The following is a 70,633-nucleotide window of genomic DNA, read 5'->3' as shown; positions in this document are numbered from 1 at the left end:
AGAGGAGCAGCTACGCCGTTCCTTGGTTGAGGCAGTTCGCTTGATGCAGAACACCCTACTTCGAGAATTTGATTCAGGGTAGGAAACACAGGGTAACCTGTGTCTCTTTGGACTTGTTAGATACCGCAGGGGTGTATGCTGAGGGTGCCCATGGAAACGGGGGCCTGCTGCAAATAGACTTGCTTTCCCACTTTGAAGGCCGCATTCACGCTGCCTTGCAGCTACTTGACATTCCCTGCTCCTGACAGGCCTGGAAACCCTGTAAGAAGGCTGCGGGGAAAATTGTGAGTTTGCTCTGTCCGAACCAGGTGCTTCCATGGCCGCGGTGGTGGTCCGCATGACAGGCTCTGGAGCGAAAGGGAACCTCGACGTGAGAACTCGCCTCCAGGTTAGGCCCTGAGTAGCCGTGCAGAAAGGGAGACATGCAGCTGATTCCATGAGTTCTCAGTCGCTTATGTGCTTTATTTTAAAGGAAGTACGCGTCCGGGGACTCCTAGGCCCCACGGGTGTGCATCGTTTTCCCTCCGAGGTCACTGAGTGCCTCCAGACACCTGTGGGCCGGCGGAGCAACGTCGAGGTCCATTGGTTGATCCCCCAGAGGACCTCTGCGCCTGCCGAGTGCTGGGCAGCAACACACTGCGCGATCCTTGAGGAACGCTACATCTCCAGATGCCTCGAACGCCCACGGGACAACATGGCGGGTGAGTGCGAAGTGCCCAGGAAGACTCTGTCATGGCCCTTGTGTGAGCTGTCATGAGAGAACACTGCGCTTGGAACACTGCGAGACCCGCCCTCATACCTGAAGTCACTCTGCTCGAGGAGAAAGTCAGCATCTTAGCACGCTGTGTCGCTACCGGCACACCGAGCATGAACCCATGCCTGGAAGTAAGGCCCTGATACGCCATGCAGAAGCGGAGGTGTGCTGCAGCTTCCAGGAGGCGGTGGCCTCTGCTCTGCATGCCTTTAACGGCAGCACAGCTTTCTGGACACCTGCGAGGCTAGCCGGGGCACCCTTCTCCCGGCAGGAACACTGAGTACCCCCAGGTGCACCTGGGTCTGCTAAGCAACATCCAGGCCCGTAGCTCTTCAGAGCCCCCTGTGTGCAGGCCGAGCGTAGGGAAACGCACTGCCCTCTCCTTCGGAGCAGCTTAGTTTCCTCCGCACTCGCACACGTTCGCGAACACCGTTCTGGCATGTCCCACGTGGCGCGGAGGTCTTACGCGGTGCCATAGTCGGAGCTGCCCTCAGAGGAGCCCTCGTCTTCGCGTTCCATCCAGGACCTCCTGACTGAAGTCACCGTGCCTCCTAGAGGACGGCGGCTTGGGTTCTTACTGCACTTTAAGTCCTGTTCCTTCTGCGGCACTGCAGGCAGCCCCAGGCCCAGAGGAGCAGCTACGGCATTCCTCGGTTGAGAGTTCGCCGGATGCAGGACTCCCTACTTCGATACGTTGATTCAGGGAAGGAAACGCAGGGTAACTGGTGTTTCTTGGGACTCGTTGAAGCCACAGGGATGTACACTGAGTGTGCCCATGAAAACGGGGGCCTGCTGGAACTAGCCCTGCTTTCCCATTTTGAGGGCGGCATTCATGCCTGCCTTAAAGCTACCTGTCCTTCCCAGCTCCCGACAGGCCAGTGAGCCCTGGAAGAATGCTTCGGGGAAAACACTGTGCTTTGAATACTTCGAGGACCTCGGACCTGTAGTCACTCTACCCGTGGAGAAACTCAGCCTCTTAGCATGCTGTGTTGCTACCGGCACTCCCAGCATGAACACATGCCTGGAAGTAAGGCTCTGATTGGCCGCGCAGAAGCGGAGGCGTGCTGCAGTTTCCATGAGGCGGTGGCCTCTGCTCTGGTTATCTTTAACTGCAGCACAGTTTGCCGGACACCTAGGAGGCTCACGTGGGCACCCTGTTCCCGGCAGGGACACTGAGTACCCCAAGGCCCACCTGGGTCTGCTAAGCAACATCCAGGCCCGGAGCCCTTTAGAGCCCCTCTGTGTATGCCGAGCGTAGGGAAACGCACCGCACTCTCTTTTGGAGCAGCCTAATTTCCCCAGCACTCGCACACGCTCAGGAACACTGTTCTAGCACATCCCACATGGCATCGAAGTCTTACGCAATGCCCTAGTCCGAGCTGCACTCAGAGAAACCCTCGGCGTCGCATTCCGTCTGGGACCTCCTGCCTGAAGTCACCGTGCCTCCTCGAGAAAGTTGGCTTGCGTTCTTACTGCAATTTAAGTCCTCTTCTTCCAGTGGCACTGCAGGCTTTTGAATATCCACAGGCCCAGAGGAGCAGCTACGCCATTCCTTGGTTGAGGCAGTTCGCTTGATGGAGAACTCCCTACTTCGAGAAGTTGATTCAGGGTAGGAAACACAGGGTAACCTGTGTCTCTTTGGACTTGTTAGATACCACAGGGGTGTATGCTGAGGGTGCCCATGGAAACGGGGGCCTGCTGGAAATAGACTTGCTTTCCCACTTTGAAGGCCGCATTCACGCTGCCTTGCAGCTACTTGACATTCCCTGCTCCTGACAGGCCTGGAAACCCTGTAAGAAGGCTGCGGGGAAAATTATGAGTTTGCTCTGTCTGAACCAGGTGCTTCCATGGCCGCGGTGGTGGTCCGCCTGACAAGCTCTAGAGCTAAAGGGAATCCCAACGTGAGAACTTGCCTCCAGGTTAGGCCCTGAGTAGCCGTGCAGAAAGAGAGGCATGTAGCTGTTTCCATGAGTTCTTAGTGGCTTATGTGCTTTAATTTACAGGAAGTAGACTTTTGAGTACTCCTAGGCCTCTCGGGTATGCATCATTTTCCCTCCAATTTCACTGACTACCTCCGGCTAGCTCAACCTGGGCCGGCTGAGCAACTTCAAGGCCCATCGGTTGATCCCTCGGAGGCCCTCTGTGCGTTTCCAGTGATGGGCAACACCCTGTACCTTCCTTGAGGAGACCTACATTTCCAGAGTCCTCGAATGGCCTCAGGACAACATTGCTGGTGAGTCCCAAGTGCCCAGGAAGACTTCGTCATGGCCCTTGTGTGAGCTGCCATGAGAAAACACTGTGCTTTGAATACTTGGAGGACCTCGTACCTGTAGTCACTCTATCCGAGGATAAACTCAGCCTCTTAGCATGCTGTGTCGCTACCGGCACACCTGGCATGAGCACGTGCCTGGAAGTTAGGCCCTGACTGGCCACGCAGAAGCAGCGGTGCGCTGCAGTTTCAATGAGGCGGTGGCCTCTTTGCATATCTTTGCATATCTTTAACTGCAGCACCATTTTCTGGACACCTTGGAAGCTAGCGTGGGCACCCTGTTCCCGACGGGAACACTGAGTACCCCCAGGCCCACCTGGGTCTGCTAAGCAACATCCAGGCCCGGAGCCCTTTAGAGCTCCTCTGTGTATGCCGAGCATAGGGAAACGCACCACACTCCTTTTTGGAGCAGCTTAATTTCACCAGCACTCGCACACGCTCAGGAACACTGTTCTAGCACATCCCACATGGCGTCGAAGTCTTACGCAATGCCCTACTCCGAGCTGCACTCAGAGAAACCCTCGGCGTCGCATTCCATCTGGGACCTCCCGCCTGAAGTCACAGTGCCTCCTCGAGAAGTTGGCTTGCGTTCTTACTGCAATTTATGTCCTCTTCTTCCTGTGGCGCTGCAGGGTTTTGAATAGCCACAGGCCCAGAGGAGCAGCTACGCCGTTCCTTGGTTGAGGCAGTTCGCTTGATGCAGAACACCCTACTTCGAGAAGTTGATTCAGGGTAGGAAACACAGGGTAACCTGTGTCTCTTTGGACTTGTTAGAAACCACAGGGGTGTATGCTGAGGGTGCCCATGGAAACGGGGGCCTGCTGGAACTACCCTTGCTTTCCCATTTTGAAGGCGGCATTCATGCTGCCTTGAAGCTGCATGACGTTCCCTGCTGTTGACAGGCCTGTTAAACCCTGTAGGAATGCTTCTTGGAAAAAAATGAGTTTGTTCTTTCTAAACCAGGTGCCTCCGTGGCCGCGGCGGTGGTCTGCCTGACAAGCTCTAGAGCTAAAAGGATACTCAACGTGGGAACTTGCCTCCATTTTAGGTCCCGAGTAGCCGGGCAGAAAGGGAGGCATACAGCTGTTTCCATGAGTTCTTAGTCGCTGTTCTGCTTTATTTTCAAGGAAGTACCCCTTTGAAGACTCCTAGGCCTCTCGGGAGTGCATCATTGTCCCTCCAAAGTCACTGAGTACCTCCGGAACCCTGTGGGCCGGCTTAGCAACATCGAGGCCGGTTGGTCTGTCCAGTGGAGGTCCTCTGAGTGTGCTGAGTGACGGGCAACACACTGCTCGTTCCTTGAGGAGAACTACATTTCCAGAGTCCTCGAACAGCCGCAGGACCTCATTTCTGGTGAGTCCGAAGTGCCCAGGAAGTCTTTGTCATGGCCCTTGTGTGAGCTGCCATGAGAAAACACTCTGCATTGAATACTTCGAGAACCTCGTACCTAAAGTCACTCTGCTCGAGGAGAAAGTCAGCACCTTAGCACGCTGTGTCGCTACCGGCACACCCAGCATGAACCCATGCCTGGAAGGAAGGCTCTGATTCGCCGTGCAGAAGAGGAGGCGTGCTGCAGCTTCCAGGAGGCGGTGGCCTCTGCTCTGCATGCCTTTAACGGCAGCACAGCTTTCTGGACACCTGGGAGGCTAGCCGGGGCACCCTGCTCCCGGCAGGAACACTGAGTACCCCGAGGTGCACGTGGGTCTGCTAAGCAACATCTAGGCCCGTAGCCCTTCACAGCCCCCTGTGTGCAGGCCGAGCGTAGGGAAACGCACTGCCCTCTCCTTTGGAGCAGCTTAGTTTCCTCCGCACTCGCACACGTTCGCGAACACCGTTCTGGCACGTCCCACGTGGCGCGGAGCTCTTACGCGGTGCCCTAGTCGGAGCTGCCCTCAGAGGAGACCTCGTCTTCGCCTTCCATCCAGGACCTCCTGACTGAATTTACCGTACCTCCTAGAGGACGGCGGCTTGGGTTCTTACTGCACTTTAAGTCCTGTTCCTTGTGCGGCACTGCAGGCAGCCCCAGGCCCAGAGGAGCAGCTACGGCGTTCCTCGGTTGAGACAGTTCGCCGGATGCGGGACTCCCTACTTCGATACGTTGATTCAGGGAAGGAAACGCACGGTAACCGGTGTCTCTTGGGACTCGTTAGAAGCCACAGGGATGTACGCTGAGTGTGCCCATGAAAACGGGGGCCTGCTGGAACTAGCCCTGCTTTCCCATTTTGAGGGCGGCATTCATGCCTGCCTTGAAGCTACCTGACCTTCCCAGCTCTCGACAGGCCAGTGAGCCCTGGAAGAATGCTTCGGGGAAAACACTGTGCTTTGAATACTTTGAGGACCTCGGACCTGTAGTCACTCTACCCGTGGAGAAACTCAGCCTCTTAGCATGCTGTGTTGCTACCGGCACACCCAGCATGAACCCATGCCTGGAAGTAAGGCTCTGATTGGCCGCGCAGAAGCGGCGGCGTGCTGCAGTTTCCATGAGGCGGTGGCCTCTGCTCTGGTTATCTTTAACTGCAGCACAGTTTGCCGGACACCTAGGAGGCTCACGTGGGCACCCTGTTTCCGGCAGGGACACTGAGTACCCCCAGGCCCACCTGGGTCTGCTAAGCAACATCCAGGCCCGGAGCCCTTTAGAGCCCCTCTGTGTATGCCGAGCGTAGGGAAACGCACCGCACTCTCTTTTGGAGCAGCCTAATTTCCCCAGCACTCGCACACGCTCAGGAACACTGTTCTAGCACATCCCACATGGCGTCGACGTCTTACGCAATGCCCTAGTCCGAGCTGCACTCAGAGAAACCCTCGGCGTCGCATTCCGTCTGGGACCTCCTGCCTGAAGTCACCGTGCCTCCTCGAGAAAGTTGGCTTGCGTTCTTACTGCAATTTAAGTCCTCTTCTTCCAGTGGCGCTGCAGGCTTTTGAATAGCCACAGGCCCAGAGGAGCAGCTACGCCGTTCCTTGGTTGAGGCAGTTCGCTTGATGCAGAACTCCCTACTTCGAGAAGTTGATTCAGGGTAGGAAACACAGGGTAACCTGTGTCTCTTTGGACTTGTTAGATACCACAGGGGTGTATGCTGAGGGTGCCCATGGAAACGGGGGCCTGCTGGAAATAGACTTGCTTTCCCACTTTGAAGGCTGCATTCACGCTGCCTTGCAGCTACTTGACATTCCCTGCTCCTGACAGGCCTGGAAACCCTGTAAGAAGGCTGCGGGGAAAATTATGAGTTTGCTCTGTCTGAACCAGGTGCTTCCATGGCCGCGGTGGTGGTCCGCCTGACAAGCTCTAGAGCTAAAGGGAATCCCAACGTGAAAACTTGCCTCCAGGTTAGGCCCTGAGTAGCCGTGCAGAAAGGGAGGCATGTAGCTGTTTCCATGAGTTCTTAGTGGCTTATGTGCTTTAATTTACAGGAAGTAGACTTTTGAGTACTCCTAGGCCTCTCGGGTATGCATCATTTTCCCTCCAATTTCACTGACTACCTCCGGCTAGCTCAACCTGGGCCGGCTGAGCAACTTCAAGGCCCATCGGTTGATCCCTCGGAGGCCCTCTGTGCGTTTCCAGTGATGGGCAACACCCTGTACCTTCCTTGAGGAGACCTACATTTCCAGAGTCCTCGAATGGCCTCAGGACAACATTGCTGGTGAGTCCCAAGTGCCCAGGAAGACTTCGTCATGGCCCTTGTGTGAGCTGCCATGAGAAAACACTGTGCTTTGAATACTTGGAGGACCTCGTACCTGTAGTCACTCTATCCGAGGATAAACTCAGCCTCTTAGCATGCTGTGTCGCTACCGGCACACCTGGCATGAACACATGCCTGGAAGTTAGGCCCCGATTGGCCACGCAGAAGCAGCGGTGTGCTGCAGTTTCCATGAGGCGGTGGCCTCTTTGCATATCTTTGCATATCTTTAACTGCAGCACCATTTTCTGGACACCTTGGAAGCTAGCGTGGGCACCCTGTTCCCGACGGGAACACTGAGTACCCCCAGGCCCACCTTGGGTCTGCTAAGCAACATCCAGGCACGTAGCCCTTTAGAGCTCCTCTGTGTATGCCGAGCATAGGTAAATGCACCACACTCCTTTTTGGAGCAGCTTAATTTCACCAGCACTTGCACACGCTCAGGAACACTGTTCTAGCACATCCCACATGGCGTCGAAGTCTTACGCATTGCCCTAGTCCGAGCTGCACTCAGAGAAACCCTCGGCTTCGCATTCCATCTGGGACATCCTGCCTGAAGTCACCATGCCTCCTAGAGAAAGTCGGCTTGTGTTCTTACTGCAATTTAAGTCCTCTTCTTCCTGTGGCACTGCAGGCTTTTGAATAGCCACAGGCCCAGAGGAGCAGCTACGGTGTTCCTTGGTTGAGGCAGTTCGCTTGATGCAGAACACCCTACTTCGAGAAGTTGATTCAGGAAAGGAAACACAGGGTAACCTGTGTCTCTTTGGACTTGTTAGAAACCACAGGGGTGTATGCTGAGGGTGCCCATGGAAATGGGGGCCTGCTGGAACTACCCTTGCTTTCCCATTTTGAAGGCTGCATTCATGCTGCCTTGAAGCTGCATGACGTTCCCTGCTGTTGACAGGCCTGTTAAACCCTGTAGGAATGCTTCTTGGAAAAAAATGAGTTTGTTCCGTCTAAGCCAGGTGCCTCCGTGGCCGCGGCGGTGGTCTGCCTGACAAGCTCTAGAGCTAAAAGGATACTCAACGTGGGAACTTGCCTCCATTTTAGGTCCCGAGTAGCCGGGCAGAAAGGGAGGCATACAGCTGTTTCCATGAGTTCTTAGTCGCTGTTCTGCTTTATTTTCAAGGAAGTACCCCTTTGAAGACTCCTAGGCCTCTCGGGAGTGCATCATTGTCCCTCCAAAGTCACTGAGTACCTCCGGAACCCTGTGGGCCGGCTTAGCAACACCGAGGCCGGTTGGTCTGTCCGGTGGAGGCCCTCTGAGTGTGCCGAGTGACGGGCAACACACTGCACGTTCCTTGAGGAGAACTACATTTCCAGAGTCCTCGAACAGCCGCAGGACCTCATTTCTGGTGAGTCCGAAGTGCCCAGGAAGTCTTTGTCATGGCCCTTGTGTGAGCTGCCATGAGAAAACACTCTGCATTGAATACTTCGAGAACCTCGTACCTAAAGTCACTCTGCTCGAGGAGAAAGTCAGCATCTTACCATGCTGTGTCGCTAAAGGGGCACCCAGCATGAACACGTGACTGGAGGTAAGGCCCTGATTGGCCGCACAGAAGTGGAGGCATGCAGCAGTTTCCATGAGGCCGTGGCCTCTGCTCTGCATATCTTTAACTGCAGCACAGTTTGCCGGACACCTAGGAGGCTCGCGTGGGCACCCTGTTCCCGGCAGGGACACTGAGTACCCCCCAGGCCCACCTGGGTCTGCTAAGCAACATCCAGGCCCGGAGCCCTTTAGAGCCCCTCTGTGTATGCCGAGCGTAGGGAAACGCACCGCACTCTCTTTTGGAGCAGCCTAATTTCCCCAGCACTCGCACACGCTCAGGAACACTGTTCTAGCACATCCCACATGGCGTCGAAGTCTTACGCAATGCCCTAGTCCGAGCTGCACTCAGAGAAACCCTCGGCGTCGCATTCCGTCTGGGACCTCCTGCCTGAAGTCACCGTGCCTCCTCGAGAAAGTTGGCTTGCGTTCTTACTGCAATTTAAGTCCTCTTCTTCCAGTGGCGCTGCAGGCTTTTGAATAGCCACAGGCCCAGAGGAGCAGCTACGCCGTTCCTTGGTTGAGGCAGTTCGCTTGATGCAGAACTCCCTACTTCGAGAAGTTGATTCAGGGTAGGAAACACAGGGTAACCTGTGTCTCTTTGGACTTGTTAGATACCACAGGGGTGTATGCTGAGGGTGCCCATGGAAACGGGGGCCTGCTGGAAATAGACTTGCTTTCCCACTTTGAAGGCCGCATTCACGCTGCCTTGCAGCTACTTGACATTCCCTGCTCCTGACAGGCCTGGAAACCCTGTAAGAAGGCTGCGGGGAAAATTATGAGTTTGCTCTGTCTGAACCAGGTGCTTCCATGGCCGCGGTGGTGGTCCGCCTGACAAGCTCTAGAGCTAAAGGGAATCCCAATGTGAGAACTTGCCTCCAGGTTAGGCCCTGAGTAGCCGTGCAGAAAGGGAGGCATGTAGCTGTTTCCATGAGTTCTTAGTGGCTTATGTGCTTTAATTTACAGGAAGTAGACTTTTGAGTACTCCTAGGCCTCTCGGGTATGCATCATTTTCCCTCCAATTTCACTGACTACCTCCGGCTAGCTCAACCTGGGCCGGCTGAGCAACTTCAAGGCCCATCGGTTGATCCCTCGGAGGCCCTCTGTGCGTTTCCAGTGATGGGCAACACCCTGTACCTTCCTTGAGGAGACCTACATTTCCAGAGTCCTCGAATGGCCTCAGGACAACATTGCTGGTGAGTCCCAAGTGCCCAGGAAGACTTCGTCATGGCCCTTGTGTGAGCTGCCATGAGAAAACACTGTGCTTTGAATACTTGGAGGACCTCGTACCTGTAGTCACTCTATCCGAGGATAAACTCAGCCTCTTAGCATGCTGTGTCGCTACCGGCACACCTGGCATGAGCACATGCCTGGAAGTTAGGCCCCGATTGGCCACGCAGAAGCAGCGGTGTGCTGCAGTTTCCATGAGGCGGTGGCCTCTTTGCATATCTTTGCATATCTTTAACTGCAGCACCATTTTCTGGACACCTTGGAAGCTAGCGTGGGCACCCTGTTCCCGACGGGAACACTGAGTACCCCCAGGCCCACCTTGGGTCTGCTGAGCAACATCCAGGCCCGTAGCCCTTTAGAGCTCCTCTGTGTATGCCGAGCATAGGTAAATGCACCACACTCCTTTTTGGAGCAGCTTAATTTCACCAGCACTTGCACACGCTCAGGAACACTGTTCTAGCACATCCCACATGGCGTCGAAGTCTTACGCATTGCCCTAGTCCGAGCTGCACTCAGAGAAACCCTCGGCTTCGCATTCCATCTGGGACATCCTGCCTGAAGTCACCATGCCTCCTAGAGAAAGTCGGCTTGTGTTCTTACTGCAATTTAAGTCCTCTTCTTCCTGTGGCACTGCAGGCTTTTGAATAGCCACAGGCCCAGAGGAGCAGCTACGGTGTTCCTTGGTTGAGGCAGTTCGCTTGATGCAGAACACCCTACTTCGAGAAGTTGATTCAGGAAAGGAAACACAGGGTAACCTGTGTCTCTTTGGACTTGTTAGATACCCACAGGGGTGTATGCTGAGGGTGCCCATGGAAACGGGGGCCTGCTGGAACTACCCTTGCTTTCCCATTTTGAAGGCTGCATTCATGCTGCCTTGAAGCTGCATGACGTTCCCTGCTGTTGACAGGCCTGTTAAACCCTGTAGGAATGCTTCTTGGAAAAAAATGAGTTTGTTCCGTCTAAGCCAGGTGCCTCCGTGGCCGCGGCGGTGGTCTGCCTGACAAGCTCTAGAGCTAAAAGGATACTCAACGTGGGAACTTGCCTCCATTTTAGGTCCCGAGTAGCCGGGCAGAAAGGGAGGCATACAGCTGTTTCCATGAGTTCTTAGTCGCTGTTCTGCTTTATTTTCAAGGAAGTACCCCTTTGAAGACTCCTAGGCCTCTCGGGAGTGCATCATTGTCCCTCCAAAGTCACTGAGTACCTCCGGAACCCTGTGGGCCGGCTTAGCAACACCGAGGCCGGTTGGTCTGTCCGGTGGAGGCCCTCTGAGTGTGCCGAGTGACGGGCAACACACTGCACGTTCCTTGAGGAGAACTACATTTCCAGAGTCCTCGAACAGCCGCAGGACCTCATTTCTGGTGAGTCCGAAGTGCCCAGGAAGTCTTTGTCATGGCCCTTGTGTGAGCTGCCATGAGAAAACACTCTGCATTGAATACTTCGAGAACCTCGTACCTAAAGTCACTCTGCTCGAGGAGAAAGTCAGCATCTTACCATGCTGTGTCGCTAAAGGGGCACCCAGCATGAACACGTGACTGGAGGTAAGGCCCTGATTGGCCGCACAGAAGTGGAGGCATGCAGCAGTTTCCATGAGGCCGTGGCCTCTGCTCTGCATATCTTTAACTGCAGCACAGTTTGCCGGACACCTAGGAGGCTCGCGTGGGCACCCTGTTCCCGGCAGGGACACTGAGTACCCCCCAGGCCCACCTGGGTCTGCTAAGCAACATCCAGGCCCGGAGCCCTTTAGAGCCCCTCTGTGTATGCCGAGCGTAGGGAAACGCACCGCACTCTCTTTTGGAGCAGCCTAATTTCCCCAGCACTCGCACACGCTCAGGAACACTGTTCTAGCACATCCCACATGGCGTCGAAGTCTTACGCAATGCCCTAGTCCGAGCTGCACTCAGAGAAACCCTCGGCGTCGCATTCCGTCTGGGACCTCCTGCCTGAAGTCACCGTGCCTCCTCGAGAAAGTTGGCTTGCGTTCTTACTGCAATTTAAGTCCTCTTCTTCCAGTGGCGCTGCAGGCTTTTGAATAGCCACAGGCCCAGAGGAGCAGCTACGCCGTTCCTTGGTTGAGGCAGTTCGCTTGATGCAGAACTCCCTACTTCGAGAAGTTGATTCAGGGTAGGAAACACAGGGTAACCTGTGTCTCTTTGGAATTGATAGATACCGCAGGGGTGTATGCTGAGGGTGCCCATGGAAACGGGGGCCTGCTGGAAATAGACTTGCTTTCCCACGTTGAAGGCCGCATTCACGCTGCCTTGCAGCTACTTGACATTCCCTGCTCCTGACAGGCCTGGAAACCCTGTAAGAAGGCTGCGGGGAAAATTGTGAGTTTGCTCTGTCCGAACCAGGTGCTTCCATGGCCGCGGTGGTGGTCCGCATGACAGGCTCTAGAGCGAAAGGGAACCTCGACGTGAGAACTCGCCTCCAGGTTAGGCCCTGAGTCGCCGTGCAGAATGGGAGGCATGCAGCTGATTCCATGAGTTCTCAGTCGCTTATGTGCTTTATTTTAAAGGATGTACGCGTCCGGGGACTCCTAGGCCCCACGGGTGTGCATCGTTTTCCCTCCGAGGTCACTGAGTGCCTCCAGACACCTGTGGGCAGGCGGAGCAACGTCGAGGTCCATTTGTTCATCCCCCGGAGGACCTCTGTGCCTGCCGAGTGCTGGGCAGCAACACACTGCGCGTTCCTTGAGGAGCGCTACATCTCCAGAGCCCTCGAACGCCCTCGGGACAACATGGCTGGTGAGTGCGAAGTGCCCAGGAAGACTCTGTCATGGCCCTTGTGTGAGCTGCCATGAGAGAACACTGTGCTTGGAACACTGCGAGGCCCGCCCTCGTACCTGAAGACACTCTGCTCGAGGAGTAAGTCAGCATCTTAGCACGCTGTGTCGCTACCGGCACACCCAGCATGAAACCATGCCTGGAAGGAAGGCCCTGATTCGCCGTGCAGAAGCGGAGGCGTGCTGCAGCTTCCAGGAGGCGGTGGCCTCTGCTCTGCATGCCTTTAATGGCAGCACAGCTTTCTGGACACCGGGGAGGCTAGCCGGGGCACCCTGCTCCCGGCAGGAACACTGAGTAACCCCAGGTGCACCTGGGTCTGCTAAGCAACATCTAGGCCCGTAGCCCTTCAGAGCCCCCTGTGTGCAGGCCGAGCGTAGGGAAACGCACTGCCCTCTCCTTTGGAGCAGCTTAGTTTCCTCCGCACTCACACACGTTCGCGAACACCGTTCTGGCACGTCCCACGTGGCGCGGAGGTCTTACACGGTGCCCTAGTCGGAGCTGCCCTCAGAGGTGTCCTCGTCTTCGCCTTTCATCCAGGACCTCCTGACTGAAGTCACCGTGCCTCCTAGAGGACGGCGGCTTGGGTTCTTACTGCACTTTAAGTCTTGTTCCTTCTGCGGCACTGCAGGCAGCCCCAGGCCCAGAGGAGCAGCTACGGCGTTCCTCGGTTGAGACAGTTCGCCGGATGCGGGACTCCCTACTTCAATACGTTGATTCAGGGAAGGAAACGCACGGTAACCGGTGTCTCTTGGGACTCGTTAGAAGCCACAGGGATGTACGCTGAGTGTGCCCATGAAAACGAGGGCCTGCTGGAACTAGCCCTGCTTTCCCATTTTGAGGGCGGCATTCATGCCTGCCTTGAAGCTACCTGACCTTCCCAGCTCCCGACAGGCCAGTGTGCCCTGGAAGAATGCTTCGGGGAAAACACTGTGCTTTGAATACTTTGAGGACCTCGGACCTGTAGTCACTCTACCCGTGGAGAAACTCAGCCTCTTAGCATGCTGTGTTGCTACCGGCACTCCCAGCATGAACACATGCCTGGAAGTAAGGCTCTGATTGGCCGTGCAGAAGCGGCGGCGTGCTGCAGTTTCCATGAGGCGGTGGCCTCTGCTCTGGTTATCTTTAACTGCAGCACAGTTTGCCGGACACCTAGGAGGCTCACTTGGGCACCCTGTTTCCGGCAGGGACACTGAGTACCCCCAGGCCCACCTGGGTCTGCTAAGCAACATCCAGGCCCGGAGCCCTTTAGAGCCCCTCTGTGTATGCCGAGCGTAGGGAAACGCACCGCACTCTCTTTTGGAGCAGCCTAATTTCCCCAGCACTCGCACACGCTCAGGAACACTGTTCTAGCACATCCAACATGGCGTCGACGTCTTACGCAATGCCCTAGTCCGAGCTGCACTCAGAGAAACCCTCGGCGTCGCATTCCGTCTGGGACCTCCTGCCTGAAGTCACCGTGCCTCCTCTAGAAAGTTGGCTTGCGTTCTTACTGCAATTTAAGTCCTCTTCTTCCAGTGGTGCTGCAGGATTTTGAATAACCACAGGCCCAGAGGAGCAGCTACGCCATTCCTTGGTTCAGGCAGTTAGCTTGATGCAGAACTCCCTACTTCGAGAAGTTGATTCAGGGTAGGAAACACAGGGTAACCTGTGTCTCTTTGGACTTGTTAGATACCCACAGGGGTGTATGCTGAGGGTGCCCATGGAAACGGGGGCCTGCTGGAAATAGACTTGCTTTCCCACTTTGAAGGCTGCATTCACGCTGCCTTGCAGCTACTTGACATTCCCTGCTCCTGACAGGCCTGGAAACCCTGTAAGAAGGCTGCGGGGAAAATTATGGGTTTGCTCTGTCTGAACCAGGTGCTTCCATGGCCGCAGTGGTGGTCCGCCTGACAAGCTCTAGAGCTAAAGGGAATCCCAACGTGAAAACTTGCCTCCAGGTTAGGCCCTGAGTAGCCGTGCAGAAAGGGAGGCATGTAGCTGTTTCCAGGAGTTCTTAGTGGCTTATGTGCTTTAATTTACAGGAAGTAGACTTTTGAGTACTCCTAGGCCTCTCGGGTATGCATCATTTTCCCTCCAATTTCACTGACTACCTCCGGCTAGCTCAACCTGGGCCGGCTGAGCAACTTCAAGGCCCATCGGTTGATCCCTCGGAGGCCCTCTGTGCGTTTCCAGTGATGGGCAACACCCTGTACCTTCCTTGAGGAGACCTACATTTCCAGAGTCCTCGAATGGCCTCAGGACAACATTGCTGGTGAGTCCGAAGTGCCCAGGAAGACTTCGTCATGGCCCTTGTGTGAGCTGCCATGAGAAAACACTGTGCTTTGAATACTTGGAGGACCTCGTACCTGTAGTCACTCTATCCGAGTATAAACTCAGCCTCTTAGCATGCTGTGTCGCTACCGGCACACCTGGCATGAGCACATGCCTGGAAGTTAGGCCCCGATTGGCCACGCAGAAGCAGCGGTGTGCTGCAGTTTCCATGAGGCGGTGGACTCTGCTTTGCATATCTTTAACTGCAACACCGTTTTCTGGACACCTTGGAAGCTAGCGTGGGCACCCTGTTCCCGACGGGAACACTGAGTACCCCCAGGCCCACCTGGGTCTGCTAAGCAACATCCAGGCCCGTAGCCCTTTAGAACTCCTCTGTGTATACCGAGCATAGGTAAATGCACCACACTCCTTTTTGGAGCAGCTTAATTTCACCAGCACTTGCACACGCTCAGGAACACTGTTCTAGCACATCCCACATGGCGTCGAAGTCTTACGCATTGCCCTAGTCCGAGCTGCACTCAGAGAAACCCTCGGCTTCGCATTCCATCTGGGACATCCTGCCTGAAGTCACCATGCCTCCTAGAGAAAGTCGGCTTGTGTTCTTACTGCAATTTAAGTCCTCTTCTTCCTGTGGCACTGCAGGCTTTTGAATAGCCACAGGCCCAGAGGAGCAGCTACGGTGTTCCTTGGTTGAGGCAGTTCGCTTGATGCAGAACACCCTATTTCGAGAAGTTGATTCAGGAAAGGAAACACAGGGTAACCTGTGTCTCTTTGGACTTGTTAGAAACCACAGGGGTGTATGCTGAGGGTGCCCATGGAAACGGGGGCCTGCTGGAACTACCCTTGCTTTCCCATTTTGAAGGCTGCATTCATGCTGCCTTGAAGCTGCATGACGTTCCCTGCTGTTGACAGGCCTGTTAAACCCTGTAGGAATGCTTCTTGGAAAAAAATGAGTTTGTTCCGTCTAAGCCAGGTGCCTCCGTGGCCGCGGCGGTGGTCTGCCTGACAAGCTCTAGAGCTAAAAGGATACTCAACGTGGGAACTTGCCTCCATTTTAGGTCCCGAGTAGCCGGGCAGAAAGGGAGGCATACAGCTGTTTCCATGAGTTCTTAGTCGCTGTTCTGCTTTATTTTCAAGGAAGTACCCCTTTGAAGACTCCTAGGCCTCTCGGGAGTGCATCATTGTCCCTCCAAAGTCACTGAGTACCTCCGGAACCCTGTGGGCCGGCTTAGCAACACCGAGGCCGGTTGGTCTGTCCGGTGGAGGCCCTCTGAGTGTGCCGAGTGACGGGCAACACACTGCACGTTCCTTGAGGAGAACTACATTTCCAGAGTCCTCGAACAGCCGCAGGACCTCATTTCTGGTGAGTCCGAAGTGCCCAGGAAGTCTTTGTCATGGCCCTTGTGTGAGCTGCCATGAGAAAACACTCTGCATTGAATACTTCGAGAACCTCGTACCTAAAGTCACTCTGCTCGAGGAGAAAGTCAGCATCTTACCATGCTGTGTCGCTAAAGGGGCACCCAGCATGAACACGTGACTGGAGGTAAGGCCCTGATTGGCCCACAGAAGTGGAGGCATGCAGCAGTTTCCATGAGGCTGTGGCCTCTGCTCTGCATATCTTTAACTGCAGCACAGTTTGCCGGACACCTAGGAGGCTCGCGTGGGCACCCTGTTCCCGGCAGGGACACTGAGTACCCCCAGGCCCACCTGGGTCTGCTAAGCAACATCCAGGCCCGGAGCCCTTTAGAGCCCCTCTGTGTATGCCGAGCGTAGGGAAACGCACCGCACTCTCTTTTGGAGCAGCCTAATTTTCCCAGCACTCGCACACGCTCAGGAACACTGTTCTAGCACATCCCACATGGCGTCGACGTCTTACACAATGCCCTAGTCCGAGCTGCACTCAGAGAAACCCTTGGCGTCGCATTCCATCTGGGACCTCCTGCCTGAAGTCACCGTGCCTCCTCGAGAAAGTTGGCTTGCGTTCTTACTGCAATTTAAGTCCTCTTCTTCCTGTGGCGCTGCAGGCTTTTGAATAGCCACAGGCCCAGAGGAGCAGCTACGCCGTTCCTTGGTTGAGGCAGTTCGCTTGATGCAGAACTCCCTACTTTGAGAAGTTGATTCAGGGTAGGAAACACAGGGTAACCTGTGTCTCTTTGGACTTGTTAGATACCACAGGGGTGTATGCTGAGGGTGCCCATGGAAACGGGGGCCTGCTGGAAATAGACTTGCTTTCCCACTTTGAAGGCCGCATTCACGCTGCCTTGCAGCTACTTGACAGTCCCTGCTCCTGACAGGCCTGGAAACCCTGTAAGAAGGCTGCGGGGAAAATTATGAGTTTGCTATGTCTGAACCAGGTGCTTCCATGGCCGCGGTGGTGGTCTGCCTGACAAGCTCTAGAGCTAAAGGGAATCCCAACGTGAGAACTTGCCTCCAGGTTAGGACCTGAGTAGCCGTGCAGAAAGGGAGGCATGTAGCTGTTTCCAGGAGTTCTTAGTGGCTTATGTGCTTTAATTTACAGGAAGTAGACTTTTGAGTACTCCTAGGCCTCTCGGGTATGCATCATTTTCCCTCCAATTTCACTGACTACCTCCGGCTAGCTCAACCTGGGCCAGCTGAGCAACTTCAAGGCCCATCGGTTGATCCCTCGGAGGCCCTCTGTGCGTTTCCAGTGATGGGCAACACCCTGTACCTTCCTTGAGGAGACCTACATTTCCAGAGTCCTCGAATGGCCTCAGGACAACATTGCTGTTGAGTCCCAAGTGCCCAGGAAGACTTCGTCATGGCCCTTGTGTGAGCTGCCATGAGAAAACACTGTGCTTTGAATACTTGGAGGACCTCGTACCTGTAGTCACTCTATCCGAGGATAAACTCAGCCTCTTAGCATGCTGTGTCGCTACCGGCACACCTGGCATGAGCACATGCCTGGAAGTTAGGCCCCGATTGGCCACGCAGAAGCAGCGGTGTGCTGCAGTTTCCATGAGGCGGTGGCCTCTGCTTTGCATATCTTTAACTGCAGCACCGTTTTCTGGACACCTTGGAAGCTAGCGTGGGCACCCTGTTCCCGACGGGAACACTGAGTACCCCCAGGCCCACCTTGGGTCTGCTAAGCAACATCCAGGCCCGTAGCCCTTTAGAGCTCCTCTGTGTATGCCGAGCATAGGGAAATGCACCACACTCCTTTTTGGAGCAGCTTAATTTCACCAGCACTTGCACACGCTCAGGAACACTGTTCTAGCACATCCCACATGGCGTCGAAGTCTTACGCATTGCCCTAGTCCGAGCTGCACTCAGAGAAACCCTCGGCTTCGCATTCCATCTGGGACATCCTGCCTGAAGTCACCATGCCTCCTAGAGAAAGTTGGCTTGTGTTCTTACTGCAATTTAAGTCCTCTTCTTCCTGTGGCACTGCAGGCTTTTGAATAGCCACAGGCCCAGAGGAGCAGCTACGGTGTTCCTTGGTTGAGGCAGTTCGCTTGATGCAGAACACCCTACTTCGAGAAGTTGATTCAGGAAAGGAAACACAGGGTAACCTGTGTCTCTTTGGACTTGTTAGAAACCACAGGGGTGTATGCTGAGGGTGCCCATGGAAACGGGGGCCTGCTGGAACTACCCTTGCTTTCCCATTTTGAAGGCTGCATTCATGCTGCCTTGAAGCTGCATGACGTTCCCTGCTGTTGACAGGCCTGTTAAACCCTGTAGGAATGCTTCTTGGAAAAAAATGAGTTTGTTCCGTCTAAACCAGGTGCCTCCGTGGCCGCGGCGGTGGTCTGCCTGACAAGCTCTAGAGCTAAAAGGATACTCAACGTGGGAACTTGCCTCCATTTTAGGTCCCGAGTAGCCGGGCAGAAAGGGAGGCATACAGCTGTTTCCATGAGTTCTTAGTCGCTGTTCTGCTTTATTTTCAAGGAAGTACCCCTTTGAAGACTCCTAGGCCTCTCGGGAGTGCATCATTGTCCCTCCAAAGTCACTGAGTACCTCCGGAACCCTGTGGGCCAGCTTAGCAACACCGAGGCCGGTTGGTCTGTCCGGTGGAGGCCCTCTGAGTGTGCCGAGTGACGGGCAACACACTGCACGTTCCTTGAGGAGAACTACATTTCCAGAGTCCTCGAACAGCCGCAGGACCTCATTTCTGGTGAGTCCGAAGTGCCCAGGAAGTCTTTGTCATGGCCCTTGTGTGAGCTGCCATGAGAAAACACTGTGCTTTGAATACTTGGAGGACCTCGTACCTGTAGTCACTCTATCCGAGGATAAACTCAGCCTCTTAGCATGCTGTGTCGCTACCGGCACACCTGGCATGAGCACATGCCTGGAAGTTAGGCCCCGATTGGCCACGCAGAAGCAGCGGTGTGCTGCAGTTTCCATGAGGCGGTGGCCTCTGCTTTGCATATCTTTAACTGCAGCACCGTTTTCTGGACACCTTGGAAGCTAGCGTGGGCACCCTGTTCCCGACGGGAACACTGAGTACCCCCAGGCCCACCTTGGGTCTGCTAAGCAACATCCAGGCCCGTAGCCCTTTAGAGCTCCTCTGTGTATGCCGAGCATAGGGAAATGCACCACACTCCTTTTTGGAGCAGCTTAATTTCACCAGCACTTGCACACGCTCAGGAACACTGTTCTAGCACATCCCACATGGCGTCGAAGTCTTACGCATTGCCCTAGTCCGAGCTGCACTCAGAGAAACCCTCGGCTTCGCATTCCATCTGGGACATCCTGCCTGAAGTCACCGTGCCTCCTCTAGAAAGTTGGCTTGCGTTCTTACTGCAATTTAAGTCCTCTTCTTCCAGTGGTGCTGCAGGCTTTTGAATAACCACAGGCCCAGAGGAGCAGCTACGCCATTCCTTGGTTGAGTCAGTTAGCTTGATGCAGAACTCCCTACTTCGAGAAGTTGATTCAGGGTAGGAAACACAGGGTAACCTGTGTCTCTTTGGACTTGTTAGAAACCACAGGGGTGTATGCTGAGGGTGCCCATGGAAACGGGGGCCTGCTGGAACTACCCTTGCTTTCCCATTTTGAAGGCTGCATTCATGCTGCCTTGAAGCTGCATGACGTTCCCTGCTGTTGACAGGCCTGTTAAACCCTGTAGGAATGCTTCTTGGAAAAAAATGAGTTTGTTCCGTCTAAGCCAGGTGCCTCCGTGGCCGCGGCGGTGGTCTGCCTGACAAGCTCTAGAGCTAAAAGGATACTCAACGTGGGAACTTGCCTCCATTTTAGGTCCCGAGTAGCCGGGCAGAGAGGGAGGCATACAGCTGTTTCCATGAGTTCTTAGTCGCTGTTCTGCTTTATTTTCAAGGAAGTACCCCTTTGAAGACTCCTAGGCCTCTCGGGAGTGCATCATTGTCCCTCCAAAGTCACTGAGTACCTCCGGAACCCTGTGGGCCGGCTTAGCAACACCGAGGCCGGTTGGTCTGTCCGGTGGAGGCCCTCTGAGTGTGCCGAGTGACGGGCAACACACTGCACGTTCCTTGAGGAGAACTACATTTCCAGAGTCCTCGAACAGCCGCAGGACCTCATTTCTGGTGAGTCCGAAGTGCCCAGGAAGTCTTTGTCATGGCCCTTGTGTGAGCTGCCATGAGAAAACACTCTGCATTGAATACTTCGAGAACCTCGTACCTAAAGTCACTCTGCTCGAGGAGAAAGTCAGCATCTTACCATGCTGTGTCGCTAAAGGGGCACCCAGCATGAACACGTGACTGGTGGTAAGGCCCTGATTGGCCGCACAGAAGTGGAGGCATGCAGCAGTTTCCATGAGGCCGTGGGCTCTGCTCTGCATATCTTTAACTGCAGCACAGTTTGCCGGACACCTAGGAGGCTCGCGTGGGCACCCTGTTCCCGGCAGGGACACTGAGTACCCCCCAGGCCCACCTGGGTCTGCTAAGCAACATCCAGGCCCGGAGCCCTTTAGAGCCCCTCTGTGTATGCCGAGCGTAGGGAAACGCACCGCACTCTCTTTTGGAGCAGCCTAATTTCCCCAGCACTCGCACACGCTCAGGAACACTGTTCTAGCACATCCCACATGGCGTCGAAGTCTTACGCAATGCCCTAGTCCGAGCTACACTCAGAGAAACCCTCGGCGTCGCATTCCATCTGGGACCTCCTGCCTGAAGTCACCGTGCCTCCTTGAGAAAGTTGGCTTGCGTTCTTACTGTAATTTAAGTCCTCTTCTTCCTGTGGCGCTGCAGGCTTTTGAATAGCCACAGGCCCAGAGGAGCAGCTACGCCATTCCTTGGTTGAGGCAGTTCGCTTGATGCAGAACACCCTACTTCGAGAATTTGATTCAGGGTAGGAAACACAGGGTAACCTGTGTCTCTTTGGACTTGTTAGATACCGCAGGGGTGTATGCTGAGGGTGCCCATGGAAACGGGGGCCTGCTGGAAATAGACTTGCTTTCCCACTTTGAAGGCTGCATTCACGCTGCCTTGCAGCTACTTGACATTCCCTGCTCCTGACAGGCCTGGAAACCCTGTAAGAAGGCTGCAGGGAAAATTGTGAGTTTGCTCTGTCCGAACCAGGTGCTTCCATGGCCGCGGTGGTGGTCCACATGACAGGCTCTAGAGCGAAAGGGAACCTCGACGTGAGAACTCGCCTCCAGGTTAGGCCCTGAGTAGCCGTGCAGAATGGGAGGCATGCAGCTGATTCCACAAGTTCTCAGTCGCTTATATGCTTTATTTTAAAGGAAGTACGCGTCCGGGGACTCCTAGGCCCCACGGGTGTGCATCGTTTTCCCTCCGAGGTCACTGAATGCCTCCAGACACCTGTGGGCCGGCGGAGCAACGTCGAGGTCCATTTGTTCATCCCCCGGAGGACCTCTGTGCCTGCCGAGTGCTGGGCAGCAACACACTGCGCATTCCTTGAGGAGCGCTACATCTCCAGAGCCTTCGAATACCCTCGGGACAACATGGCTGGTGAGTGCGAAGTGCCCAGGAAGACTCTGTCATGGCCCTTGTGTGAGCTGCCATGAGAGAACACTGTGCTTGGAACACTGCGAGGCCCGCCCTCGTACCTGAAGTCACTCTGATCGAGGAGAAAGTCAGCATCTTAGCACGCTGTGTCGCTACCGGCACACCCAGCATGAACCCATGCCTGGAAGGAAGGCCCTGATTCGCCGTGCAGAAGCGGAGGCGTGCTGCAGCTTCCAGGAGGCGGTGGCCTCTGCTCTGCATGCCTTTAAAGGCAGCACAGCTTTCTGGACACCTGCGAGGCTAGCCGGGGCACCCTTCTCCCGGCAGGAACACTGAGTACCCCCAGGTGCACCTGGGTCTGCTAAGCAACATCCAGGCCCGTAGCTCTTCAGAGCCCCCTGTGTGCAGGCCGAGCGTAGGGAAACGCACTGCCCTCTCCTTCGGAGCAGCTTAGTTTCCTCCGCACTCGCACACGTTCGCGAACACCGTTCTGGCATGTCCCACGTGGCGCGGAGGTCTTACGCGGTGCCATAGTCGGAGCTGCCCTCCGAGGAGCCCTCGTCTTCGCGTTCCATCCAGGACCTCCTGACTGAAGTCACCGTGCCTCCTAGAGGACGGCGGCTTGGGTTCTTACTGCACTTTAAGTCCTGTTCCTTCTGCGGCACTGCAGGCAGCCCCAGGCCCAGAGGAGCAGCTACGGCATTCCTCGGTTGAGAGTTCGCCGGATGCAGGACTCCCTACTTCGATACGTTGATTCAGGGAAGGAAACGCAGGGTAACCGGTGTTTCTTGGGACTCGTTAGAAGCCACAGGGATGTACGCTGAGTGTGCCCATGAAAACGGGGGCCTGCTGGAACTAGCCCTGCTTTCCCATTTTGAGGGCGGCATTCATGCCTGCCTTGAAGCTACCTGACCTTCCCAGCTCCCGACAGGCCAGTGAGCCCTGGAAGAATGCTTTGGGGAAAACACTGTGCTTTGAATACTTTGAGGACCTCGGACCTGTAGTCACTCTACCCGTGGAGAAACTCAGCCTCTTAGCATGCTGTGTTGCTACCGGCACTCCCAGCATGAACACATGCCTGGAAGTAAGGCTCTGATTGGCCGCGCAGAAGCGGAGGCGTGCTGCAGTTTCCATGAGGCGGTGGCCTCTGCTCTGGTTATCTTTAACTGCAGCACAGTTTGCCGGACACCTAGGAGGCTCACGTGGGCACCCTGTTCCCGGCAGGGACACTGAGTACCCCCAGGCCCACCTGGGTCTGCTAAGCAACATCCAGGCCCGGAGCCCTTTAGAGCCCCTCTGTGTATGCCGAGCGTAGGGAAACGCACCGCACTCTCTTTTGGAGCAGCCTAATTTCCCCAGCACTCGCACACGCTCAGGAACACTGTTCTAGCACATCCCACATGGCATCGAAGTCTTACACAATGCCCTAGTCCGAGCTGCACTCAGAGAAACCCTCGGCGTCGCATTCCGTCTGGGACCTCCTGCCTGAAGTCACCGTGCCTCCTCGAGAAATTTGGCTTGCGTTCTTACTGCAATTTAAGTCCTCTTCTTCCAGTGGCACTGCAGGCTTTTGAATATCCACAGGCCCAGAGGAGCAGCTACGCCATTCCTTGGTTGAGGCAGTTCGCTTGATGCAGAACTCCCTACTTCGAGAAGTTGATTCAGGGTAGGAAACACAGGGTAACCTGTGTCTCTTTGGACTTGTTAGATACCACAGGGGTGTATGCTGAGGGTGCCCATGGAAACGGGGGCCTGCTGGAAATAGACTTGCTTTCCCACTTTGAAGGCCGCATTCACGCTGCCTTGCAGCTACTTGACATTCCCTGCTCCTGACAGGCCTGGAAACCCTGTAAGAAGGCTGCGGGGAAAATTATGAGTTTGCTCTGTCTGAACCAGGTGCTTCCATGGCCGCGGTGGTGGTCCGCCTGACAAGCTCTAGAGCTAAAGGGAATCCCAACGTGAGAACTTGCCTCCAGGTTAGGCCCTGAGTAGCCGTGCAGAAAGGGAGGCATGTAGCTGTTTCCATGAGTTCTTAGTGGCTTATGTGCTTTAATTTACAGGAAGTAGACTTTTGAGTACTCCTAGGCCTCTCGGGTATGCATCATTTTCCCTCCAATTTCACTGACTACCTCCGGCTAGCTCAACCTGGGCCGGCTGAGCAACTTCAAGGCCCATCGGTTGATCCCTCGGAGGCCCTCTGTGCGTTTCCAGTGATGGGCAACACCCTGTACCTTCCTTGAGGAGACCTACATTTCCAGAGTCCTCGAATGGCCTCAGGACAACATTGCTGGTGAGTCCGAAGTGCCCAGGAAGACTTCGTCATGGCCCTTGTGTGAGCTGCCATGAGAAAACACTGTGCTTTGAATACTTGGAGGACCTCGTACCTGTAGTCACTCTATCCGAGGATAAACTCAGCCTCTTAGCATGCTGTGTCGCTACCGGCACACCTGGCATGAGCACATGCCTGGAAGTTAGGCCCCGATTGGCCACGCAGAAGCAGCGGTGTGCTGCAGTTTCCATGAGGCGGTGGCCTCTGCTTTGCATATCTTTAACTGCAGCACCGTTTTCTGGACACCTTGGAAGCTAGCGTGGGCACCCTGTTCCCGACGGGAACACTGAGTACCCCCAGGCCCACCTTGGGTCTGCTAAGCAACATCCAGGCCCGTAGCCCTTTAGAGCTCCTCTGTGTATGCCGAGCGTAGGGAAATGCACCGCACTCTCTTTTGGAGCAGCCTAATTTCCCCAGTACTCGCACACGCTCAGGAACACTGTTCTAGCACATCCCACATGGCGTCCAAGTCTTACGCATTGCCCTAGTCCGAGCTGCACTCAGAGAAACCCTCGGCTTCGCATTCCATCTGGGACCTCCTGCCTGAAGTCACCGTGCCTCCTCGAGAAAGTTGGCTTGCGTTCTTACTGCAATTTAAGTCCTCTTCTTCCTGTGGCGCTGCAGGGTTTTGAATAGCCACAGGCCCAGAGGAGCAGCTACGCCGTTCCTTGGTTGAGGCAGTTCGCTTGATGCAGAACACCCTACTTCGAGAATTTGATTCAGGGTAGGAAACACAGGGTAACCTGTGTCTCTTTGGACTTGTTAGATACCGCAGGGGTGTATGCTGAGGGTGCCCATGGAAACGGGGGCCTGCTGCAAATAGACTTGCTTTCCCACTTTGAAGGCCGCATTCATGCTGCCTTGCAGCTACTTGACATTCCCTGCTCCTGACAGGCCTGGAAACCCTGTAAGAAGGCTGCGGGGAAAATTGTGAGTTTGCTCTGTCCGAACCAGGTGCTTCCATGGCCGCGGTGGTGGTCCGCATGACAGGCTCTGGAGCGAAAGGGAACCTCGACGTGAGAACTCGCCTCCAGGTTAGGCCCTGAGTAGCCGTGCAGAAAGGGAGACATGCAGCTGATTCCATGAGTTCTCAGTCGCTTATGTGCTTTATTTTAAAGGAAGTACGCGTCCGGGGACTCCTAGGCCCCACGGGTGTGCATCGTTTTCCCTCCGAGGTCACTGAGTGCCTCCAGACACCTGTGGGCCGGCGGAGCAACGTCGAGGTCCATTGGTTGATCCCCCAGAGGACCTCTGCGCCTGCCGAGTGCTGGGCAGCAACACACTGCGCGATCCTTGAGGAACGCTACATCTCCAGATGCCTCGAACGCCCACGGGACAACATGGCGGGTGAGTGCGAAGTGCCCAGGAAGACTCTGTCATGGCCCTTGTGTGAGCTGCCATGAGAGAACACTGCGCTTGGAACACTGCGAGACCCGCCCTCATACCTGAAGTCACTCTGCTCGAGGAGAAAGTCAGTATCTTAGCATGCTGTGTCGCTACCGGCACACCGAGCATGAACCCATGCCTGGAAGTAAGGCCCTGATACGCCATGCAGAAGCGGAGGTGTGCTGCAGCTTCCAGGAGGCGGTGGCCTCTGCTCTGCATGCCTTTAATGGCAGCACACCTTTCTGGACACCTGCGAGGCTAGCCGGGGCACCCTTCTCCCGGCAGGAACACTGAGTACCCCCAGGTGCACCTGGGTCTGCTAAGCAACATCCAGGCCCGTAGCTCTTCAGAGCCCCCTGTGTGCAGGCCGAGCGTAGGGAAACGCACTGCCCTCTCCTTTGGAGCAGCTTAGTTTCCTCCGCACTCGCACACGTTCGCGAACACCGTTCTGGCATGTCCCACGTGGCGCGGAGGTCTTACGTGGTGCCATAGTCGGAGCTGCCCTCAGAGGAGCCCTCGTCTTCGCGTTCCATCCAGGACCTCCTGACTGAAGTCACCGTGCCTCCTAGAGGACGGCGGCTTGGGTTCTTACTGCACTTTAAGTCCTGTTCCTTCTGCGGCACTGCAGGCAGCCCCAGGCCCAGAGGAGCAGCTACGGTATTCCTCGGTTGAGAGTTCACCGGATGCAGGACTCCCTACTTCGATACGTTGATTCAGGGAAGGAAACGCAGGGTAACCGGTGTTTCTTGGGACTCCTTAGAAGCCACAGGGATGTACGCTGAGTGTGCCCATGAAAACGGGGGCCTGCTGGAACTAGCCCTGCTTTCCCATTTTGAGGGCGGCATTCATGCCTGCCTTAAAGCTACCTGTCCTTCCCAGCTCCCGACAGGCAAGTGAGCCCTGGAAGAATGCTTCGGGGAAAACACTGTGCTTTGAATACTTCGAGGACCTCGGACCTGTAGTCACTCTACCCGTGGAGAAACTCAGCCTCTTAGCATGCTGTGTTGCTACCGGCACTCCCAGCATGAACACATGCCTGGAAGTAAGGCTGTGATTGGCCGCGCAGAAGCGGAGGCGTGCTGCAGTTTCCATGAGGCGGTGGCCTCTGCTCTGGTTATCTTTAACTGCAGCACAGTTTGCCGGACACCTAGGAGGCTCACGTGGGCACCCTGTTTCCGGCAGGGACACTGAGTACCCCCAGGCCCACCTGGGTCTGCTAAGCAACATCCAGGCCCGGAGCCCTTTAGAGCCCCTCTGTGTATGCCGAGCGTAGGGAAACGCACCGCACTCTCTTTTGGAGCAGCCTAATTTCCCCAGCACTCGCACACGCTCAGGAACACTGTTCTAGCACATCCCACATGGCATCGAAGTCTTACGCAATGCCCTAGTCCGAGCTGCACTCAGAGAAACCCTCGGCGTCGCATTCCGTCTGGGACCTCCTGCCTGAAGTCACCGTGCCTCCTCGAGAAATTTGGCTTGCGTTCTTACTGCAATTTAAGTCCTCTTCTTCCAGTGGCACTGCAGGCTTTTGAATATCCACAGGCCCAGAGGAGCAGCTACGCCATTCCTTGGTTGAGGCAGTTCGCTTGATGCAGAACTCCCTACTTCGAGAAGTTGATTCAGGGTAGGAAACACAGGGTAACCTGTGTCTCTTTGGACTTGTTAGATACCACAGGGGTGTATGCTGAGGGTGCCCATGGAAACGGGGGCCTGCTGGAAATAGACTTGCTTTCCCACTTTGAAGGCCGCATTCACGCTGCCTTGCAGCTACTTGACATTCCCTGCTCCTGACAGGCCTGGAAACCCTGTAAGAAGGCTGCGGGGAAAATTATGAGTTTGCTCTGTCTGAACCAGGTGCTTCCATGGCCGCGGTGGTGGTCCGCCTGACAAGCTCTAGAGCTAAAGGGAATCCCAACGTGAGAACTTGCCTCCAGGTTAGGCCCTGAGTAGCCGTGCAGAAAGGGAGGCATGTAGCTGTTTCCATGAGTTCTTAGTGGCTTATGTGCTTTAATTTACAGGAAGTAGACTTTTGAGTACTCCTAGGCCTCTCGGGTATGCATCATTTTCCCTCCAATTTCACTGACTACCTCCGGCTAGCTCAACCTGGGCCGGCTGAGCAACTTCAAGGCCCATCGGTTGATCCCTCGGAGGCCCTCTGTGCGTTTCCAGTGATGGGCAACACCCTGTACCTTCCTTGAGGAGACCTACATTTCCAGAGTCCTCGAATGGCCTCAGGACAACATTGCTGGTGAGTCCCAAGTGCCCAGGAAGACTTCGTCATGGCCCTTGTGTGAGCTGCCATGAGAAAACACTGTGCTTTGAATACTTGGAGGACCTCGTACCTGTAGTCACTCTATCCGAGGATAAACTCAGCCTCTTAGCATGCTGTGTCGCTACCGGCACACCTGGCATGAGCACATGCCTGGAAGTTAGGCCCCGATTGGCCACGCAGAAGCAGCGGTGTGCTGCAGTTTCCATGAGGCGGTGGCCTCTGCTTTGCATATCTTTAACTGCAGCACCGTTTTCTGGACACCTTGGAAGCTAGCGTGGGCACCCTGTTCCCGACGGGAACACTGAGTACCCCCAGGCCCACCTTGGGTCTGCTAAGCAACATCCAGGCCCGTAGCCCTTTAGAGCTCCTCTGTGTATGCCGAGCGTAGGGAAATGCACCGCACTCTCTTTTGGAGCAGCCTAATTTCCCCAGTACTCGCACACGCTCAGGAACACTGTTCTAGCACATCCCACATGGCGTCCAAGTCTTACGCATTGCCCTAGTCCGAGCTGCACTCAGAGAAACCCTCGGCTTCGCATTCCATCTGGGACCTCCTGCCTGAAGTCACCGTGCCTCCTCGAGAAAGTTGGCTTGCGTTCTTACTGCAATTTAAGTCCTCTTCTTCCTGTGGCGCTGCAGGGTTTTGAATAGCCACAGGCCCAGAGGAGCAGCTACGCCGTTCCTTGGTTGAGGCAGTTCGCTTGATGCAGAACACCCTACTTCGAGAATTTGATTCAGGGTAGGAAACACAGGGTAACCTGTGTCTCTTTGGACTTGTTAGATACCGCAGGGGTGTATGCTGAGGGTGCCCATGGAAACGGGGGCCTGCTGCAAATAGACTTGCTTTCCCACTTTGAAGGCCGCATTCACGCTGCCTTGCAGCTACTTGACATTCCCTGCTCCTGACAGGCCTGGAAACCCTGTAAGAAGGCTGCGGGGAAAATTGTGAGTTTGCTCTGTCCGAACCAGGTGCTTCCATGGCCGCGGTGGTGGTCCGCATGACAGGCTCTGGAGCGAAAGGGAACCTCGACGTGAGAACTCGCCTCCAGGTTAGGCCCTGAGTAGCCGTGCAGAAAGGGAGGCATGCAGCTGATTCCATGAGTTCTCAGTCGCTTATGTGCTTTATTTTAAAGGAAGTACGCGTCCGGGGACTCCTAGGCCCCACGGGTGTGCATCGTTTTCCCTCCGAGGTCACTGAGTGCCTCCAGACACCTGTGGGCCGGCGGAGCAACGTCGAGGTCCATTGGTTGATCCCCCAGAGGACCTCTGCGCCTGCCGAGTGCTGGGCAGCAACACACTGCGCGATCCTTGAGGAACGCTACATCTCCAGATGCCTCGAACGCCCACGGGACAACATGGCGGGTGAGTGCGAAGTGCCCAGGAAGACTCTGTCATGGCCCTTGTGTGAGCTGCCATGAGAGAACACTGCGCTTGGAACACTGCGAGACCCGCCCTCATACCTGAAGTCACTCTGCTCGAGGAGAAAGTCAGCATCTTAGCATGCTGTGTCGCTACCGGCACACCGAGCATGAACCCATGCCTGGAAGTAAGGCCCTGATACGCCATGCAGAAGCGGAGGTGTGCTGCAGCTTCCAGGAGGCGGTGGCCTCTGCTCTGCATGCCTTTAACGGCAGCACAGCTTTCTGGACACCTGCGAGGCTAGCCGGGGCACCCTTCTCCCGGCAGGAACACTGAGTACCCCCAGGTGCACCTGGGTCTGCTAAGCAACATCCAGGCCCGTAGCTCTTCAGAGCCCCCTGTGTGCAGGCCGAGCGTAGGGAAACGCACTGCCCTCTCCTTTGGAGCAGCTTAGTTTCCTCCGCACTCGCACACGTTCGCGAACAACGTTCTGGCATGTCCCACGTGGCGCGGAGGTCTTACGTGGTGCCATAGTCGGAGCTGCCCTCAGAGGAGCCCTCGTCTTCGCGTTCCATCCAGGACCTCCTGACTGAAGTCACCGTGCCTCCTAGAGGACGGCGGCTTGGGTTCTTACTGCACTTTAAGTCCTGTTCCTTCTGCGGCACTGCAGGCAGCCCCAGGCCCAGAGGAGCAGCTACGGCATTCCTCGGTTGAGAGTTCGCCGGATGCAGGACTCCCTACTTCGATACGTTGATTCAGGGAAGGAAACGCAGGGTAACCGGTGTTTCTTGGGACTCCTTAGAAGCCACAGGGATGTACGCTGAGTGTGCCCATGAAAACGGGGGCCTGCTGGAACTAGCCCTGCTTTCCCATTTTGAGGGCGGCATTCATGCCTGCCTTAAAGCTACCTGTCCTTCCCAGCTCCCGACAGGCCAGTGAGCCCTGGAAGAATGCTTCGGGGAAAACACTGTGCTTTGAATACTTCGAGGACCTCGGACCTGTAGTCACTCTACCCGTGGAGAAACTCAGCCTCTTAGCATGCTGTGTTGCTACCGGCACTCCCAGCATGAACACATGCCTGGAAGTAAGGCTCTGATTGGCCGCGCAGAAGCGGAGGCGTGCTGCAGTTTCCATGAGGCGGTGGCCTCTGCTCTGGTTATCTTTAACTGCAGCACAGTTTGCCGGACACCTAGGAGGCTCACGTGGGCACCCTGTTTCCGGCAGGGACACTGAGTACCCCCAGGCCCACCTGGGTCTGCTAAGCAACATCCAGGCCCGGAGCCCTTTAGAGCCCCTCTGTGTATGCCGAGCGTAGGGAAACGCACCGCACTCTCTTTTGGAGCAGCCTAATTTCCCCAGCACTCGCACACGCTCAGGAACACTGTTCTAGCACATCCCACATGGCATCGAAGTCTTACGCAATGCCCTAGTCCGAGCTGCACTCAGAGAAACCCTCGGCGTCGCATTCCGTCTGGGACCTCCTGCCTGAAGTCACCGTGCCTCCTCGAGAAATTTGGCTTGCGTTCTTACTGCAATTTAAGTCCTCTTCTTCCAGTGGCACTGCAGGCTTTTGAATATCCACAGGCCCAGAGGAGCAGCTACGCCATTCCTTGGTTGAGGCAGTTCGCTTGATGCAGAACTCCCTACTTCGAGAAGTTGATTCAGGGTAGGAAACACAGGGTAACCTGTGTCTCTTTGGACTTGTTAGATACCACAGGGGTGTATGCTGAGGGTGCCCATGGAAACGGGGGCCTGCTGGAAATAGACTTGCTTTCCCACTTTGAAGGCCGCATTCACGCTGCCTTGCAGCTACTTGACATTCCCTGCTCCTGACAGGCCTGGAAACCCTGTAAGAAGGCTGCGGGGAAAATTATGAGTTTGCTCTGTCTGAACCAGGTGCTTCCATGGCCGCGGTGGTGGTCCGCCTGACAAGCTCTAGAGCTAAAGGGAATCCCAACGTGAGAACTTGCCTCCAGGTTAGGCCCTGAGTAGCCGTGCAGAAAGGGAGGCATGTAGCTGTTTCCAGGAGTTCTTAGTGGCTTATGTGCTTTAATTTACAGGAAGTAGACTTTTGAGTACTCCTAGGCCTCTCGGGTATGCATCATTTTCCCTCCAATTTCACTGACTACCTCCGGCTAGCTCAACCTGGGCCGGCTGAGCAACTTCAAGGCCCATCGGTTGATCCCTCGGAGGCCCTCTGTGCGTTTCCAGTGATGGGCAACACCCTGTACCTTCCTTGAGGAGACCTACATTTCCAGAGTCCTCGAATGGCCTCAGGACAACATTGCTGGTGAGTCCCAAGTGCCCAGGAAGACTTCGTCATGGCCCTTGTGTGAGCTGCCATGAGAAAACACTGTGCTTTGAATACTTGGAGGACCTCGTACCTGTAGTCACTCTATCCGAGGATAAACTCAGCCTCTTAGCATGCTGTGTCGCTACCGGCACACCTGGCATGAGCACATGCCTGGAAGTTAGGCCCCGATTGGCCACGCAGAAGCAGCGGTGTGCTGCAGTTTCCATGAGGCGGTGGCCTCTGCTTTGCATATCTTTAACTGCAGCACCGTTTTCTGGACACCTTGGAAGCTAGCGTGGGCACCCTGTTCCCGACGGGAACACTGAGTACCCCCAGGCCCACCTTGGGTCTGCTAAGCAACATCCAGGCCCGTAGCCCTTTAGAGCTCCTCTGTGTATGCCGAGCGTAGGGAAATGCACCGCACTCTCTTTTGGAGCAGCCTAATTTCCCCAGTACTCGCACACGCTCAGGAACACTGTTCTAGCACATCCCACATGGCGTCCAAGTCTTACGCATTGCCCTAGTCCGAGCTGCACTCAGAGAAACCCTCGGCTTCGCATTCCATCTGGGACCTCCTGCCTGAAGTCACCGTGCCTCCTCGAGAAAGTTGGCTTGCGTTCTTACTGCAATTTAAGTCCTCTTCTTCCTGTGGCGCTGCAGGGTTTTGAATAGCCACAGGCCCAGAGGAGCAGCTACGCCGTTCCTTGGTTGAGGCAGTTCGCTTGATGCAGAACACCCTACTTCGAGAATTTGATTCAGGGTAGGAAACACAGGGTAACCTGTGTCTCTTTGGACTTGTTAGATACCGCAGGGGTGTATGCTGAGGGTGCCCATGGAAACGGGGGCCTGCTGCAAATAGACTTGCTTTCCCACTTTGAAGGCCGCATTCACGCTGCCTTGCAGCTACTTGACATTCCCTGCTCCTGACAGGCCTGGAAACCCTGTAAGAAGGCTGCGGGGAAAATTGTGAGTTTGCTCTGTCCGAACCAGGTGCTTCCATGGCCGCGGTGGTGGTCCGCATGACAGGCTCTGGAGCGAAAGGGAACCTCGACGTGAGAACTCGCCTCCAGGTTAGGCCCTGAGTAGCCGTGCAGAAAGGGAGACATGCAGCTGATTCCATGAGTTCTCAGTCGCTTATGTGCTTTATTTTAAAGGAAGTACGCGTCCGGGGACTCCTAGGCCCCACGGGTGTGCATCGTTTTCCCTCCGAGGTCACTGAGTGCCTCCAGACACCTGTGGGCCGGCGGAGCAACGTCGAGGTCCATTGGTTGATCCCCCAGAGGACCTCTGCGCCTGCCGAGTGCTGGGCAGCAACACACTGCGCGATCCTTGAGGAACGCTACATCTCCAGATGCCTCGAACGCCCACGGGACAACATGGCGGGTGAGTGCGAAGTGCCCAGGAAGACTCTGTCATGGCCCTTGTGTGAGCTGCCATGAGAGAACACTGCGCTTGGAACACTGCGAGACCCGCCCTCATACCTGAAGTCACTCTGCTCGAGGAGAAAGTCAGCATCTTAGCACGCTGTGTCGCTACCGGCACACCGAGCATGAACCCATGCCTGGAAGTAAGGCCCTGATACGCCATGCAGAAGCGGAGGTGTGCTGCAGCTTCCAGGAGGCGGTGGCCTCTGCTCTGCATGCCTTTAACGGCAGCACAGCTTTCTGGACACCTGCGAGGCTAGCCGGGGCACCCTTCTCCCGGCAGGAACACTGAGTACCCCCAGGTGCACCTGGGTCTGCTAAGCAACATCCAGGCCCGTAGCTCTTCAGAGCCCCCTGTGTGCAGGCCGAGCGTAGGGAAACGCACTGCCCTCTCCTTCGGAGCAGCTTAGTTTCCTCCGCACTCGCACACGTTCGCGAACACCGTTCTGGCATGTCCCACGTGGCGCGGAGGTCTTACGCGGTGCCATAGTCGGAGCTGCCCTCAGAGGAGCCCTCGTCTTCGCGTTCCATCCAGGACCTCCTGACTGAAGTCACCGTGCCTCCTAGAGGACGGCGGCTTGGGTTCTTACTGCACTTTAAGTCCTGTTCCTTCTGCGGCACTGCAGGCAGCCCCAGGCCCAGAGGAGCAGCTACGGCATTCCTCGGTTGAGAGTTCGCCGGATGCAGGACTCCCTACTTCGATACGTTGATTCAGGGAAGGAAACGCAGGGTAACTGGTGTTTCTTGGGACTCGTTGAAGCCACAGGGATGTACACTGAGTGTGCCCATGAAAACGGGGGCCTGCTGGAACTAGCCCTGCTTTCCCATTTTGAGGGCGGCATTCATGCCTGCCTTAAAGCTACCTGTCCTTCCCAGCTCCCGACAGGCCAGTGAGCCCTGGAAGAATGCTTCGGGGAAAACACTGTGCTTTGAATACTTCGAGGACCTCGGACCTGTAGTCACTCTACCCGTGGAGAAACTCAGCCTCTTAGCATGCTGTGTTGCTACCGGCACTCCCAGCATGAACACATGCCTGGAAGTAAGGCTCTGATTGGCCGCGCAGAAGCGGAGGCGTGCTGCAGTTTCCATGAGGCGGTGGCCTCTGCTCTGGTTATCTTTAACTGCAGCACAGTTTGCCGGACACCTAGGAGGCTCACGTGGGCACCCTGTTCCCGGCAGGGACACTGAGTACCCCAAGGCCCACCTGGGTCTGCTAAGCAACATCCAGGCCCGGAGCCCTTTAGAGCCCCTCTGTGTATGCCGAGCGTAGGGAAACGCACCGCACTCTCTTTTGGAGCAGCCTAATTTCCCCAGCACTCGCACACGCTCAGGAACACTGTTCTAGCACATCCCACATGGCATCGAAGTCTTACGCAATGCCCTAGTCCGAGCTGCACTCAGAGAAACCCTCGGCGTCGCATTCCGTCTGGGACCTCCTGCCTGAAGTCACCGTGCCTCCTCGAGAAAGTTGGCTTGCGTTCTTACTGCAATTTAAGTCCTCTTCTTCCAGTGGCACTGCAGGCTTTTGAATATCCACAGGCCCAGAGGAGCAGCTACGCCATTCCTTGGTTGAGGCAGTTCGCTTGATGGAGAACTCCCTACTTCGAGAAGTTGATTCAGGGTAGGAAACACAGGGTAACCTGTGTCTCTTTGGACTTGTTAGATACCACAGGGGTGTATGCTGAGGGTGCCCATGGAAACGGGGGCCTGCTGCAAATAGACTTGCTTTCCCACTTTGAAGGCCGCATTCACGCTGCCTTGCAGCTACTTGACATTCCCTGCTCCTGACAGGCCTGGAAACCCTGTAAGAAGGCTGCGGGGAAAATTATGAGTTTGCTCTGTCTGAACCAGGTGCTTCCATGGCCGCGGTGGTGGTCCGCCTGACAAGCTCTAGAGCTAAAGGGAATCCCAACGTGAGAACTTGCCTCCAGGTTAGGCCCTGAGTAGCCGTGCAGAAAGAGAGGCATGTAGCTGTTTCCATGAGTTCTTAGTGGCTTATGTGCTTTAATTTACAGGAAGTAGACTTTTGAGTACTCCTAGGCCTCTCGGGTATGCATCATTTTCCCTCCAATTTCACTGACTACCTCCGGCTAGCTCAACCTGGGCCGGCTGAGCAACTTCAAGGCCCATCGGTTGATCCCTCGGAGGCCCTCTGTGCGTTTCCAGTGATGGGCAACACCCTGTACCTTCCTTGAGGAGACCTACATTTCCAGAGTCCTCGAATGGCCTCAGGACAACATTGCTGGTGAGTCCCAAGTGCCCAGGAAGACTTCGTCATGGCCCTTGTGTGAGCTGCCATGAGAAAACACTGTGCTTTGAATACTTGGAGGACCTCGTACCTGTAGTCACTCTATCCGAGGATAAACTCAGCCTCTTAGCATGCTGTGTCGCTACCGGCACACCTGGCATGAGCACGTGCCTGGAAGTTAGGCCCTGACTGGCCACGCAGAAGCAGCGGTGCGCTGCAGTTTCAATGAGGCGGTGGCCTCTTTGCATATCTTTGCATATCTTTAACTGCAGCACCATTTTCTGGACACCTTGGAAGCTAGCGTGGGCACCCTGTTCCCGACGGGAACACTGAGTACCCCCAGGCCCACCTGGGTCTGCTAAGCAACATCCAGGCCCGGAGCCCTTTAGAGCTCCTCTGTGTATGCCGAGCATAGGGAAACGCACCACACTCCTTTTTGGAGCAGCTTAATTTCACCAGCACTCGCACACGCTCAGGAACACTGTTCTAGCACATCCCACATGGCGTCGAAGTCTTACGCAATGCCCTACTCCGAGCTGCACTCAGAGAAACCCTCGGCGTCGCATTCCATCTGGGACCTCCCGCCTGAAGTCACAGTGCCTCCTCGAGAAGTTGGCTTGCGTTCTTACTGCAATTTATGTCCTCTTCTTCCTGTGGCGCTGCAGGGTTTTGAATAGCCACAGGCCCAGAGGAGCAGCTACGCCGTTCCTTGGTTGAGGCAGTTCGCTTGATGCAGAACACCCTACTTCGAGAAGTTGATTCAGGGTAGGAAACACAGGGTAACCTGTGTCTCTTTGGACTTGTTAGAAACCACAGGGGTGTATGCTGAGGGTGCCCATGGAAACGGGGGCCTGCTGGAACTACCCTTGCTTTCCCATTTTGAAGGCGGCATTCATGCTGCCTTGAAGCTGCATGACGTTCCCTGCTGTTGACAGGCCTGTTAAACCCTGTAGGAATGCTTCTTGGAAAAAAATGAGTTTGTTCTTTCTAAACCAGGTGCCTCCGTGGCCGCGGCGGTGGTCTGCCTGACAAGCTCTAGAGCTAAAAGGATACTCAACGTGGGAACTTGCCTCCATTTTAGGTCCCGAGTAGCCGGGCAGAAAGGGAGGCATACAGCTGTTTCCATGAGTTCTTAGTCGCTGTTCTGCTTTATTTTCAAGGAAGTACCCCTTTGAAGACTCCTAGGCCTCTCGGGAGTGCATCATTGTCCCTCCAAAGTCACTGAGTACCTCCGGAACCCTGTGGGCCGGCTTAGCAACATCGAGGCCGGTTGGTCTGTCCAGTGGAGGTCCTCTGAGTGTGCTGAGTGACGGGCAACACACTGCTCGTTCCTTGAGGAGAACTACATTTCCAGAGTCCTCGAACAGCCGCAGGACCTCATTTCTGGTGAGTCTGAAGTGCCCAGGAAGTCTTTGTCATGGCCCTTGTGTGAGCTGCCATGAGAAAACACTCTGCATTGAATACTTCGAGAACCTCGTACCTAAAGTCACTCTGCTCGAGGAGAAAGTCAGCATCTTACCATGCTGTGTCGCTAAAGGGGCACCCAGCATGAACACGTGACTGGAGGTAAGGCCCTGATTGGCCGCACAGAAGTGGAGGCGTGCTGCAGTTTCCATGAGGCCGTGGCCTCTGCTCTGCATATCATTAACTGCAGCACAGTTTGCCGGACACCTAGGAGGCTCGCCTGGGCACCCTGTTCCCGGCAGGGACACTGAGTACCCCCCAGGCCCACCTGGGTCTGCTAAGCAACATCCAGGCCCGGAGCACTTTAGAGCCCCTCTGTGTATGCCGAGCGTAGGGAAACGCACCGCACTCTCTTTTGGAGCAGCCTAATTTCCCCAGCACTCGCACACGCTCAGGAACACTGTTCTAGCACATCCCACATGGCCTCGAAGTCTTACGCAATGCCCTAGTCCGAGCTGCACTCAGAGAAACCCTCGGCGTCGCATTCCATCTGGGACCCCCAGCCTGAAGTCACCGTGCCTCCTCGAGAAAGTTGGCTTGCGTTCTTACTGCAATTTAAGTCCTCTTCTTCCAGTGGCGCTGCAGGCTTCTGAATAGCCACAGGCCCAGAGGAGCAGCTACGCCGTTCCTTGGTTGAGGCAGTTCGCTTGATGCAGAACTCCCTACTTCGAGAAGTTGATTCAGGGTAGGAAACACGGGGCAACCTGTGTCTCTTTGGACTTGTTAGATACCACAGGGGTTTATGCTGAGGGTGCCCATGGAAACGGGGGCCTGCTGGAAATAGACTTGCTTTCCCACTTTGAAGGCCGCATTCACGCTGCCTTGCAGCTACTTGACATTCCCTGCTCCTGACAGGCCTGGAAACCCTATAAGAAGGCTGCGGGGAAAATTGTGAGTTTGCTCTGTCCGAACCAGGTGCTTCCATGGCCGCGGTGGTGGTCCGCATGACAGGCTCTAGAGCGAAAGGGAACCTCGACGTGAGAACTCGCCTCCACGTTAGGCCCTGAGTAGCTGTGCAGAAAGGGAGGCATGCAGCTGATTCCATGAGTTCTCAGTCGCTTATGTGCTTTATTTTAAAGGAAGTACGCGTCCGGGGACTCCTAGGCCCCACGGGTGTGCATCGTTTTCCCTCCGAGGTCACTGAGTGCCTCCAGACACCTGTGGGCCGGCGGAGCAACGTCGAGGTCCATTGGTTGATCCCCTGGAGGACCTCTGTGCCTGCCGAATGCTGCGCAGCAACACACTGCGCGTTCCTTGAGGAGCACTACATCTCCAGAGCCCTCGAACGCCCTCGGGACAACATGGCTGGTGAGTGCGAAGTGCCCAGGAAGACTCTGTCATGGCCCTTGTGTGAGCTGCCATGAGAGAACACTGTGCTTGGAACACTGCGAGGCCCGCCACGTACCTGAAGTCACTCTGCTCGAGGAGAAAGTCAGCATCTTAGCACGCTGTGTCGCTACCGGCACACCCAGCGTGAACCCATGCCTGGAAGGAAGTCCCTGATTCGCCGTGCAGAAGCGGAGGCGTGCTGCAGCTTCCAGGAGGCGGTGGCCTCTGCTCTGCATGCCTTTAACGGCAGCACAGCTTTCTGGACACCTGGGAGGCTAGCCGGGGCACCCTTCTCCCGGCAGGAACACTGAGTACCCCCAGGTGCACCTGGGTCTGCTAAGCAACATCCAGGCCCGTAACGCTTCAGAGCCCCCTGTGTGCAGGCTGAGTGTAGGGAAACGCACTGCCCTCTCCATCGGAGCAGCTTAGTTTCCTCCGCACTCGCACAGGTTCGCGAACACCGTTCTGGCACGTCCCACGTGGCGCGGAGTTCTTACGCGGTGCCCTAATCGGAGCTGCCCTCAGAGGAGCCCTCGTCTTCGCGTTCCATCCAGGACCTCCTGACTGAAGTCACCGTGCCTCCTAGAGGACGGCGGCTTGGGTTCTTACTGCACTTCAAGTCCTTTTCCTTCTGCAGCACTGCAGGCAGCCGCAGGCCCAGAGGAGCAGCTACGGCGTTCCTCGGTTAAGACAGTTCGCCGGATGCGGGACTCCCTACTTCGATAAGTTAATTCAGGGAAGGAAACGCAGGATAACCGGTGTCTCTTGGGACTCGTTAGAAGCCACAGGGATGTACGCTGAGTGTTCCCATGAAAACGGGGGCCTGCTGGAACTAGACCTGCTTTTCCATTTTGAGGGCGGCATTCATGCCTGCCTTGAAGCTACCTGACATTCCCGGCTCCCGACAGGCCAGTGAGCCCTGGAAGAATGCTTCGGGGAAAATTATGAATTTGCTCTCTCTAAACCAGGGGCTTCCGTGGGCGCGGCGGCGGTCTGCATGACAGGCTCTAGAGCGAAATGGAACCTCGACGTGAGTACTCGCCTCCAGGTTAGGCCCTGAGTAACCGTGCAGAAAGGGAGGCATGCAGCTGTTTACACGAGTTCTCAGTCGCTTATGTCCTTTATTTTAAAGTAAGTACGCGTCCGGGGACTCCTAGGCCCCACGGGTGTGCATCGTTTTCGCTCCGAGGTCACTGAGTGCCTCCAGACACCTGTGGGCCGGCGGAGCAACGTCGAGGTCCATTGGTTGATCCCCTGGAGGACCTCTGTGCCTACCGAGTGCTGGGCAGCAACACACTGCGCATTCCTTGAGGAGCGCTACATCTCCAGAGCCCTCGAACGCCCTCGGGACAACATGGCTGGTGAGTGCGAAGAGCACAGGAAGACTCTGTCATGGCCCTTGTGTGAGTTGCCATGAGAGAACACTGCGCTTGGAACACTGCGAGGCCCGCCCTCGTACCTGACGTCACTCTGCTCGAGGAGAAAGTCAGCATCTTAGCACGCTGTGTCGCTACCGGCACACCCAGCATGAACCCATGCCTGGAAGGAAGGCCCTGATTCGCCGTGCAGAAGCGGAGGTGTGCTGCAGCTTCCAGGAGGTGGTGGCCTCTGCTCTGCATGCCTTTAATGGCAGCACAGCTTTCTGGACACCTGGGAGGCTAGCCGGGGCACCCTGCTCCCAGCAGGAACACTGAGTACCCCCAGGTGCACCTGGGTCTGCTAAGCAACATCCAGGCCCGTAACCATTCAGAGCACCCTGTGTGCAGGCCGAGCGTAGGGAAACGCACTGCCCTCTCCATCGGAGCAGCTTAGTTTCCTCCGCACTCACACACGTTCGCGAACACCGTTCTGGCACGAACCACGTGGCGCGGAGGTCTTACGCGGTGCCCTAATCGGAGCTGCCCTCAGAGGAGCCCTCGTCTTCGCGTTCCATCCAGGACCTCCTGACTGAAGTCACCGTGCCTCCTAGAGGACGGCGGCTTGGGTTCTTACTGCACTTTAAGTTCTGTTCCTTCTGCAGCACTGCAGGCAACCCCAGGCCCAGAGGAGCAGCTACGGCGTTCCTCGGTTGAGACAGTTCGCCGGATGCGGGACTCCCTACTTCGATAAGTTAATTCAGGGAAGGAAACGCACGGTAACCGGTGTCTCTTGGGACTCGTTAGAAGCCACAGGGATGTACGCTGAGTGTGGCCATGAAAACGGGGGCTTGCTGGAACTAGCCCTGCTTTTCCGTTTTCAGGGCGGCATTCATGCCTGCCTTGAAGCTACCTGACATTCCTGGCTCCCGACAGGCCAGTGAGCCCTGGAAGAATGCTTCGGGTAAAATTATGAATTTGCTCTCTCTAAACCAGGGGCTTCCGTGGCCACAGCTCGGTCCGCATGACAGGCTCTAGAGCGAAAGGGAACCTGGACGTGAAAACTCGCCTCCAGGTTAGGCCCTGAGTAGCCGTGCAGAAAGGGAGGCATGCAGCTGTTTAAAGGAGTTCTCAGTCGCTTATGTCCTTTATTTTAAAGGAAGTACGCGTCCGGGGACTCCTAGGCCCCACGGGTGTGCATCGTTTTCCCTCCGAGGTCACTGAGTGCCTCCAGACACCTGTGGGCCGGCGGAGCAATGTCGAGGTCCATTGGTTGATCCCCTGGAGGACCTCTGTGCCTGCCGAATGCTGCGCAGCAACACACTGCGCGTTCCTTGAGGAGCACTACATCTCCAGAGCCCTCGAACGCCCTCAGGACAACATGGCTGGTGAGTGCGAAGTGCCCAGGAAGACTCTGTCATGGCCCTTGTGTGAGCTGCCATGAGAGAACACTGTGCTTGGAACACTGCGAGGCCCGCCACGTACCTGAAGTCACTCTGCTCGAGGAGAAAGTCAGCATCTTAGCACGCTGTGTCGTTACCGGCACACCCAGCATGAACCCATGCCTGGAAGGAAGGCCCTGATTCGCCGTGCAGAAGCGGAGGTGTGCTGCAGCTTCCAGGAGGCGGTGGCCTCTGCTCTGCATGCCTTTAACGGCAGCACAGCTTTCTGGACACCTGGGAGGCTAGCCGGGGCACCCTGTTCCCGGCAGGAACACTGAGTACCCCCAGGTGTACCTGGATCTGCTAAGCAACATCCAGGCCCGTAACCCTTCAGAGCCCCCTGTGTGCAGGCCGAGTGTAGGGAAACGCACTGCCCTCTCCATCGGAGCAGCTTAGTTTCCTCCGCACTCGCACACTTTCGCGAACACCGTTCTGGCACGTCCCACGTGGCGTGGAGTTCTTACGCGGTGCCCTAATCGGAGCTGCCCTCAGAGGAGCCCTCGTCTTCGCGTTCCATCCAGGACCTCCTGACTGAAGTCACCGTGCCTCCTAGAGGACGGCAGCTTGGGTTCTTACTGCACTTTAAGTCCTGTTCCTTCTGCGGCACTGCAGGCAGCCCCAGGCCCAGAGGAGCAGCTACGGCGTTCCTCGGTTGAGACAGTTCGCCGGATGCGGGACTCCCTACTTCGATAAGTTGATTCAGGGAAGGAAACGCAGGGTAACCGGTGTCTCTTGGGATTCGTTAGAAGCCACAGGGATGTACGCTGAGTGTGCCCATGAAAACGGGGGCCTCCTAGAACTAGACCTGCTTTTCCATTTTGAGGGCGGCATTCATGCCTGCCTTGAAGCTACCTGACATTCCCGGCTCCCGACAGGCCAGTGAGCCCTGGAAGAATGCTTCGGTGAAAATTATGAGTTTGCTCTCTCTAAACCAGGGGCTTCCGTGGCCGCAGCTCGGTCCGCATGACAGGCTCTAGAGCGAAAGGGAACCTCGACGTGAAAACTCGCCTCCAGGTTAGGCCCTGAGTAACCGTGCAGAAAGGGAGGCATGCAGCTGTTTAAAGGAGTTCTCAGTCGCTTATGTCCTTTATTTTAAAGTAAGTACGCGTCCGGGGACTCCTAGGCACCACAGGTGTGCATCGTTTTCCCTCCGAGGTCACTGAGTGCTTCCAGACACATGTGGGCCGGAGGAGCAATGTCGAGGTCCATTGGTTGATCCCCCGGAGGACTTCTGTGCCTGCCGAGTGCTGGGTAGCAACACACTACGCATTCCTTGAGGAGCGCTACATCTCCAGAGCCCTCGAATGCCCTCGGGACAACATGGCTGGTGAGTGCGAAGTGCACAGGAAGACTCTGTCATGGCCCTTGTGTGAGTTGCTATGAGAGAACACTGCGCATGGAACACTGCGAGGCCCGCCCTCGTACCTGATGTCACTCTGCTCGTGGAGAAAGTCAGCACCTTAGCACGCTGTGTCGCTACCGGCACACCCAGCATGAACCCATGCCTGGAAGGAAGGCCCTGATTCGCCGTGCAGAAGCGGAGGTGTGCTGCAGCTTCCAGGAGGTGGTGGCCTCTGCTCTGCATGCCTTTAATGGCAGCACAGCTTTCTGGACACCTGGGAGGCTATCCGCGGCACCCTGCTCCCAGCAGGAACACTGAGTACCCCCAGGTGCACCTGGGTCTGCTAAGAAACATCCAGGCCCGTAACCCTTCAGAGCCCCCTGTGTGCAGGCCAAGCGTAGGGAAACGCACTGCCCTCTCCATCGGAGCAGCTTAGTTTCCTCCACATTCACACACGTTCGCGAACACCGTTCTGGCACGTCCCACGTGGCGTGGAGGTCTTACGCGGTGCCCTAATCGGAGCTGCCCTCAGAGGAGCCCTAGTCTTCGCGTTCCATCCAGGACCTCCTGACTGAAGTCACCGGTCCTCCTAGAGGACGGCGGCTTGGGTTCTTACTGCACTTTAAGTCCTGTTCCTTCTGCGGCCCTGCAGGCAGCCCCAGGCCCAGAGGAGCAGCTACGGCGTTCCTCGGTTGAGACAGTTCGCCGGATGCGGGACTCCCTACTTCGATAAGTTAATTCATGGAAGGAAACGCAGGGTCACCGGTGTCTCTTGGGACTCGTTAGAAGCCACAGGGATGTACGCTGAGTGTGCCCATGAAAACGGGGGCCTGCTGGAACTAGCCCTGCTTTTCCATTTTGAGGGCGGCATTCATGCCTGCCTTGAAGCTACCTGACATTCCCGGCTCCCGACAGGCCACTGAGCCCTGGAAGAATGCTTCGGGGAAAATTATGAATTTGTTCTCTCTAAACCAGGGGCTTCCGTGGCTGCGGCGGCGGTCCGCATGACAGGCTCTAGAGTGAAAGGGAACCTCGAAGTGAGAACTCGACTCCAGGTTAGGCCCTGAGTAGCCGTGCAGAAAGGGAGGCATGCAACTGTTTCCACAACTTCTCAGTCGCTTATGTGCTTTATTTTAAAGGAAGTACGCGTCCGGGGACTCCTAGGCACCACGGGTGTGCATCGTTTTCCCTCCGAGGTCACTGAGTGCCTCCAGACACCTGTGGTCCGGCGGAGCAACGTCGAGGTCCTTTGGTTGATCCCCCGGAGGACCTCTGTGCCTGCCGAGTGCTGGGCAGCAACACACTGCGCGTTCCTTGAGGAGAGCTACATCTCCAGAGCCCTCGAACGCCCTCGGGACAACATGGCTGGTGAGTGCGAAGTGCCCAGGAAGACTCTGTCATGGCCCTTGTGTGAGCTGCCATGAGAGAACACTGTGCTTGGAACACTGCGAGGCCCGCCCCGTACCTGAAGTCACTCTGCTCCAGGAGAAAGTCAGCATCTTAGCACGCTGTGTCACTACCGGCACACCCAGCATGAACCCATGCCTGGAAGTAAGGCCCTGATTCACCGTGCAGAAGCGGAGGCATGCTGCAGCTTCCAGGAGGCGGTGGCCTCTGCTCTGCATGCCTTTAACGGCAGCACAGCTTTCTGGACACCTGGGAGGCTAGCCGGGGCACCCTGCTCCTGGCAGGAACACTGAGTACCCCCAGGTGCACCTCGGTCTGCTAAGCAACATCCAGGCCCGTAGCCCTTCAGAGCCCCCTGTGTGCAGGCCGAGCATAGGGAAACACACTGCCCTCTCTTTCGGAGCAGCTTAGTTTCTTCGGCACTCGCACACGTTCACGAACGCCGTTCTGGCACGTCCCACGTGGCCCGGAGGTCTTACGCGGTGCCCTAATCGGAGCTGCCCTCAGAGGAGCCCTCGTCTTCAGGTTCCATCCAGGACCTCCTGACTGAAGTCACCGTGCCTCCTAGAGGACTTCGGCTTGGGTTTTTACTGCACTTTAGGTCCTGTTCCTTCTGCGGCACTGCAGGCAGCCCCAGGCCCAGAGGAGCAGCTACGGCGTTCCTCGGTTGAGACAGTTCGCCGGATGCGGGACTCCCTACTTCGATAAGTTGATTCAGGGAAGGAAACGCAGGGTAACCGGTGTCTCTTGGGACTCCTTAGAAGCCACAGGGATGTACGCTGAGTGTGCCCATGAAAACGGGGGCCTGCTGGAACTAGCCCTGCTTTTCCATTTTGAGGGCGGCATTCATGCCTGCCTTGAAGCTACCTGACATTCCCGGCTCCCGACAGGCCACTGAGCCCTGGAAGAATGCTTCGGGGAAAATTATGAATTTGTTCTCTCTAAACCAGGGGCTTCCGTGGCTGCGGCGGCGGTCCGCATGACAGGCTCTAGAGTGAAAGGGAACCTCGAAGTGAGAACTCGACTCCAGGTTAGGCCCTGAGTAGCCGTGCAGAAAGGGAGGCATGCAACTGTTTCCACAACTTCTCAGTCGCTTATGTGCTTTATTTTAAAGGAAGTACGCGTCCGGGGACTCCTAGGCACCACGGGTGTGCATCGTTTTCCCTCCGAGGTCACTGAGTGCCTCCAGACACCTGTGGTCCGGCGGAGCAACGTCGAGGTCCTTTGGTTGATCCCCCGGAGGACCTCTGTGCCTGCCGAGTGCTGGGCAGCAACACACTGCGCGTTCCTTGAGGAGCGCTACATCTCCAGAGCCCTCGAACGCCCTCGGGACAACATGGCTGGTGAGTGCGAAGTGCCCAGGAAGACTCTGTCATGGCCCTTGTGTGAGCTGCCATGAGAGAACACTGTGCTTGGAACACTGCGAGGCCCGCCCCGTACCTGAAGTCACTCTGCTCCAGGAGAAAGTCAGCATCTTAGCACGCTGTGTCACTACCGGCACACCCAGCATGAACCCATGCCTGGAAGTAAGGCCCTGATTCACCGTGCAGAAGCGGAGGCATGCTGCAGCTTCCAGGAGGCGGTGGCCTCTGCTCTGCATGCCTTTAACGGCAGCACAGCTTTCTGGACACCTGGGAGGCTAGCCGGGGCACCCTGCTCCTGGCAGGAACACTGAGTACCCCCAGGTGCACCTGGGTCTGCTAAGCAACATCCAGGCCCGTTGCCCTTCAGAGCCCCCTGTGTGCAGGCCGAGCATAGGGAAACACACTGCCCTCTCTTTCGGAGCAGCTTAGTTTCCTCGGCACTCGCACAAGTTCACGAACGCCGTTCTGGCACGTCCCACGTGGCCCGGAGGTCTTACGCGGTGCCCTAATCGGAGCTGCCCTCAGAGGAGCCCTCGTCTTCAGGTTCCATCCAGGACCTCCTGACTGAAGTCACCGTGCCTCCTAGAGGACTTCGGCTTGGGTTTTTACTGCACTTTAGGTCCTGTTCCTTCTGCGGCACTGCAGGCAGCCCCAGGCCCAGAGGAGCAGCTACGGCGTTCCTCGGTTGAGACAGTTCGCCGGATGCGGGACTCCCTACTTCGATAAGTTGATTCAGGGAAGGAAACGCAGGGTAACCGGTGTCTCTTGGGACTCCTTAGAAGCCACAGGGATGTACGCTGAGTGTGCCCATGAAAACGGGGGCCTGCTGGAACAAGCCCTGCTTTCCCATTTTGAGGGCGGCATTCATGCCTGCCTTGAAGCTACCTGACATTCCCGGCTCCCGACAGGCCAGTGAGCCCTGGAAGAATGCTTCGGGGAAAACACTGTGCTTTGAATACTTTGTGGACCTCGGACCTGTAGTCACTCTACCCGTGGAGAAACTCAGCCTCTTAGCATGCTGTGTTGCTACCGGCACTCCCAGCATGAACACATGCCTGGAAGTAAGGCTCTGATTGGCCGTGCAGAAGCGGAGGCGTGCTGCAGTTTCCATGAGGCGTTGGCCTCTGCTCTGGTTATCTTTAACTGCAGCACAGTTTGCCGGACACCTAGGAGGCTCGCGTGGGCACCCTGTTCCCGGCAGGGACACTGAGTACCCCCAGGCCCACCTGGGTCTGCTAAGCAACATCCAGGCCCGGAGCCCTTTAGAGCCCCTCTGTGTATGCCGAGCGTAGGGAAACGCACCGCACTCTCTTTTGGAGCAGCCTAATTTCCCCAGCACTCGCACACGCTCAGGAACACTGTTCTAGCACATCCCACATGGCGTCGAAGTCTTACGCAATGCCCTAGTCCGAGCTGCACTCAGAGAAACCCTCGGCGTCGCATTCCGTCTGGGACCTCCTGCCTGAAGTCACCGTGCCTCCTCGAGAAAGTTGGCTTGCGTTCTTACTGCAATTTAAGTCCTCTTCTTCCAGTGGCGCTGCAGGCTTTTGAATAGCCACAGGCCCAGAGGAGCAGCTACGCCGTTCCTTGGTTGAGGCAGTTCGCTTGATGCAGAACACCCTACTTCTAGAAGTTGATTCAGGGTAGGAAACACAGGGTAACCTGTGTCTCTTTGGACTTGTTAGATACCACAGGGGTGTATGCTGAGGGTGCCCATGGAAACGGGGGCCTGCTGGAAATAGACTTGCTTTCCCACTTTGAAGGCCGCATTCACGCTGCCTTGCAGCTACTTGACATTCCCTGCTCCTGACAGGCCTGGAAACCCTGTAAGAAGGCTGCGGGGAAAATTATGAATTTGCTCTGTCTGAACCAGGTGCTTCCATGGTCGCGGTGGTGGTCCGCCTGACAGGCTCTAGAGCTAAAGGGAATCCCAACGTGAGAACTTGCCTCCAGGTTAGGCCCTGAGTAGCCGTGCAGAAAGGGAGGCATGTAGCTGTTTCCATGAGTTCTTAGTGGCTTATGTGCTTTAATTTACAGGAAGTAGACTTTTGAGTACTCCTAGGCCTCTCGGGTATGCATCATTTTCCCTCCAATTTCACTGACTACCTCCGGCTAGCTCAACCTGGGCCGGCTGAGCAACTTCAAGGCCCATCGGTTGATCCCTCGGAGGCCCTCTGTGCGTTTCCAGTGATGGGCAACACCCTGTACCTTCCTTGAGGAGACCTACATTTCCAGAGTCCTCGAATGGCCTCAGGACAACATTGCTGGTGAGTCCCAAGTGCCCAGGAAGACTTCGTCATGGCCCTTGTGTGAGCTGCCATGAGAAAACACTGTGCTTTGAATACTTGGAGGACCTCGTACCTGTAGTCACTCTATCCGAGGATAAACTCAGCCTCTTAGCATGCTGTGTCGCTACCGGCACACCTGGCATGAGCACATGCCTGGAAGTTAGGCCCCGATTGGCCACGCAGAAGCAGCGGTGTGCTGCAGTTTCCATGAGGCGGTGGCCTCTGCTTTGCATATCTTTAACTGCAGCACCATTTTCTGGACACTTTGGAAGCTAGCGTGGGCACCCTGTTCCTGACGGGAACACTGAGTACCCCCAGGCCCACCTTGGGTCTGCTAAGCAACATCCAGGCCCGTAGCCCTTTAGAGCTCCTCTGTGTATGCCGAGCATAGGGAAATGCACCACACTCCTTTTTGGAGCAGCTTAATTTCACCAGCACTTGCACACGCTCAGGAACACTGTTCTAGCACATCCCACATGGCGTCGAAGTCTTACGCATTGCCCTAGTCCGAGCTGCACTCAGAGAAACCCTCGGCTTCGCATTCCATCTGGGACATCCTGCCTGAAGTCACCATGCCTCCTAGAGAAAGTCGGCTTGTGTTCTTACTGCAATTTAAGTCCTCTTCTTCCTGTGGCACTGCAGGCTTTTGAATAGCCACAGGCCCAGAGGAGCAGCTACGGTGTTCCTTGGTTGAGGCAGTTCGCTTGATGCAGAACACCCTACTTCGAGAAGTTGATTCAGGAAAGGAAACACAGGGTAACCTGTGTCTCTTTGGACTTGTTAGAAACCACAGGGGTGTATGCTGAGGGTGCCCATGGAAATGGGGGCCTGCTGGAACTACCCTTGCTTTCCCATTTTGAAGGCTGCATTCATGCTGCCTTGAAGCTGCATGACGTTCCCTGCTGTTGACAGGCCTGTTAAACCCTGTAGGAATGCTTCTTGGAAAAAAATGAGTTTGCTCTGTCTAAACCAGGTGCCTCCGTGGCTGCGGCGGTGGTCTGCCTGACAAGCTCTAGAGCTAAAAGGATACTCAACGTGGGAACTTGCCTCCATTTTAGGTCCCGAGTAGCCGGGCAGAAAGGGAGGCATACAGCTGTTTCCATGAGTTCTTAGTCGCTGTTCTGCTTTATTTTCAAGGAAGTACCCCTTTGAAGACTCCTAGGCCTCTCGGGAGTGCATCATTGTCCCTCCAAAGTCACTGAGTACCTCCGGAACCCTGTGGGCCGGCTTAGCAACATCGAGGCCGGTTGGTCTGTCCGGTGGAGGCCCTCTGAGTGTGCCGAGTGACGGGCAACACACTGCACGTTCCTTGAGGAGAACTACATTTCCAGAGTCCTCGAACAGCCGCAGGACCTCATTTCTGGTGAGTCCGAAGTGCCCAGGAAGTCTTTGTCATGGCCCTTGTGTGAGCTGCCATGAGAAAACACTCTGCATTGAATACTTCGAGAACCTCGTACCTAAAGTCACTCTGCTCGAGGAGAAAGTCAGCATCTTACCATGCTGTGTCGCTAAAGGGGCACCCAGCATGAACACGTGACTGGAGGTAAGGCCCTGATTGGCCGCACAGAAGTGGAGGCGTGCTGCAGTTTCCATGAGGCCGTGGCCTCTGCTCTGCATATCTTTAACTGCAGCACAGTTTGCCGGACACCTAGGAGGCTCGCGTGGGCACCCTGTTCCCGGCAGGGACACTGAGTACCCCCCAGGCCCACCTGGGTCTGCTAAGCAACATCCAGGCCCGGAGCCCTTTAGAGCCCCTCTGTGTATGCCAAGCGTAGGGAAACGCACCGCACTCTCTTTTGGAGCAGCCTAATTTCCCCAGCACTCGCACACGCTCAGGAACACTGTTCTAGCACATCCCACATGGCGTCGAAGTCTTACGCAATGCCCTAGTCCGAGCTGCACTCAGAGAAACCCTCGGCGTCGCATTCCGTCTGGGACCTCCTGCCTGAAGTCACCGTGCCTCCTCGAGAAAGTTGGCTTGCGTTCTTACTGCAATTTAAGTCCTCTTCTTCCAGTGGCGCTGCAGGCTTTTGAATAGCCACAGGCCCAGAGGAGCAGCTACGCCGTTCCTTGGTTGAGGCAGTTCGATTGATGCAGAACTCCCTACTGCGAGAATTTGATTCAGGGTAGGAAACACGGGGTAACCTGTGTCTCTTTGGACTTGTTAGATACCGCAGGGGTGTATGCTGAGGGTGCCCATGGAAACGGGGGCCTGCTGGAACTACACTTGCTTTCCCATTTTGAGGGCGGCATTCATGCCTGCCTTGAAGCTACCTGACCTTCCCAGCTCCCGACAGGCCAGTGAGCCCTGGAAGAATGCTTCGGGGAAAATTATGAGTTTGCTCTCTCTAAACTAGGGGCTTCCGTGGCCGCGGCGGCGGTCCGCATGACAGGCTCTAGAGCGAAAGGGAACCGCGACGTGAGAACTCGCCTCCAGGTTAGGCCCTGAGTAGCCGTGCAGAAAGGGAGGCATGCAGCCGTTTCCACAAGTTCTCAGTCACTTATGTGCTTTATTTTAAAGGAAGTACGCGTCCGGGGACTCCTAGGCCCCACGGGTGTGCATCGTTTTCCCTCCGAGTTCACTGAGTGCCTCCAGACACCTGTGGGCCGGCGGAGCAATGTCGAGGTCCATTGGTTGATCCCCCGGAGGACCTCTGTGCCTGCCGAGTGCTGGGCAGCAACACACTGCGCGTTCCTTGAGGAGCGCTACATATCCAGAGCCCTCAAACGCCCTCGGGACAACATGGCTGGTGAGTGCGAAGTACCCAGGAAGACTCAGTCATGGCCCCTGTGTGAGCTGCCATTAGAGAACACTGTGGTTGGAACACTGCGAGGCCCGCCCTCGTAGCTGAAGTCACTCTGCTCGAGGAGAAAGTCAGCATCTTAGCACGCTGTGTCGCTACCGGCACACCCAGCATGAACCCATGCCTGGAAGTAAGGCCCTGATTCGCCGTGCAGAAGCGGAGGTGTGCTGCAGCTTCCAGGAGGCGGTGGCCTCTGCTCTGCATGCCTTTAACGGCAGCACAGCTTTCTGGACACCTGGGAGGCTAGCCGGGGCACCCTCCTCCCCACAGGAACTCTGAGTACCCACAGGTGCACCTGGGTGTGCTAAGCAACAGCCAGGCCCGTAGCCCTTCAGAGCCCCCTGTGTGCAGGCTGAGCGTAGGGAAACGCACTGCCCTCTCCTTCGGAGCAGCTTAGTTTCCTCCGCAAACGCACACGTTTGCGAAAGCCGTTCTGGAATGTTCCACGTGGCCCGGAGGTCTTACGCGGTGCCCTAATCGGACCTGCCCTCAGAGGAGCCCTCATCTGCGCGTTTCATCCAGGACCTCCTGACTGAAGTCACCGTGCCTCCTAGAGGACGGTGGCTTCGGTTCTTACTGTACTTTAAGTCCTGTTCCTTCTGCGGCACTGCAGGCAGCCCCAGGCCCAGAGGAGCAGCTACGGCGTTCCTCGGTTGAGACAGTTCGCCGGATGCGGGACTCCCTACTTCGATAAGTTGATTCAGGGAAGGAAAAGCAGGGTAACCGGTGTCTCTTGGGACTCCTTAGAAGCCACAGGGATGTACGCTGAGTGTGCCCATGAAAACGGGGGCCTGCTGGAACTAGCCCTGCTTTCCCATTTTGAGGGCGGCATTCATGCCTGCCTTGAAGCTACCTGACATTCCCAGCTCCCGACAGGCCAGTGAGCCCTGGAAGAATGCTTCGGGGAAAATGATGAATTTGTTCTCTCTAAACCAGGGGCTTCCGTGTCCGCAGCTTGGTCCGCATGACAGGCTCTAGAGCGAAAGGGAACCTCGACGTGAGAACTCGCCTCCAGGTTAGGCCCTGAGTAGCCGTGCAGAAAGGGAGGCATGCAGCTGTTTCCACGATTTCTCAGTCGCTTATGTCCTTTATTTTAAAGGAAGTACACGTCCGGGGACTCCTAGGCCCCACGGGTGTGCATCGTTTTCCCTCCGAGGTCACTGAGTGCCTCCAGACACCTGTGGGCCGGTGGAGCAATGTCGAGGTCCATTGGTTGATCCCCCGGAGGACCTCTGTGCCTGCCGAGTGCTGGGCAGGAACACACTGCGCATTCCTTGAGGAGCGCTACATCTCCAGAGCCCTCGAATGCCCTCGGGACAACACGGCTGGTGAGTGCGAAGTGCCCAGGAAGACTCTGTCATGGCCCTTGTGTGAGTTGCCATGAGAGAACACTGCGCTTGGAACACTGTGAGGCCCGCTCTCGTACCTGAAGTCACTCTGCTCGAGGAGAAAGTCAGCATCTTAGCACGCTGTGTCGCTACCGGCACACCCAGCATGAACCCATGCCTGGAAGGAAGGCCCTGATTCACCGTGCAGAAGCGGAGGCGTGCTGCAGCTTTCAGGAGGCGGTGGCCTCTGCTCTGCATGCCTTTAACGGCAGCACAGCTTTCTGGACACCTGGGAGGCTAGCCGGGGCACCCTGCTCCCAGCAGGAACACTGAGTACCCCCAGGTGCACCTGGGTCTGCTAAGAAACATCCAGGCCCGTAACCCTTCAGAGCCCCCTGTGTGCAGGCCATGCGTAGGGAAACGCACTGCCCTCTCCTTCGGAGCAGCTTAGTTTCCTCCGCACTCGCACACGTTCGCGAACACCGTTCTGGCACGTCCCACGTGGCGCGGAGGTCTTACGCGGTGCCCTAATCGGAGCTGCCCTCAGAGGAGCCCTCGTCTTCGCGTTCCATCCAGGACCTCCTGACTGAAGTCACCGGGCCTCCTAGAGGACGGCGGCTTGGGTTCTTACTGCACTTCAAGTCCTGTTCCTTCTGCGGCACTGCAGGCAGCCCCAGGCCCAGAGGAGCAGCTACGGCGTTCCTCGGTTGAGACAGTTCGCCGGATGCGGGACTCGCTACTTCGATAAGTTAATTCACGGAAGGAAACGCAGGGTACCCGGTGTCTCTTGGGACTCCTCAGAAGCCACAGGGATGTACGCTGAGTGTGCCCATGAAAATGGGGGCCTGCTGGAACTAGTCCTGCTTTCCCATTTTGAGGGCGGCATTCATGCCTGCCTTGAAGCTACCTGACATTCCCGGCTCCCGACAGGCCAGTGAGCCCTGAAAGAATGCTTCGGGTAAAATTATGAGTTTGCTCTCTCTAAACCAGGGGCTTCCGTGGCCGGCGCGGCGGTCCGCATGATAGGCTCTAGAGCGAAAGGGAACCGCGATGTGAGAACTCGCCTCCAGGTTAGGCCCTGAGTAGCCGTGCAGAAAGGGAGGCATGCAGCTGTTTCCACAAGTTCTCAGTCGCTTATGTGCTTTATTTTAAAGGAAGTACGCGTCCGGCGACTCCTAGGCCCCACGGGTGTGCATCGTTTTCCCTCCGAGGTCATTGAGTGCCTCCAGACACCTGTGGGCCGGTGGAGCAATGTCGAGGTCCATTGGTTGATCCCCCGGAGGGCGTCTGTGCCTGCCGAGTGCTGGGCAGCAACACTGCGCGTTCCTTGAGGAGCGCTACATCTCCAGAGCCCTCGAATGCCCTCGGGACAACATGGCTGGTGAGTGCGAAGTGCACAGGAAGACTCTGTCATGGCCCTTGTGTGAGTTGCCATGAGAGAACACTGCGCTTGGAACACTGAGAGGCCCGCCCTCGTACCTGAAATCACACTGCTCGTGGAGAAAGTCAGCATCTTAGCACGCTGTGTCGCTACCGGCACACCCAGCATGAACCCATGCCTGGAAGGAAGGCCCTGATTCGCCGTGCAGAAGCGGAGGTGTGCTGCAGCTTGCAGTAGGTGGTGGCCTCTGCTCTGCATGCCTTTAACGGCAGCACAGCTTTCTGGACACCTGGGAGGCTAGCCGGGGCACCTTGCTCCCAGCAGGAACACTGAGTACCCCCAGGTGTTCCTGGGTCTGCTAAGCAACAATCAGTCCCGTAGCCCTTCAGAGACCCTGTGTGCAGGCCGACCGTAGGGAAACGCACTGCCCTCTCCATCGGAGCAGCTTAGTTTCCTCCACACTCGCACACGTTCGAGAACAGCGTTCTGGCACGTCCCACGTGGCGCGGAGGTCTTACGCGGTGCCCTAATCGGAGGTGCCCTCAGAGGAGCCCTCGTCTTCGCGTTCCATCCAGGACCTCCTGACTGAAGTCACCGTGCCTCCTAGAGGACGGCGGCTTGGGTTCTTACTGCACTTCAAGTCCTGTTCCTTCTGCGGCACTGTAGGCAGCCCCAGGCCCAGAGGAGCAGCTACGGCGTTCCTCGGTTGAGACAGTTCGCCGGATGCGGGACTCCCTACTTCGATAAGTTGATTCAGGGAAGGAAACGCAGGGTAACCGGTGTCTCTTGGGACTCGTTAGAAGCCACAGGGATGTACGCAGTTTGTGCCCATGAAAACGGGGGCCTGCTGGAACTAGCCCTGCTTTTCCATTTTGAGGGTGGCATTCATGCCTGCCTTGAAGCTACCTGACATTCCCGGCTCCCAACAGGCCAGTGAGCCCTGGAAGAATGCTTCGGGGAAAATTATGAATTTGCTCTCTCTAAACCAGGGGCTTCCGTGTGCGCGGCGGCGGTCTGCATGACAGGCTCTAGAGCGAAAGGGAACCTCGACGTGAAAACTCGCCTCCAGGTTAGGCCCTGAGTAGCCGTGCAGAAAGGGAGGCATGCAGCTGTTTAAAGGAGTTCTCAGTCGCTTATGTCCTTTATTTTAAAGGAAGTACGCGTCCGGGGACTCCTAGGCCCCACGGGTGTGCATCGTTTTCCCTCCGAGGTCACTGAGTGCCTCCAGACACCTGTGGGCCGGCGGAGCAATGTCGAGGTCCATTGGTTGATCCACCGGAGGACCTCTCTCCCTACCGAGTGCTGGGAAGCAACACACTGCGCATTCCTTGAGGAGCGCTACATCTCCAGAGCCCTCGAATGCCCTCGGGACAACATGGCTGGTGAGTGCGAAGTGCCCAGGAAGACTCTGTCATGGCCCTTGTGTGACTTGCCATGAGAGAACACTGCACTTGGAACACTGCGAGGCCCGCCCTCGTACCTGAAGTCACTCTGCTCGTGGAGAAAGTCAGCATCTTAGCACGCTGTGTCGCTACCGGCACACCCAGCATGAACCCATGTCTGGAAGGAAGGCCCTGATTCGCCGTGCAGAAGCGGAGGTGTGCTGCAGCTTCCAGGAGGCGGTGGTCTCTGCTCTGCATACCTTTAACGGCAGCACAGCTTTTTGGACACCTGGGAGGCTAGCCGGGGCACCCTGCTCCCAGCAGGAACACTGAGTACCCCCAGGTGCACCTGGGTCTGCTAAGCAACATCCAGGCCCGTAGCCCTTCAGAGCCCCCTGTGTGCAGGCCGAGCGTAGGGAAACACACTGCCTTCTCCTTCGGAGCAGCTTAGTTTCCTCCGCACTCGCACACGTTCGCGAACTTCGTTGTGGCACGTCCCACGGGGCGCGGAGGTCTTACGCGGTGCCCTAATCGGACCTGCCCTCAGAGGAGCCCTCGTCTTCGCGTTCCATCCAGGACCTCCTGACTGAAATCACCGGGCCTCCTAGAGGACGGCGGCTTGGGTTCTTACTGCACTTCAAGTCCTGTTCCTTCTGCGGCACTGCAGGCAGCCCCAGGCCCAGAGGAGCAGCTACGGCGTTCCTCGGTTGAGACAGTTCGCCGGATGCGGGACTCCCTACTTCGATAAGTTGATTCAGGGAAGGAAACGCAGGGTAACCGGTGTCTCTTGGGACTCGTTAGAAGCCACAGGGATGTACGCTGAGTGTGCCCATGAAAACGGGGGCCTGCTGGAACTAGCCCTGCTTTCCCATTTTGAGGGCGGCATTCATGACTGCCTTGAAGCTACCTGACATTCCCAGCTCCCGACAGGCCAGTGAGCCCTGGAAGAATGCTTTGGGGAAAATTATGAGTTTGCTCTCTCTAAACCAGGGGCATCCGTGGCCGCAGCTCGGTCCGCATGACAGGCTGTAGAGTGAAAGGGAACCTCGACGTGAGAACTCGCCTCCAGGTTAGGCCCTGAGTAGCCGTGCAGAAAGGGAGGCATGCAGCTGTTTCCACAAGTTCTCAGTCGCTTATGTGTTTTATTTTAAAGGAAGTACGCGTCCGGGGACTCCTAGGCTCCACGGGTGTGCATCGTTTTCCCTCCGAGGTCACTGAGTGCCTCCAGACACCTGTGGGCCGGCGGAGCAATGTCGAGGTCCATTGGTTGATCCCCTGGAGGACCTTTGTGCCTGCCGAGTGCTGGGCAGCAACACACTGCGCATTCCTTGAGGAGCGCTACATCTCCAGAGCCCTCAAATGCCCTCGGGACAACACGGCTGGTGAGTGCGAAGTGCCCAGGAAGACTCTGTCATGGCCCTTGTGTGAGTTCCCATGAGAGAACACTGCGCTTGGAACACTGCGAGGCCCGCCCTCGTACCTGAACTCACTCTGCTCGAGGAGAAAGTCAGCATCTTAGCACGCTGTGTCGCTACCGGCACACCCAGCATGAACCCATGCCTGGAAGTAAGGCCCTGATTCGCCGTGCAGAAGCGGAGGTGTGCTGCAGCTTCCAGGAGGCAGTGGCCTCTGCTCTGCATGCCTGTAACGGCAGCACAGCTTTCTGGACACCTGGGATGCTAGCCGGGGCACCGTGCTCCCAGCAGGAACACTGAGTACCCCCAGGTGCACCTGGGTCTGCTAAGCAACATCCAGGCCCTTAACCCTTCAGAGCTCCCTGTGTGCAGGCCGAGCATAGGGAAACACACTGCCCTCTCCATCGGAGCAGCTTAGTTTCCTCCGCACTCGCACACGTTCACGAATACCGTTCTGGCACGTCCCACGTGGCGCGGAGGTCTTACGCGGTGCCCTAGTCGGAGCTGCCCTCAGAGGAGCCCTCGTGTTCGCGTTCCATCCGGGACCTCCTGACTGAAGTCACCGGGCCTCCTAGAGGATGGCGGCTTGGGTTCTTACTGCACTTCAAGTCCTGTTCCTTCTGCGGCACTGCAGGCAGCCCCAGGCCCAGAGGAGCAGCTACGGCGTTCCTCGGTTGAGACAGTTCACCGGATGCGGGACTCCCTACTTCGATAAGTTGATTCAGGGAAGGAAACGCAGGGTAACCGGGGTCTCTTGGGACTCGTTAGAAGCCACAGGGATGTACGCTGAGTGTGCCCATGAAAACGGGGGCCTGCTGGAACAAGCCCTGCTTTCCCATTTTGAGGGCGGCATTCATGCCTGCCTTGAAGCTACCTGACATTCCCGTCTCCTGACAGGCCAGTGAGCCCTGGAAGAATGCTTCGGGCAAAATTATGAGTTTGCTCTCTCTAAACCAGGGGCTTCCGTGGGCGCGGCGGCGGTCCGCATGACAGGCTATAGAGCGAAAGGGAACCTCGACGTGAGAACTCGCCTCCAGGTTAGGCCCTGAGTAGCCGTGCAGAAAGGGAGGCATGCAGCTGTTTCAACAAGTTCTCAGTCGCTTATGTGCTTTATTTTAAAGGAAGTACGCGTCCGGGGACTCCTAGGCCCCACGGGTGTGCATCGTTTTCCCTCCAAGGTCACTGAGTGCCTCCAGACACCTGTGGGCCGGCGGAGCAATGTCAAGGTCCATTGGTTGATGCCCCGGAGGACCTCTGTGCCTGCCGAGTGCTGGGCAGCAACACACTGCGCGTTCCTTGAGGAGCGCTACATATCCAGAGCCCTCGAACGCCCTCGGGACAACATGGCTGGTGAGTGCGAAGTACCCAGGAAGACTCAGTCATGGCCCTTGTGTGAGCTGCCATGAGAGAACACTGTGCTTGGAACACTGCGAGGCTCACCCTCGTACCTGAAGTCACTCTGCTCGAGGAGAAAGTCAGCATCTTAGCACGCTGTGTCGCTACCGGCACACCCAGCATGAACCCATGCCTGGAAGGAAGGCCCTGATTCGCCGTGCAGAAGCGGAGGCGTGCTGCAGCTTCCAGGAGGCGGTGGCCTCTGCTCTGCATGACTTTAACGGCAGCACAGCTTTCTGGACACCTGGGAGGCTAGCCGGGGCACCCTGCTCCCAGCAGGAACACTGAGTACCCCCAGGTGCACCTGGGTCTGCTAAACAACATCCAGGCCCGTAGCCCTTCAGAGCCCCCTGTGTGCAGGCCGAGCGTAGGGAAACGCACTGCCCTCTCCTTCGGAGCAGCTTAGTTTCCTCGGCAATCGCACACGTTCGTGAACGCCGTTCTGGCACGTCCCACGTGGCGCGGAGGTCTTACGCGGTGCCCTAGTCGGAGCTGCCCTAAGAGAAGCCCTCGTCTTCGCGTTCCATCCAGGACCTCTCGACTTAAGTCACCGTGCCTCCTAGAGGACGGCGGCTTGTGTTCTTACTGCACTTTAAGTCCTGTTCCTTCTGCGGCACTGCAGGCAGCCCCAGGCCCAGAGGAGCAGCTACGGCGTTCCTCGGTTGAGACAGTTCGCCGCATGAGGGACTCCCTACTTCGATAAGTTGATTCAGGGAAGGAAACGTAGGGTAACCGGTGTCTCTTGGGACTCGTTAGAAGCCACAGGGATGTACGCTGAGTGTGCCCATGAAAACGGGGTCCTGCTGGAACAAGCCCTGCTTTCCCATTTTGAGGGCGGCATTCATGCCTGCCTTGAAGCTACCTGACATTCCCAGCTCCCGACAGGCCAGTGAGCCCTGGAAGAATGCTTCGGCGAAAATTATGAGTTTGTTCTCTCTAAAGCAGGGGCTTCCGTGGCCGCGGCGGCGGTCCGCATGACAGGCTCTAGAGCGAAAGGGAACCGCGACATGAGAACTCGCCTCCAGGTTAGGCCCTGGGTAGCCGTGCAGAAAGGGAGGCATGCAGCTGTTTCCACGAGTTCTCAGTCGCTTATGTCCTTTATTTTAAAGGAAGTACGCGTCCGGGGACTCCTAGGCCCCACGGGTGTGCATCGTTTTCCCTCCGAGGTCACTGAGTGCCTCCAGACACCTGTGGGCCGGCGGAGCAACGTCGAGGTCCATTGGTTGATCCCCTGGAGGTCCTCTGTGCCTGCCGAGTGCTGGGCAGCAACACACTGCGCGTTCCTTGAGGAGCGCTACATATCCAGAGCCCTCGAACGCTCCCGGGACAACATGGCTGGTGAGTGCGAAGTACCCAGGAAGACTCAGTCATGGCCCTTGTGTGAGCTGTCATGAGAGAACACTGTGCTTGGAACACTGCGAGGCCCACCCTCGTACCTGAAGTCACTCTGTTCGAGGAGAAAGTCAGCATCTTAGCACGCTGTGGCGCTCCCGGCACACCCAGCATGAACCCATGCCTGGAAGTAAGGCCCTGATTCGCCGTGCAGAAGCGGAGGCGTGCTGCAGCTTCCAGGAGGCGGTGGCCTCTGCTCTGCATGCCTTTAACGGCAGCACAGCTTTCTAGACACCTGGGAGGCTAGCCGGGGCACCCTGCTCCCAGCAGGAACACTGAGTACCCCCAGGTGCACCTGGGTCTGCTAAGCAACATCCAGGCCCGTAGCCCTTCAGAGCCCCCTGTGTGCAGGCCGAGCGTAGGGAAACGCACTGCCCTCTCCATCGGAGCAGCTAAGTTTCCTCCGCACTCGCACACGTTCGCGAACACCGTTCTGGCACGTCCCACGTGGCGCAGAGGTCTTACGCGGTGCCCTAATCGGAGCTGCCCTCAGATGAGCCCTCGTCTTCGCGTTCCATCCAGGACCTCCTGACTGAAGTCACCGTGCCTCCTAGAGGACGGCAGCTTGGGATTTTACTGCACTTCAAGTCCTGTTCCTTCTGCGGCACTGCAGGCAGCCCCAGGCCCAGAGGAGCAGCTACGGCGTTCCTCGGTTGAGACAGTTCGCCGGATGCGGGACTCCCTACTTCGATAAGTTAATTCAGGGAAGGAAACGCAGGGTAACCGGTGTCTCTTGGGACTCGTTAGAAGCCACAGGGATGTACGCTGTGTGTGCCCATGAAAACGGGGGCCTGCTGGAACTAGCCCTGCTTTTCCATTTTGAGGGCGGCATTCATGCCTGCCTTGAAGCTACCTAACATTCCCGGCTCCCGACAGGCAAGTGAGCCCTGGAAGAATGCTTCGGGGAAAACACTTTGCTTTGAATACTTTGAGGACCTCGGATCTATAGTCACTCTACCCGTGGAGAAACTCAGCCTCTTAGCATGCTGTGTTGCTACCGGCACTCCCAGCATGAACACATGCCTGGAAGTAAGGCTCTGATTGGCCGCGCAGAAGCGGAGGCGTGCTGCAGTTTCCATGAGGTGGTGGCCTCTGCTCTGGTTATCTTTAACTGCAGCACAGTTTGCCGGACACCTTGGAGGCTCACGTGGGCACCCTGTTTCCGGCAGGGACACTGAGTACCCACAGGCCCACCTGGGTCTGCTAAGCAACATCCAGGCCCGGAGCCCTTTAGAGCCCCTCTGTGTATGCCGAGCGTAAGGAAACGCACCGCACTCTCTTTTGGAGCAGCCTAATTTCCCCAGTACTCGCACACGCTCAGGAACACTGTTCTAGCACATCCCACATGGCGTCGAAGTCTTACGCAATGCCCTAGTCCGAGCTGCACTCAGAGTAACACTCGGCGTCGCATTCCGTCTGGGACCTCTTGCCTGAAGTCACCGTGCCTCCTCGAGAAAGTTGGCTTGCGTTCTTACTGCAATTTAAGTCCTCTTCTTCCAGTGGCACTGCAGGCTTTTGAATAGCCACAGGCCCAGAGGAGCAGCTACGCCGTTCCTTGGTTGAGGCAGTTCGCTTGATGCAGAACTCCCTACTTCGAGAAGTTGATTCAGGGTAGGAAACACAGGGTAACCTGTGTCTCTTTGGACTTGTTAGATACCACAGGGGTGTATGCTGAGGGTGCCCATGGAAACGGGGGCCTGCTGGAAATAGACTTGCTTTCCCACTTTGAAGGCCGCATTCACGCTGCCTTGCAGCTACTTGACATTCCCTGCTCCTGACAGGCCTGGAAACCCTGTAAGAAGGCTGCGGGGAAAATTATGAGTTTGCTCTGTCTGAACCAGGTGCTTCCATGGCCGCGGTGGTGGTCCGCCTGACAAGCTCTAGAGCTAAAGGGAATCCCAACGTGAGAACTTGCCTCCAGGTTAGGCCCTGAGTAGCCGTGCAGAAAGGGAGGCATGTAGCTGTTTCCAGGAGTTCTTAGTGGCTTATGTGCTTTAATTTACAGGAAGTAGACTTTTGAGTACTCCTAGGCCTCTCGGGTATGCATCATTTTCCCTCCAATTTCACTGACTACCTCCGGCTAGCTCAACCTGGGCCGGCTGAGCAACTTCAAGGCCCATCGGTTGATCCCTCGGAGGCCCTCTGTGCGTTTCCAGTGATGGGCAACACCCTGTACCTTCCTTGAGGAGACCTACATTTCCAGAGTCCTCGAATGGCCTCAGGACAACATTGCTGGTGAGTCCCAAGTGCCCAGGAAGACTTCGTCATGGCCCTTGTGTGAGCTGCCATGAGAAAACACTGTGCTTTGAATACTTGGAGGACCTCGTACCTGTAGTCACTCTATCCGAGGATAAACTCAGCCTCTTAGCATGCTGTGTCGCTACCGGCACACCTGGCATGAGCACATGCCTGGAAGTTAGGCCCCGATTGGCCACGCAGAAGCAGCGGTGTGCTGCAGTTTCCATGAGGCGGTGGCCTCTGCTTTGCATATCTTTAACTGCAGCACCGTTTTCTGGACACCTTGGAAGCTAGCGTGGGCACCCTGTTCCCGACGGGAACACTGAGTACCCCCAGGCCCACCTTGGGTCTGCTAAGCAACATCCAGGCCCGTAGCCCTTTAGAGCTCCTCTGTGTATGCCGAGCATAGGGAAATGCACCACACTCCTTTTTGGAGCAGCTTAATTTCACCAGCACTTGCACACGCTCAGGAACACTGTTCTAGCACATCCCACATGGCGTCGAAGTCTTACGCATTGCCCTAGTCCGAGCTGCACTCAGAGAAACCCTCGGCTTCGCATTCCATCTGGGACATCCTGCCTGAAGTCACCATGCCTCCTAGAGAAAGTCGGCTTGTGTTCTTACTGCAATTTAAGTCCTCTTCTTCCTGTGGCACTGCAGGCTTTTGAATAGCCACAGGCCCAGAGGAGCAGCTACGGTGTTCCTTGGTTGAGGCAGTTCGCTTGATGCAGAACACCCTACTTCGAGAAGTTGATTCAGGAAAGGAAACACAGGGTAACCTGTGTCTCTTTGGACTTGTTAGAAACCACAGGGGTGTATGCTGAGGGTGCCCATGGAAACGGGGGCCTGCTGGAACTACCCTTGCTTTCCCATTTTGAAGGCTGCATTCATGCTGCCTTGAAGCTGCATGACGTTCCCTGCTGTTGACAGGCCTGTTAAACCCTGTAGGAATGCTTCTTGGAAAAAAATGAGTTTGTTCCGTCTAAGCCAGGTGCCTCCGTGGCCGCGGCGGTGGTCTGCCTGACAAGCTCTAGAGCTAAAAGGATACTCAACGTGGGAACTTGCCACCATTTTAGGTCCCGAGTAGCCGGGCAGAAAGGGAGGCATACAGCTGTTTCCATGAGTTCTTAGTCGCTGTTCTGCTTTATTTTCAAGGAAGTACCCCTTTGAAGACTCCTAGGCCTCTCGGGAGTGCATCATTGTCCCTCCAAAGTCACTGAGTACCTCCGGAACCCTGTGGGCCGGCTTAGCAACACCGAGGCCGGTTGGTCTGTCCGGTGGAGGCCCTCTGAGTGTGCCGAGTGACGGGCAACACACTACACGTTCCTTGAGGAGAACTACATTTCCAGAGTCCTCGAACAGCCGCAGGACCTCATTTCTGGTGAGTCCGAAGTGCCCAGGAAGTCTTTGTCATGGCCCTTGTGTGAGCTGCCATGAGAAAACACTCTGCATTGAATACTTCGAGAACCTCGTACCTAAAGTCACTCTGCTCGAGGAGAAAGTCAGCATCTTACCATGCTGTGTCGCTAAAGGGGCACCCAGCATGAACACGTGACTGGAGGTAAGGCCCTGATTGGCCGCACAGAAGTGGAGGCATGCAGCAGTTTCCATGAGGCCGTGGCCTCTGCTCTGCATATCTTTAACTGCAGCACAGTTTGCCGGACACCTAGGAGGCTCGCGTGGGCACCCTGTTCGCGGCAGGGACACTGAGTACCCCCCAGGCCCACCTGGGTCTGCTAAGCAACATCCAGGCCCGTAACCCTTCAGAGCCCCCTGTGTGCAGGCCGAGTGTAGGGAAACGCACTGCCCTCTCCATCGGAGCAGCTTAGTTTCCTCCGCACTCGCACACTTTCGCGAACACCGTTCTGGCACGTCCCACGTGGCGTGGAGTTCTTACGCGGTGCCCTAATCGGAGCTGCCCTCAGAGGAGCCCTCGTCTTCGCGTTCCATCCAGGACCTCCTGACTGAAGTCACCGTGCCTCCTAGAGGACGGCAGCTTGGGTTCTTACTGCACTTTAAGTCCTGTTCCTTCTGCGGCACTGCAGGCAGCCCCAGGCCCAGAGGAGCAGCTACGGCGTTCCTCGGTTGAGACAGTTCGCCGGATGCGGGACTCCCTACTTCGATAAGTTGATTCAGGGAAGGAAACGCAGGGTAACCGGTGTCTCTTGGGATTCGTTAGAAGCCACAGGGATGTACGCTGAGTGTGCCCATGAAAACGGGGGCCTCCTAGAACTAGACCTGCTTTTCCATTTTGAGGGCGGCATTCATGCCTGCCTTGAAGCTACCTGACATTCCCGGCTCCCGACAGGCCAGTGAGCCCTGGAAGAATGCTTCGGTGAAAATTATGAGTTTGCTCTCTCTAAACCAGGGGCTTCCGTGGCCGCAGCTCGGTCCGCATGACAGGCTCTAGAGCGAAAGGGAACCTCGACGTGAAAACTCGCCTCCAGGTTAGGCCCTGAGTAACCGTGCAGAAAGGGAGGCATGCAGCTGTTTAAAGGATTTCTCAGTCGCTTATGTCCTTTATTTTAAAGTAAGTACGCGTCCGGGGACTCCTAGGCACCACAGGTGTGCATCGTTTTCCCTCCGAGGTCACTGAGTGCTTCCAGACACATGTGGGCCGGAGGAGCAATGTCGAGGTCCATTGGTTGATCCCCCGGAGGACTTCTGTGCCTGCCGAGTGCTGGGTAGCAACACACTACGCATTCCTTGAGGAGCGCTACATCTCCAGAGCCCTCGAATGCCCTCGGGACAACATGGCTGGTGAGTGCGAAGTGCCCAGGAAGACTCTGTCATGGCCCTTGTGTGACTTGCCATGAGAGAACACTGCACTTGGAACACTGCGAGGCCCGCCCTCGTACCTGAAGTCACTCTGCTCGTGGAGAAAGTCAGCATCTTAGCACGCTGTGTCGCTACCGGCACACCCAGCATGAACCCATGTCTGGAAGGAAGGCCCTGATTCGCCGTGCAGAAGCGGAGGTGTGCTGCAGCTTCCAGGAGGCGGTGGTCTCTGCTCTGCATACCTTTAACGGCAGCACAGCTTTTTGGACACCTGGGAGGCTAGCCGGGGCACCCTGCTCCCAGCAGGAACACTGAGTACCCCCAGGTGCACCTGGGTCTGCTAAGCAACATCCAGGCCCGTAGCCCTTCAGAGCCCCCTGTGTGCAGGCCGAGCGTAGGGAAACACACTGCCTTCTCCTTCAGAGCAGCTTAGTTTCCTCCGCACTCGCACACGTTCGCGAACTTCGTTGTGGCACGTCCCACGGGGCGCGGAGGTCTTACGCGGTGCCCTAATCGGACCTGCCCTCAGAGGAGCCCTCGTCTTCGCGTTCCATCCAGGACCTCCTGACTGAAATCACCGGGCCTCCTAGAGGACGGCGGCTTGGGTTCTTACTGCACTTCAAGTCCTGTTCCTTCTGCGGCACTGCAGGCAGCCCCAGGCCCAGAGGAGCAGCTACGGCGTTCCTCGGTTGAGACAGTTCGCCGGATGCGGGACTCCCTACTTCGATAAGTTGATTCAGGGAAGGAAACGCAGGGTAACCGGTGTCTCTTGGGACTCGTTAGAAGCCACAGGGATGTACGCTGAGTGTGCCCATGAAAACGGGGGCCTGCTGGAACTAGCCCTGCTTTCCCATTTTGAGGGCGGCATTCATGACTGCCTTGAAGCTACCTGACATTCCCAGCTCCCGACAGGCCAGTGAGCCCTGGAAGAATGCTTTGGGGAAAATTATGAGTTTGCTCTCTCTAAACCAGGGGCATCCGTGGCCGCAGCTCGGTCCGCATGACAGGCTGTAGAGTGAAAGGGAACCTCGACGTGAGAACTCGCCTCCAGGTTAGGCCCTGAGTAGCCGTGCAGAAAGGGAGGCATGCAGCTGTTTCCACAAGTTCTCAGTCGCTTATGTGTTTTATTTTAAAGGAAGTACGCGTCCGGGGACTCCTAGGCTCCACGGGTGTGCATCGTTTTCCCTCCGAGGTCACTGAGTGCCTCCAGACACCTGTGGGCCGGCGGAGCAATGTCGAGGTCCATTGGTTGATCCCCTGGAGGACCTTTGTGCCTGCCGAGTGCTGGGCAGCAACACACTGCGCATTCCTTGAGGAGCGCTACATCTCCAGAGCCCTCAAATGCCCTCGGGACAACACGGCTGGTGAGTGCGAAGTGCCCAGGAAGACTCTGTCATGGCCCTTGTGTGAGTTCCCATGAGAGAACACTGCGCTTGGAACACTGCGAGGCCCGCCCTCGTACCTGAACTCACTCTGCTCGAGGAGAAAGTCAGCATCTTAGCACGCTGTGTCGCTACCGGCACACCCAGCATGAACCCATGCCTGGAAGTAAGGCCCTGATTCGCCGTGCAGAAGCGGAGGTGTGCTGCAGCTTCCAGGAGGCAGTGGCCTCTGCTCTGCATGCCTGTAACGGCAGCACAGCTTTCTGGACACCTGGGATGCTAGCCGGGGCACCGTGCTCCCAGCAGGAACACTGAGTACCCCCAGGTGCACCTGGGTCTGCTAAGCAACATCCAGGCCCTTAACCCTTCAGAGCTCCCTGTGTGCAGGCCGAGCATAGGGAAACACACTGCCCTCTCCATCGGAGCAGCTTAGTTTCCTCCGCACTCGCACACGTTCACGAATACCGTTCTGGCACGTCCCACGTGGCGCGGAGGTCTTACGCGGTGCCCTAGTCGGAGCTGCCCTCAGAGGAGCCCTCGTGTTCGCGTTCCATCCGGGACCTCCTGACTGAAGTCACCGGGCCTCCTAGAGGATGGCGGCTTGGGTTCTTACTGCACTTCAAGTCCTGTTCCTTCTGCGGCACTGCAGGCAGCCCCAGGCCCAGAGGAGCAGCTACGGCGTTCCTCGGTTGAGACAGTTCACCGGATGCGGGACTCCCTACTTCGATAAGTTGATTCAGGGAAGGAAACGCAGGGTAACCGGGGTCTCTTGGGACTCGTTAGAAGCCACAGGGATGTACGCTGAGTGTGCCCATGAAAACGGGGGCCTGCTGGAACAAGCCCTGCTTTCCCATTTTGAGGGCGGCATTCATGCCTGCCTTGAAGCTACCTGACATTCCCGTCTCCTGACAGGCCAGTGAGCCCTGGAAGAATGCTTCGGGCAAAATTATGAGTTTGCTCTCTCTAAACCAGGGGCTTCCGTGGGCGCGGCGGCGGTCCGCATGACAGGCTATAGAGCGAAAGGGAACCTCGACGTGAGAACTCGCCTCCAGGTTAGGCCCTGAGTAGCCGTGCAGAAAGGGAGGCATGCAGCTGTTTCAACAAGTTCTCAGTCGCTTATGTGCTTTATTTTAAAGGAAGTACGCGTCCGGGGACTCCTAGGCCCCACGGGTGTGCATCGTTTTCCCTCCAAGGTCACTGAGTGCCTCCAGACACCTGTGGGCCGGCGGAGCAATGTCAAGGTCCATTGGTTGATGCCCCGGAGGACCTCTGTGCCTGCCGAGTGCTGGGCAGCAACACACTGCGCGTTCCTTGAGGAGCGCTACATATCCAGAGCCCTCGAACGCCCTCGGGACAACATGGCTGGTGAGTGCGAAGTACCCAGGAAGACTCAGTCATGGCCCTTGTGTGAGCTGCCATGAGAGAACACTGTGCTTGGAACACTGCGAGGCTCACCCTCGTACCTGAAGTCACTCTGCTCGAGGAGAAAGTCAGCATCTTAGCACGCTGTGTCGCTACCGGCACACCCAGCATGAACCCATGCCTGGAAGTAAGGCCCTGATTCGCCGTGCAGAAGCGGAGGCGTGCTGCAGCTTCCAGGAGGCGGTGGCCTCTGCTCTGCATGACTTTAACGGCAGCACAGCTTTCTGGACACCTGGGAGGCTAGCCGGGGCACCCTGCTCCCAGCAGGAACACTGAGTACCCCCAGGTGCACCTGGGTCTGCTAAACAACATCCAGGCCCGTAGCCCTTCAGAGCCCCCTGTGTGCAGGCCGAGCGTAGGGAAACGCACTGCCCTCTCCTTCGGAGCAGCTTAGTTTCCTCGGCAATCGCACACGTTCGTGAACGCCGTTCTGGCACGTCCCACGTGGCGCGGAGGTCTTACGCGGTGCCCTAGTCGGAGCTGCCCTAAGAGAAGCCCTCGTCTTCGCGTTCCATCCAGGACCTCTCGACTTAAGTCACCGTGCCTCCTAGAGGACGGCGGCTTGTGTTCTTACTGCACTTTAAGTCCTGTTCCTTCTGCGGCACTGCAGGCAGCCCCAGGCCCAGAGGAGCAGCTACGGCGTTCCTCGGTTGAGACAGTTCGCCGCATGAGGGACTCCCTACTTCGATAAGTTGATTCAGGGAAGGAAACGTAGGGTAACCGGTGTCTCTTGGGACTCGTTAGAAGCCACAGGGATGTACGCTGAGTGTGCCCATGAAAACGGGGTCCTGCTGGAACAAGCCCTGCTTTCCCATTTTGAGGGCGGCATTCATGCCTGCCTTGAAGCTACCTGACATTCCCAGCTCCCGACAGGCCAGTGAGCCCTGGAAGAATGCTTCGGCGAAAATTATGAGTTTGTTCTCTCTAAAGCAGGGGCTTCCGTGGCCGCGGCGGCGGTCCGCATGACAGGCTCTAGAGCGAAAGGGAACCGCGACATGAGAACTCGCCTCCAGGTTAGGCCCTGGGTAGCCGTGCAGAAAGGGAGGCATGCAGCTGTTTCCACGAGTTCTCAGTCGCTTATGTCCTTTATTTTAAAGGAAGTACGCGTCCGGGGACTCCTAGGCCCCACGGGTGTGCATCGTTTTCCCTCCGAGGTCACTGAGTGCCTCCAGACACCTGTGGGCCGGCGGAGCAACGTCGAGGTCCATTGGTTGATCCCCTGGAGGTCCTCTGTGCCTGCCGAGTGCTGGGCAGCAACACACTGCGCGTTCCTTGAGGAGCGCTACATATCCAGAGCCCTCGAACGCTCCCGGGACAACATGGCTGGTGAGTGCGAAGTACCCAGGAAGACTCAGTCATGGCCCTTGTGTGAGCTGTCATGAGAGAACACTGTGCTTGGAACACTGCGAGGCCCACCCTCGTACCTGAAGTCACTCTGCTCGAGGAGAAAGTCAGCATCTTAGCACGCTGTGGCGCTCCCGGCACACCCAGCATGAACCCATGCCTGGAAGTAAGGCCCTGATTCGCCGTGCAGAAGCGGAGGCGTGCTGCAGCTTCCAGGAGGCGGTGGCCTCTGCTCTGCATGCCTTTAACGGCAGCACAGCTTTCTAGACACCTGGGAGGCTAGCCGGGGCACCCTGCTCCCAGCAGGAACACTGAGTACCCCCAGGTGCACCTGGGTCTGCTAAGCAACATCCAGGCCCGTAGCCCTTCAGAGCCCCCTGTGTGCAGGCCGAGCGTAGGGAAACGCACTGCCCTCTCCATCGGAGCAGCTAAGTTTCCTCCGCACTCGCACACGTTCGCGAACACCGTTCTGGCACGTCCCACGTGGCGCAGAGGTCTTACGCGGTGCCCTAATCGGAGCTGCCCTCAGATGAGCCCTCGTCTTCGCGTTCCATCCAGGACCTCCTGACTGAAGTCACCGTGCCTCCTAGAGGACGGCAGCTTGGGATTTTACTGCACTTCAAGTCCTGTTCCTTCTGCGGCACTGCAGGCAGCCCCAGGCCCAGAGGAGCAGCTACGGCGTTCCTCGGTTGAGACAGTTCGCCGGATGCGGGACTCCCTACTTCGATAAGTTAATTCAGGGAAGGAAACGCAGGGTAACCGGTGTCTCTTGGGACTCGTTAGAAGCCACAGGGATGTACGCTGTGTGTGCCCATGAAAACGGGGGCCTGCTGGAACTAGCCCTGCTTTTCCATTTTGAGGGCGGCATTCATGCCTGCCTTGAAGCTACCTAACATTCCCGGCTCCCGACAGGCAAGTGAGCCCTGGAAGAATGCTTCGGGGAAAACACTTTGCTTTGAATACTTTGAGGACCTCGGATCTATAGTCACTCTACCCGTGGAGAAACTCAGCCTCTTAGCATGCTGTGTTGCTACCGGCACTCCCAGCATGAACACATGCCTGGAAGTAAGGCTCTGATTGGCCGCGCAGAAGCGGAGGCGTGCTGCAGTTTCCATGAGGTGGTGGCCTCTGCTCTGGTTATCTTTAACTGCAGCACAGTTTGCCGGACACCTAGGAGGCTCCTGGACATTCCCTGCTCCTGACAGGCCTGGAAACCCTGTAAGAAGGCTGCGGGGAAAATTATGAATTTGCTCTGTCTGAACCAGGTGCTTCCATGGTCGCGGTGGTGGTCCGCCTGACAGGCTCTAGAGCTAAAGGGAATCCCAACGTGAGAACTTGCCTCCAGGTTAGGCCCTGAGTAGCCGTGCAGAAAGGGAGGCATGTAGCTGTTTCCATGAGTTCTTAGTGGCTTATGTGCTTTAATTTACAGGAAGTAGACTTTTGAGTACTCCTAGGCCTCTCGGGTATGCATCATTTTCCCTCCAATTTCACTGACTACCTCCGGCTAGCTCAACCTGGGCCGGCTGAGCAACTTCAAGGCCCATCGGTTGATCCCTCGGAGGCCCTCTGTGCGTTTCCAGTGATGGGCAACACCCTGTACCTTCCTTGAGGAGACCTACATTTCCAGAGTCCTCGAATGTCCTCAGGACAACATTGCTGGTGAGTCCCAAGTGCCCAGGAAGACTTCGTCATGGCCCTTGTGTGAGCTGCCATGAGAAAACACTGTGCTTTGAATACTTGGAGGACCTCGGACCTGTAGTCACTCTATCCGAGGATAAACTCAGCCTCTTAGCATGCTGTGTCGCTACCGGCACACCTGGCATGAGCACATGCCTGGAAGTTAGGCCCCGATTGGCCACGCAGAAGCAGCGGTGTGCTGCAGTTTCCATGAGGCGGTGGCCTCTGCTTTGCATATCTTTAACTGCAGCACCGTTTTCTGGACACCTTGGAAGCTAGCGTGGGCACTCTGTTCCCGACGGGAACACTGAGTACCCCCAGGCCCACCTTGGGTCTGCTAAGCAACATCCAGGCCCGTAGCCCTTTAGAGCTCCTCTGTGTATGCCGAGCATAGGGAAATGCACCACACTCCTTTTTGGAGCAGCTTAATTTCACCAGCACTTGCACACGCTCAGGAACACTGTTCTAGCACATCCCACATGGCGTTGAAGTCTTACGCATTGCCCTAGTCCGAGCTGCACTCAGAAAAACCCTCGGCTTCGCATTCCATCTGGGACATCCTGCCTGAAGTCACCATGCCTCCTAGAGAAAGTCGGCTTGTGTTCTTACTGCAATTTAAGTCCTCTTCTTCCTGTTGCACTGCAGGCTTTTGAATAGCTACAGGCCCAGAGGAGCAGCTACGGTGTTCCTTGGTTGAGGCAGTTCGCTTGACGCAGAACACCCTACTTCGAGAAGTTGATTCAGGAAAGGAAACACAGGGTAACCTGTGTCTCTTTGGACTTGTTAGAAACCACGGGGGTGTATGCTGAGGGTGCCCATGGAAACGGGGGCCTGCTGGAACTACCCTTGTTTTCCCATTTTGAAGGCTGCATTCATGCTGCCTTGAAGCTGCATGACGTTCCCTGCTGTTGACAGTCCTGTTAAACCCTGTAGGAATGCTTCTTGGAAAAAAATGAGTTTGTTCTGTCTAAACCAGGTGCTTCCGTGGCCACGGAGGTGGTCTGCCTGACAAGCTCTAGAGCTAAAATGATACTCAACGTGAGAACTTGCCTCCATTTTAGGTCCCGAGTAGCCGGGCAGAAAGGGAGGCATACAGCTGTTTCCATGAGTTCTTAGTCGCTGTTCTGCTTTATTTTCAAGGAAGTACCCCTTTGAAGACTCCTAGGTCTCTCGGGAGTGCATCATTGTCCCTCCAAAGTCACTGAGTACCTCCGGAACCCTGTGGGCCGGCTTAGCAACACCGAGGCCGGTTGGTCTGTCCGGTGGAGGCCCTCTGAGTGTGCCGAGTGACGGGCAACACACTGCACGTTCGTTGAGGAGAACTACATTTCCAGAGTCCTCGAACAGCCGCAGGACCTCATTTCTGGTGAGTCCGAAGTGCCCAGGAAGTCTTTGTCATGGCCCTTGTGTGAGCTGCCATGAGAAAACACTCTGCATTGAATACTTCGAGAACCTCGTACCTAAAGTCACTCTGCTCGAGGAGAAAGTCAGCATCTTACCATGCTGTGTCGCTAAAGGAGAACCCAGCATGAACACGTGACTGGAGGTAAGGCCCTGATTGGCCGCACAGAAGTGGAGGCATGCAGCAGTTTCCATGAGGCCGTGGCCTCTGCTCTGCATATCTTTAACTGCAGCACAGTTTGCCGGACACCTAGGAGGCTCGCGTGGGCACCCTGTTCCCGGCAGCGACACTGAGTACCCCCCAGGCCCACCTGGGTCTGCTAAGCAACATCCAGGCCTGGAGCCCTTTAGAGCTCCTCTGTGTATGCCGAGCGTAGGGAAACGCACCGCACTCTCTTTTGGAGCAGCCTAATTTCCCCAGCACTCGCACACGCTCAGGAACACTGTTCTAGCACATCCCACATGGCGTCGAAGTCTTATGCAATGCCCTAGTCCGAGCTGCACTCAGAGAAACCCTCGGCTTCGCATTCCATCTGGGACCTCCTGCCTGAAGTCACCGTGCCTCC

The sequence above is a fragment of the Pseudorca crassidens genome, chromosome 16 (assembly GCF_039906515.1).
Source record: "Pseudorca crassidens isolate mPseCra1 chromosome 16, mPseCra1.hap1, whole genome shotgun sequence".
Lineage (NCBI taxonomy): Eukaryota > Metazoa > Chordata > Mammalia > Artiodactyla > Delphinidae > Pseudorca > Pseudorca crassidens.
This window is presented reverse-complemented; position numbering follows the sequence as displayed.